This window comes from Bombina bombina, chromosome 5 (genome assembly GCF_027579735.1).
Source record: "Bombina bombina isolate aBomBom1 chromosome 5, aBomBom1.pri, whole genome shotgun sequence".
NCBI lineage: Eukaryota > Metazoa > Chordata > Amphibia > Anura > Bombinatoridae > Bombina > Bombina bombina.
In genome coordinates, this window is record NC_069503.1 from 122445499 (window position 1) to 122517587 (window position 72089).

A 72089-nucleotide genomic window follows, 5' to 3' on the forward strand; every position below is an offset into this window, starting at 1 on the left:
TCCAATCTGTTTGTGGTTCCCAAAAAAGAGGGAACCTTAAGACCAATTCTAGATCTCAAGATCCTAAACCAATTCCTAAGAGTTCCATCCTACAAGATGGAAACCATTCGGACTATTTTACCAATGATCCAGGAGGGTCAATATATGACCACTGTGGATCTAAAGGATGCGTATTTACACATTCCTATCCACAAAGATCATCACCAATTCCTAAGGTTTGCCTTTCTGGACAGGCATTACCAGTTTGTGGCTCTTCCCTTCGGGTTGGCCACGGCGCCAAGAATCTTCACAAAAGTGCTAGGGTCCCTGCTGGCGGTTCTAAGACCGCGGGGCATTGCAGTGGCGCCTTATCTAGACGATATCCTAATTCAAGCGTCGACTTTCCAACTAGCCAAGTCTCACACGGACTTAGTGTTGGCCTTTCTAAGATCTCATGGGTGGAAGGTGAACGTGAAAAAGAGTTCTCTTATTCCTCTCACAAGAGTCCCATTCCTGGGAACTCTGATAGATTCAGTGGACATGAAAAAAATTTCTGACGGACGTCAGGAAATCAAAGATTTTAACCACCTGCCGAGCTTTTTATTCCATTCCTCGGCCGTCAGTGGCTCAGTGTATGGAGGTAATCGGACTTATGGTAGCGGCAATGGACATAGTTCCATTCGCCCGCTTGCATCTCAGACCACTGCAACTGTGCATGCTCAAACAGTGGAATGGGGATTATGCAGATTTATCTCCTCAGATAAATCTGGATCAAGAGACCAGAGACTCTCTTGTTTGGTTGTCACAGGATCACCTATCCAGGGGAATGTGTTTCCGCAGGCCAGTGTGGGTCATAGTGACGACGGACGCCAGCCTACTAGGCTGGGGTGCAGTCTGGAATTCCCTGAAAGCTCAGGGTTTGTGGACTCAGGAGGAGGCCCTCCTACCGATAAATATTCTGGAATTAAGAGCGATATTCAATGCTCTTCAGGCGTGGCCTCAGCTGGCTTCGGCCGGATTCATCAGGTTTCAGTCGGACAACATCACGACTGTATCTTATATCAATCATCAGGGGGAAACAAGGAGTTCCTTGGCGATGATAGAAGTTTCCAGGATAATCCGATGGGCAGAGACTCACTCTTGCCATCTATAAGCGATCTACATCCCAGGGGTAGAGAACTGGAAGGCAGATTTTCTAAGTCGTCAGACTTTTCATCCGGGGGAGTGGGAACTCCATCCGGAGGTGTTTGCTCAACTGGTTCAGCTATGGGGCACACCAGAATTGGATCTGATGGCGTCTCGTCAGAACGCCAAACTTCCTTGTTACGGATCCAGGTCCAGAAATCATCAGGCAGTACTGATAGATGCTCTAGCAGTACCCTGGTCGTTCAACCTGGCTTATGTGTTTCCACCATTTCCTCTCCTTCCCCGTTTGATTGCAAGAATCAAACAGGAGAGAGCTTCAGTGATTTTGATAGCACCTGCGTTGCCACGCAGGACTTGGTATGCAGACCTGGTGGACATGTCATCTCTACCACCATGGACTCTGCCACTGCGACGGGACCTTCTAATTCAAGGTCCGTTCAAGCATCTAAATCTAATTTCTCTGCAAGTGACTGCTTGGAGATTGAACGCTTGATTTTATCAAAGCGGGGTTTCTCTGAATCGATCATAGATACCTTGATTCAGGCTCGAAAGCCTGTCACCAGGAAAATCTATCATAAGATATGGCGTAAATATCTTTTTTGGTGCGAATCTAAAGGCTACTCATGGAGTAAGATCAGGATTCCTAGGATTTTGTCCTTCCTTCAAGAAGGATTCGAGAAAGGATTGTCAGCTAGTTCCTTAAAGGGACAGATCTCTGCTTTGTCTATCCTATTGCACAAGCGTCTGGCTGATGTCCCAGACGTTCAGGCTTTTTGTCAGGCTTTAGTTAGAATCAAGCCTGTGTTTAAACCTGTTGCTCCGCCATGGAGTCTAAAGTTAGTTCTTAATGTTCTTCAGGGGGTTCCGTTTGAACCCATGCATTCCATAGATATTAAGCTTCTATCTTGGAAAGTTCTGTTTCTAGTTGCTATCTCTTCAGCTCGAAGGGTTTCTGAACTATCTGCATTACAATGCGACTCGTCTTATCTTGTTTTCCATGCTGATAAGGTGGTTTTGCGTACCAAACCTGGGTTCCTCCCTAAGGTTGTTTCTAACAGGAATATCAATCAGGAAATTGTTGTTCTTTCTCTGTGTCCTAATCCTTCTTCTAAGAAGGAACGTCTGTTGCACAACTTGGACGTGGTTCGTGCTTTGAAGTTTTTTATTTGCAGGCAACCAAAGATTTTCGCCAATCATCTTCTTTGTTGTCTATGCTGGAAAGCGCAGAGGTCAAAAGGCTACGGCTACCTCTCTTTCCTTTTGGCTGAAAAGCATCATCCGTTTGGCTTATGAGACTGCTGGACAGCAGCCTCCTGAAAGAATTACAGCTCACTCCACTAGAGCGGTGGCTTCCACATGGGCTTTTAAAAATGATGCTTCTGTTGAACAGATTTGTAAGGCTGCGACTTGGTCTTCGCTTCATACCTTTTCCAAATTTTCCAAATTTGATACTTTTGCTTCTTCGGAGGCTATTTTTGGGAGACCGGTTTTGCAAGCAGTGGTGCCTTCCGTTTAGGTTCCTGTCTTGTCCCTCCCTTCATCCGTGTCCTAAAGCTTTGGTATTGGTATCCCACAAGTAAGGATGAATCCGTGGACTCGGTACATCATGCAAAAGACAACAAAATGTATGCTTACCTGATAAATTTCTTTCTTTTGCAATGTACCAAGTCCACGGCCCGCCCTGTCTATTCAAGACAGGTGGTATTTTTTATTACAAACTTCAGTCACCTCTGCACCTTATAGTTTCTCCTTTTTTTTCCTTTGCCTTTGGTCGAATGACTGGGGGGTGGAGTTAAGGGGGGAGCTATATAGACAGCTCTGCTGTGGTGCTCTCTTTGCTACTTCCTGTTAGGAAGGACAATATTCCACAAGTAAGGATGAATCCGTGGACTCAGTACATCGCAAAAGAGAGAAATTTATCAGGTAAGCATAAATTTTGTTTTTAAAAAAATAACTGATATTTGCAAAGGGTTAATAACCATTGGGCCACTGATTTCACTATGAATATACACAGGGTAGATACATCTCCATGACATGCAATTGTTTTTAGCCTGGCCCAATGGTGTTTTACTCTAGAGCTCTGAGCTGTATAGTAGCCTTTCTAGAGTTTCATAGCAAACTCAATGGTAGTCATTCAGGGAAGTGTTTATTATTTCTTATGGTGATTATCCATATCATAGGAGGACAACTGATGCCTTGTCTGTTTTAGCTGTTGATTCCGGTGATCAACATTTTTATGTTAATAAGCTTCATCCTAGAGGGACATAAAAGCCCTCATCTGAAATGATAGACCCTCTTTTTTTCAGTGAGGGATCATTTTAAGAGATGTGGCTGCTCAGATATGGGACTGATTAACCAAACGGTCAATCGGCCCCAATTTAGCTGTTTCCGCACAAACCTTCAGTCTTGCCGGAAACAGCAGTTAAGAAGCAGCAGTCTTTAAGAGTGCTGCTTCTTAACTGGTACGCCGCCTCTAAGCGGCGTACAGCAATCAACCCAATCTCATGCGATTGGGTTGATTGACACCCCCTGCTAGTGGCCGATTGGCCGCGAATCTGCAGGGAGCGGCATTACACAAGCAGTTCACTAGAACTGTTTGTACAATGCTGAATCCCGCAAGCGTAATGCTGTCCGCATTCAGCGATGTCTGGCAGACATGATACGCTACAGCGTATCATGTCCGTCAGACTTTGTTAAATCGACCCCATGGATTCTGTATGAGCTTTTTCACTCAATAGTAGCAATTTCGAAGTAACTCTGCACCTAAGCTAAGATCTTCACATTGTGTGTGTGACATCTCTCTTAACATCAATTTCTGTGCCCAAAACACCATTGGGCCAGGCTAAAAACAATTGCATGTCAAGGAGGGGGATCTACCCTACATATTTTAACAGTACAATCAGTGGCCCAATAGTCATTAACCCTTTGAAAGTATTAGTTGCTTATTAAAAAATGGGAATCTATGCCAGGGTTGGCATCAATTTCTGTGCCCAAAACACCATTGGGCCAGGCTAAAAACAATTTCATGTCATGGAGGGGGATCTACCCTGTATATATTCATAGTGAAATCAGTGGCCCAATGTTCATTAACCCTTTGAAAATATCTGTTACTTATTCAAAATAGTAATATTTGTATTGGTGCCAACGTATGCCCTTTTTTTTTCCAGTTTGTATATCCAATTGTTGTATAAAGGGATTCCACCTCTGTGTAACTACATTATATGAATCATATTATTATATAAATAAAACATTTAAAGCAGTCTGGTAAAAAATTTGAATAAGAAACCAACTTCCATGAATAAGAAACAGAATTTCACAAATAAGAGACGGCTTGGATAAGAAACCAACTTCCTTGTCGTTGTAATCTGTGTGTGTGTCATGTAGCCTGTGATTATGTATGTGTGTGTGTGTGTATATATAATAAATAAATATATATATATATATATATATATATATATATATATATATATATATATATATATATATATATATATATATATATATATATACACTGTGGTACTGTATAATGTGCTGTAATGTGTGTGTGTGTGTGTCATGTAGTCCTGTGATTAGATATACTGTATATAGGCTGTGGTACTGTATAATGTGCTGTAATCTGTGTGTTATGTTGCCCTGTGATTATATATATATATATATATATATATATATATATATATATATATATATATATATATATATAGACTGTGATACTGTATAATGTGCTGTAATCTGTGTGTGTGTGTCATGTAGCCCTGTAATTAGATATATATAGGCTGTGGTACTTTATAATGTGCTGTAATCTGTGTGTGTCATGTAGCACTGTGATTATATATATATATAGGCTGTGGTACTGTATAATGTGATTATATATATATATATATATATATATATATATATATATATATATATATATATATATAGTTGTATGCAAAAGGTTAGGCAGCCCTGACAATTTCCATGATTTTCATTTATAAATAATTGGGTGTTTGGATCAGCAATTTCATTTTGATCTATCAAATAACTGAAGGACACAGTAATATTTCAGTAGTGAAATGAGGTTTATTGGATTAACAGAAAATGTGCAATATGCATCAAAACAATATTAGACAGGTGCATACATTTGGGCACCCCTAGAGAAATATTGCATCAATATTTAGTAGAGCCTCCTTTAGCAGATATAACAGCCTCTAGACGCTTCCTATAGCCTGTAATGAATGTCTGTCTGGATTCTGGATGAAGGTATTTTGGACCATTCCTCTAGTTCAGTTAGGTTTGATGGTTGCCGAGCATGGACAACTCGCTTCAAATCATCCTACAGATTTTTAATGATATTCAGGTCTGGGGACTGGATGGCCATTCCTAAACATTATACTTGTTCCTCTTCATAAATGCCAGAGTAGTGTATTGGGTTGTTGTCTTGTTGAAATATCCAGCCCTGGCGTAACTTCAACTTTGTGACTGATTCCTCAACATTATTCTCAAGTATCTGCGGATATTGAGTGGAATCCATGCGACCCACAACTTTAACAAGATTCCCAGTACCGGCACTGGTCACACAGCCCCACAGCATGATGGAACATCCACCAAATTTTACTGTGGGTAGCAAGTGTTTGTCTTGGAACGTTGTCTTCTTTTGCCGCCATGCATAACGCCTTTTGTTATGACCAAATAACTCAATCTTTGTTTTATCAGTCCACAACACCTTCTTCCAAAATGAAGCTGGCTCATCCAAATGTGAGTTTGCATACCTCAAACGACTCTGTTTGTGGCGTGTGTGCAGAAAAAGCTTCTTCTGCATCACTCTCCCATACAGCTTCTCCTTGTGCAAAATGTGCTGAATTGTTGAATGATGCACAGTGACACCATTTGCAGCAAGATGATGTTGTAGGTCTTTGGAGGTGGTCTGTGGGCTGTTTTTGACTGTTGTCACCATCCTTTGCATCTCCAATATTTTACTTGGCCTGTCCCTTCTGGCCTTAACAAGAACTGTGCCTGTGGTCTTCCATTTCCTCACTATGTTCCTCACAGTGGACACTGACAGCTTAAATCTCTGTGATAGCTTTTTGTAGCCTTCCCCTAAACCATAATGTTGAACAATCTTTGTTTTCAGGTCATTTGAGAGTTGTTTTGAGGCCCTCGTGTTGCCACTCTTCAGAGGAGAGTCAAAGAGAACAACAACTTCTAATTGGCCATCTTAAATACCTTTTCTGATGATTGGATGCACCTGTCTATGAAGTTCAAGGCTTAAAGGGACAGTCTAATCCAAAATAAACTTTCATGATTCAGATAGAGAATATAATTTTCCAATTTACTTTTATCACCAATTTTGCTTTGTTCTCTTGGTATTCTTAGTTACAAGCTAAACCTAGGAGGTCCATATGCTAATTTCTAAGCCATTGAAGGCCGCCTCTTGTCTCAAGGCATTTTGACAGTTTTTCACCACTACAGGGTGTTAGTTCATGTGTGTCATATAGATAACACTGTGCTCACACACGTGGAGTTCCAGTGAGCCAGCTCTGATTGGCTAAAATGGATGTCTGTCAATAGAACTTAAATAAGGGGGCAGTTTGCAGAGGATTAGATACAAGGTAATCACAGAGGTAAAAAGTGCATTTATATAATGGTGTTGGTTATGCAAAACTAGAGAATGGGTAATAAAGGGATTATCTATCTTTTTAAACAATAAAAATTCTGGTGTAGACTGTCCCTTTTTAATGGGCTCACCAAACCAATTGTGTGTTCTAATTAATCAGTGCTAGGTAGTTACAGGTATTCAAATCAACAAAATTACAAGGGTGACCAAATTTAATTTCGTTTTGATGCATATTGCACATTTTATGTTAATCTAATAAACCTCATTTCACTTCTGAAATATTACTGTGTCCTTCAGTTATTTGATAGATCAGAATGAAATTGCTGATCCAAACACCCAATTATTTATAAATGAAAATCATGGAATCAGGTACCATGTCAAGGTCTCTTCCAAAACCTGAGTCCCTAAACAGCCACATAATGCAAGCTCTCAATCCAACAAACTGGGAACAAGTGAAGGGTGCACAGGCTTATGTAATCACCCTAGACATATACAAAACACGGAAGGGGACTGCACTCTCAGACCGGACTGGGTACACGTCCCATGACCCTGCAGCATGCACAGCCCTGGGTGCACAATAGCACTCTCAGTAAACTGCACTGTCCCCAGATTCACAGGCAGTTAACCCCAGACAGGTCTGGGTACAAGGCCCATAGGGAAAATTACAAAACAAATTAATACAGCACACAGAGAAAGTCCAGCACTCACTTACAAGCTCTCAGCTAAGATTAAAAGCAAACTCTCAACAGTGTATAACATTGTGAATTTTTTTTACAAACCCTGCTGCCCTATAAAGTTCAGGATACATTCAAGCTACAGAACTTTATATGGCAGCTGTGCTTTTAACAGTGTCCTTTTGAATCTCTAATATAATCAATATCTTATTCCAGGAGAACCGAAGGACCTGGCCTGTTATAATCATGGATCAACACTTATGTGAGTAGAACCTTTTGTAAAGGCTCTAAGTTTAAATATCAAACATGGAATGCGTAAGTCACACACTCCTGAATGTTCCTCGACAACTAGAAGAAACAGATTAAATTCATACAATTTCAGCAGATTACAGTAACAGCTTTATTTATTTTCTTTATTTTTTTTTTTTTTTTTTTTTAAAGTTTCTTTATTTGGTATTAAACATGTTGTTAACAAAAACTGTCCATTTTCATACATTGATAAAGTATTGATCCATAAATACGCAGCACAATTATACAAATCTGGCGTCTAGTACAGCAGCTAATAGTCAACCCACGCCCATGGGCTCACTTTGCGTTGAGATTTCTAATGCAATGTCCGCCTTTTGAAAAGTTCAAAGCATATTCACTCCGGGGGATAACCCCGTAAGGTCCTTCTTCCTGTACAATAACATGCTGTAACAAGATCATTGCTAACTATAAGAATCACACTCCTAATCTATGTCTAGGGCTCAAATTTAGTGACTGACTTTTGAAGTGTGTGTCGTTGTGTAGATTTGCCATATGTGCCTATCTGCTATACTGTCTCCACATTTCTACCATAAGCTCATGTGTCTTTATGGTACCTGCCTTCAGGTGATGATATCTCTCTAAGTGTAGTAGATTGTCTACCTGCGCCATCCACTCTTGTACTGTGGGCACTGTTGTCGTCTTCCAATATTTTGGGATCAGTGTTTTGGCACTGTTAATTAACACTGTCAACAAGGTCCTGGCTGTGCTGTTATCAATTTTGGGAATTGCCATATAGAAAAGGATCCGTGGGTCGTTGGGTAATTGACTTCCTATTATATCTGAAATTTTGTTTTAGTATTTCAACCCAGTAAGTGTCTAACCTGTCACATTTCCACCAAATGTGTGTAGGGTTCCCTACTTCTCCACATCCCCTCCAACACTTATCACTTGCCGTTTTATATATTTTGTGTAACCTGCTGGGTGTGAGGTACCACCTTGTGAGAAATTTTGTAATTTGTTTCTAGTATCCTCTTAGAGATTGAGGATTTTTTAGTGGCTAGAAAGGCTTTTTGCCACTCTTTTAGGGGTATAGTTGTTCCCATTTCTTTCTCCCCCGCTATTGTGTATGATGGAAGCTGTTGTTTGCCTTCAGGGAGTAGTTGCTTATACAGTATAGATATAGTGTGCCTGGGTGTATTTTCTAGTTGACATAGATTTTCGAAAGGTGTTAACCGTCTAGTTAGTTGTTGTTTACAGGGATGTGTGTCTATGTAGTGTTTTATTTGCAAGTATGAGTACCAATTCAGGGGCATGTCGGGGTGGCTTTTTTTAATGTCTTCTAGGGCCCTCATTTTTCCGTCATGGTAAAATACCGTCATAACTCTATTTTTTTATGTGTTCTGCCTGCTCTGGGTGGGTATCTTTAATGTTCCAAGGTAATGAAGTGTTGTTGCACAAGGGGGTCATTGGGGAGAGTGGGCTTGATATGTTTGTAGTTGTGTTCATCAGTTTGTCCCATGTAGCGAACAGCTCTGCCATTATTGGGTATTGTTGTATTATGGTTGACCTTTGTTTTGTTGGTAACCATGCCACCACACCCACATTGTTGAGTTGTAGGATTTGTCTATCCAGTTGGGTCCATTGTTTATACGGATTATTAGTGCTTAGATCTATCAACCTATGTAGTGTAATTGCTGCTTTATACGTGCGTATTACAGTAACAGCTTTATGCCACAACCATGCCTACAATTTTCATTTGTTTTGGCAAAGGTTTTCTGCTGTGTACAGTATATAGTTATGAAGCCTGCATTACATCACTGGATTTGGTAAATACATTTCAATGTAGTGGAATAGTTAAAAGTCCCCATCCCCACCCCAAAAAAAGTCTGGTTTTAACGCAATTGAGGGGAAGCGGAGTAAGTAAATTCTTTCCAGAAGTCTTGTTGACACTTTCATCTACAGATTCACCACTGCAGTTTGTGTAAACTTATAACAAGTATAACAAAGTAGTTTTCCTTCCTAAGATAGGGAGAGTCCACAGCTTCATTCCTTACTGTTGGGAAATACAACACCAGGCCACCAGGAGGAGGCAAAGACCCCCCAGCCAAAGGCTTAAATACCCCTCCCACTTCCTCATTACCCCAGTCATTCTTTGCCTTTCGTCACGTTAGGAGGTGGCAGAGAAGTGTCAGAAGATTCGGAGATAGGACTGGAGTTTTAAGTAGTCATACTCTGTGAGAGTATTGATGAAAGTTAGAGTCTGGAGATGCAGGTAAACCATCCAGACTACTGCTAACAGCTCCTAAGCAATCAGTGTTGACGAGTTTCACTGCCTGCTTTCTCTCACTCAAGTCTATGTCAGGAGGGCTGCTATAAGACTGTCACACTTGAGAGGCTGTGTTCTGTTCCACAGCATGGATCCTGGAGGTAAGATTGTTTCAACTTTTACACATAAAACGCTATAAAAGGGTCACAGTGTGGCTCCTTTATACATTGATAAGATCCAGGCAGGTTAATATCCTCTGAAGGGGGTTTATTGAACAGTTGGGGTTAATTAATCAGTGTATTAATTATTTACATGCTACTTTGTGTGATTTTTTTTTTCCTGGGCTGATAGACTATGTTTTTTTGGCTGGAACAAACAGGTTTCACTTTTAAAGGAGCAGTCAACATTGTAGATTTGCATAATTAACAAATGCATGATAAGAAGACAATGCAATAGCACTTAGTCTGAACTTCAAATGAGTAGTAGATTTTTGTTAAATAAATTGCAAAGTTATGTCTATTTCCACTCCCCCTGTACCATGTGACAGCTATCAGCCAATCACAAATGCATATACGTATATGCTGCGAATTCTTGCACATGCTCAGTAGGAGTTGGTGACTCAAAAAGTGTAAATATAAAAAGACTGTGCACATTTTGTTAATGGAGGTAAATTGGAATGTTGTTTAAAATTGCATGCTCTATCTGAATCATGAAGTTTTAATTTTGACTTGAGTGTCCCTTTAAGTTTCACTTTCGTTTTTAAAAGTGTTGCACAGCTTCTTTTACTTGCTATACTTGTAATAACAGGGGAAATACTGTCTTGCACTCCATGTGACCGGGTGTGGTCTATGTTCATTTCCTCCATTCCGGCTGAGACTTGAACCTGAGGAGAGTGTTTCCTCTGTTAAATGTCTGGGTCTAGTAGGTGGTGAGTGCCCCAGCCATTGGGAGTATAAAGGTGCAGTGTACTATAATAACAAATGTTTTAATTTGTGTCCTTCTGTGGGTATAACCTGAGCTATGGAGAACTCTGACATGTTAGAAGCTACTCCTTCTTTACTAAATTATACCTGTTTATATTGTGAGGAGGCCGTGGTTTTCCTGCCCACTCAATTTTGTTCCACATGCCTTAACACCGTTAAGCCTAAGAAGGGAGACAAGCCTGCTAAGGCTCTTAGTCCCACTGAGCCATCTACCTCTCAGGACTTGGCGTCCTGTGAGATTACTAACCTTGCTACATTATCCACTCCACATGCAGTTCCCCGTAGCACATCTATACCTCGATCCAGAGGGGGCCTTCTTCCTGCGGACTTTGCCGTGCAGTTGCAAACGGCAGTGTGTGCGGCCCTCAGTGCATTACCTCGCTCTAACAAACGCAAGAGAAATGTTAAGCATAGCTCTCCTGACCCGGAGTCATCTAAATATTTATCGGATTTGGCTATTATGTCCCAGTTATCCGATAATGAGTTAACCTCTGTAGCTTCAGAGGGTGAACTTTCTGGGTCGGAGTCCTTAGCGTCTAAGCCTCCTGCTGCGGATGAACCGTCCTTTAGATTTAAAACTGAGCACTTGTGTTTTTTTATTATAGGGGGTTCTGTCTACTTTAGAGGTTCCAGAGGCCGCGCTGCTTGAAGAACCTATGATACCTAAATTAGACAGAGTTTACGAAGACAGGAAAGTTCCTTTGACTTTTCCTGTGTCGGTTAAGTTGGCAAACATTATTAAGAACGAATGGAAAAGAATTGGTTCTTCCTTTTCCCCCTTGTCTACTTTTAAAAAGTTGTTCCCGGTCCCGGACTCTCAACTGGATTTGTGGGGCTCCATTCCTAAGATGGATGGTGCTATCTCTACGCTTGCTAAACGTACTACTATACCTCTTGAGGATAGTTCTTCGTTCAGAGAGCCGATGGATAAGAAAATAGAAACCTTTCTGAGAAAGATGTTTCAACATACGGGATTTTTGTTTCAACCGGCGGCTGCAGTTGCCAGAGCGGCTTCCTACTGGTGCAACTCTTTGTTAGAACTCATTGAGGTGGAGTCTCCCCTCGAGGATATTCAAGACAGAATTAAAGCTCTGAGAATTGCTAATTTGTTTATCTGTGATGCGAACATGCAAATTATTCGCCTAAATGCAAAGTCCTCTGGCTTTGTGATGTTAGCCCACTGGGTACTCTGGTTGAAGTCTTGGTCTGCGGATATGACTTCTAAGTCCAGACTCCTTTCTCTTCCCTTCAAGGGAAAGATTTTTATTGGTCCAGGCTACCAGAGGCAAGGGTGCCTTCCTACCGCAAGATAAGAACAAGTCTAAGGTATGACAATCTTCTAATTTTCGTTCTGACAAATCTCAACGACAACAATCCTTCTCCAAGCCCGAGCAACCCAAGAGTACTTGGAAGCTGGCTCAGTCCTGGAATAAATCCAAGCAAAATAAGAAGCCCGCCGAAAATAAGTCGGCATGAAGGGGCGGCCCCCGAACCGGGATTGGATCGTGTAGGGGGCAGACTGTCTGTCTCTTTTTTCAGACGCCTGGTTCAAGGATGTACAGGATCCTTGGGTCCTGGAGGTGGTATCTCAGGGTTACACGATAGGCTTCAAATCTCATTGCCAGAACTCAGAGTATTGCAGTAGCCCCATACTTGAACGATATTCTGGTGCAAGCTCCATCCTTTCGTCTTGCGCAAGAATTCTCGGAGTCCCTTCTCAGTCTTCTTCGATGACATGGATGGAAAATAAACTTGGAAAAGAGTTCTCTTATCCGAAGTACCAGGGTGGAATTCCTGGGTACTATAATAGACTCCATATCCATGAGGATATTTCTAACAGACCAGAGATGGTGCAAGCTAACTTCAGAATGTCTTGCCCTCCGGACCTCCTTGAGTCCCTCTGTAACTCAGTGTATGGAGGTGATTGGTCTCATGGTGTCCTGCATGGACATCATTCCATCTCAGACTTTTACAACTGTGCATGCTGAGGCAGTAGAACGTTGGTCATTCAGATCTGTCTCAACAGATTGTATTAGACAGCCGGTCGAGATAATAGCTCTCTTGGTGGGTCTGTCCAGATTATCTGTCCCGAGGGACATGCTTCTTAAGACCATCCTGGGAGATTGTGACTACGGGCGCAAGCCTATCCGGATGGGGAGCTGTTTGGGGTGCCAGGAAGGCACAGGTGTTGTGGACTCAGGAGGAGTCCTCCCTCCCGATCAATATTTTGGAGCTATGGCAATCTTCAAGGCCTTGAAGGCTTGGCCACTTCTGGGTTTGTCCCAGTTTATCAGATTTCAATCAGACAATATAACCTTGGTGGCTTACATCAACCATCAGGTGGGAACAAGAAGTTACTTGGCGATGAAGGAAGTATCTCAGATTCTGGAGTGGGCAGAGGCCCACAGCTGTTCGCTGTCAGCGATACACATTCCGGGTGTGGACATCTGGGAGTTAGATTTTCTCAGCCGGGAATCCTGCCATCCAGGGGAATGGTCTCTTCATCCCGAGGTGTTTGCAGAGATATGCAGCAAGTGGGGGACGCCAGAGATAGATCTCATGGCGTCCCATCTCAATACCAAGCTTCCCAGGTACGGGTCAAGGTCGAGGGATCCTCAAGCGGATCTAATAGATGCACTAGCAGTACCCTGGAGGTTCAAACTCCTTTTATCTTTTTCCTCCATTATCGCTTCTTCCTCGAGTGGTGGCCCGTATCAAGCAGCAGCGGGTATCGGTAATCCTGATCCATCGTGGCCACAAAGGACATGGTTTGCGGATCTAGTGAGGATGTCCTCATCTCCTCTGTGGAAGTTACCTTGTTGTAGAGACCTGCTGATACAAGGTCCATTTGTTCATCAAAATCTAGATTCTCTGAGGCTGACTGCGTGGAGATTGAACGCTTAGTCTTAGCCAAGAGAGGTTTCTCTCAGAGTGTCATTTATACTCCTTATTCAAGCTCGTAAACCAGTTACTCAGCGTATCTACCACAAGGTGTGGAGGACCTACTTATTCTGGTGTGAAGAGCCTGGTTTTTCCTGGCACAGAGATGAGGTTGCCAGGATCTTCTCTTTCTCCAGGATGGGCTGGAGAAGGGCCTTTCTGCTAGTTCCATGAAGGGACAGATTTTGACCCTGTTGGTTTTTTTGCACAAGAGACTGGCTGAGCTTTCAGACGTGCATTCCTTTGTTAAGGCTCTGATTACTATCAGACCTGTGTTTTGATCTGGGGCTCCTCCTTGGAGCCTAAATCTTGTTCTTTGGGTTTTTCAACAGGTTCCATTTGAGCCTCTGCATTCCGCTGACATTAAATTGTTATCTTGGAAGGTTCTCTTTTTATTGGCTATTGCCTCTGCGCACATAGTTTCTGAGATCTCTGCTTTGCAGCGTGAGCCCCTTATCTGATTTTTTTCATGCAGATAAGGCAGTTTTACGTACTAAATTAGGTTTCCTTCCTAAGGTTGTGTCAGATCGCAACATCAATCAGGAGATAGTGGTTCCTTCCTTGTGTCCTTATCCTTCATCAAAGGAACGCTTACTTCACAATTTGAATGTGTTTCCCGCCTTGCAGTTCTATCTTCAGGCTACTAAGTTTAGACAATCTTCCTCTTTGTCTGTTGTCTATTGGGGAAGCGTAAGGGGCAGAAGACTACTTCGACTTCCCTATCTTTTTGATTAGGGAGTGTCATCCGCTTAGCTTACGAGACAGCGGGACATCGTCCTCCTGAGAGGATAATGGCTCATTCCACTAGAGCAGTGGAACGAGAGAAGTTTTGCAGGCTGTGGTGCCCTCAGAATAGGGTCCGCCTCTTACTTTTTTGTTCTTTCCTATTATTTATTTTATTTTTCTGCCACCATTTATACCCTAATGTTTCTCCTACTTTTCCTTGTTCCGTCGGCAGAATGACTGGGGTAATGAGGCAGTGGGAGGGATATTTAAGCCTTTGGCTGGGGTATCTTTGCCTCCTCCTGGTGTTGTATTTCCCAACAGTAAGGAATGAAGCCATGGACTCTCCCTATCCGGAAGGAAAGGAATTTATCTGGTAAGCATAAATTATGTTTTTGTATTGTGCAGTTATAGAAAGAGAATATTTTTTATCCCTCTCCCATGAAGTTAAGTTTTTTACATAAAGTCTCAAGCAAAATAATATTCCCATATTTAGTAGATATATTTTTTTTACAAGCCTTCTCATCATTGTTTTCCTTTCAAAAGGATCTTGAGAATTACAAAGCTTTCCAAGCAATTTTAAGGATCTTCTGCATTTTAATGTGGTCTTAACCCAGGTACGAGGTCAAGGGTTTTATACATATCTATTTTATTTATTTTTTATTATTAGTTTTTTGTTTTTTTTTTCAAAAGAGCTTTATTGAAACATTTAGTGAACAGTTAGCTGGTCAATATACAATTTGCATATACAGAAATGAGCGCCTGAGATTTAACAAAGATACAAAAAAATTATATCACATTGGCAACTAGTGGAGCGTTGCAAAGACTCAATATGTCTTGTACAAGCGGGACAGGGTCCCACTCAGTGCAAAATGTCTATCTATTTCTGGCAACTCTCTTTAAATTAGGTCAACATCAGTAACTGGTTTACAATCAACTATAAACAAAAAACAAGTCAATTTTAGTATAACTACATGTAGCATCTTGCAGAAAATTGGGTTTGTATGTACTCTTCCCATATGAAGCATATTGAATAATAGTCCTGTGCGTTTTGTATGAGTGTAGTGGTATTTTTCTAAATTAAGTGCGTGAGATACCAGGTTGCTCCAAACAGAGATATTTGGGAGTTCTGTTTTCTTCCAATTTAAGGGAATTAGTCTCTTGGCAGTGTTGATCATAATTGTTAGTATTGTGGATCTAATATTAGAAGTGAAAGAGAGAGCGCCTAATGGTGTGATATCGTTTAAAACCAGATAGATATGATTACTATACACATCCGCCAAATGGATACTCACAAAAGAGTTGGCACTCACAAGTAGTGCATACAGGCAGGCTGACCTTTGTACAGCAGTCAGTACGCTGAATCTGTCAGATTAGTGTTGTAAATCTGTTGTAATAGAAGAGGGAGAGAGCGCCTAATAGTGCAATATCGTCTGTACCAAAAGCGACACACAGAAACAAGGGGGGCTATCAGGTGGATACTCACAAAAGAGTTGGCACTAGCAAGTAGTGCATTCAGGCAGGCTGACCTTTATACAGCAGTCAGTACGTTGCACTACTAGGATTCGTGTCCCTCTGGCCAGTAGTATGATAGTTTGCAGATTTTTGTAGATCTTGCTTGTCTTTAGCACCCAAATTTTCTGCACGATAAACGTCTGTGGCACAGTGGTTCTGTGTTAACCAATGATCCTAGGAAAATAATGGAGGTACTCCAAAGAATACACCTGAAGCTGTATGATGGCTCAGAGTGTATATAGAACAATTTTCAATCCATTGAATTCATAGTATAAAAACAAAGGGGAAGTCAGCGAACAAATGCTAGGTGATTTATATTACAAAAGTATTTATTTAGAGTTAAATACAACGCGTTTCTCGGCCGTAATGCTCACTGGCCGTTTCCTCAGGTAAGTAAGATACTTACCTGAGGAAACGGCCAGTGAGCATTACGGCCGAGAAACGCGTTGTATTTAACTCTAAATAAATACTTTTATAATATAAATCACCTAGCATTTGTTCGCTGACTTCCCCTTTGTTTTTATACTATGAATTCAATGGATTGAAAATTGTTCTATATACACTCTGAGCCATCATACAGCTTCAGGTGTATTCTTTGGAGTACCTCCATTATTTTCCTAGGATCATTGGTTAACACAGAACCACTGTGCCACAGACGTTTATCGTGCAGAAAATTTGGGTGCTAAAGACAAGCAAGATCTACAAAAATCTGCAAGCTATCATACTACTGGCCAGAGGGACACGAATCCTAGTAGTGCAGCGTACTGACTGCTGTATAAAGGTCAGCCTGCCTGAATGCACTACTTGCTAGTGCCAACTCTTTTGTGAGTATCCACCTGATTGCCCCCCTTGTTTCTGTGTGTCGCTTTTGGTACAGACGATATTGCACTATTAGGCGCTCTCTCCCTCTTCTATTACAACAGATTTACAACACTAATCTGACAGATTCAGCGTACTGACTGCTGTACAAAGGTCAGCCTGCCTGTATGCACTACTTGTGAGTGCCAACTCTTTTGTGAGTATCCATTTGGCGGATGTGTATAGTAATCATATCCATCTGGTTTTAAACGATATCACACCATTAGGCGCTCTCTCTTTCACTTCTAATATTACAGATTATCCGACTTACCACCGGCTTGGAGTGAAGCTGCCTGACACATTTGCTGATTGTAACAGCGACTCCATTCAACGTTTATTCATTCATTTATTTTATCTGGACTTTCTTTGTGCAGCTTGGTATTAATATTAATACAAATATAGATTTGTACTTTACAAGTGGCATATGAAAATACCACTCTTTCAGTTCACTTTTCTCCAACATAGGTGTGTCCGGTCCACGGCGTCATCCTTACTTGTGGGATATTCTCTTCCCCAACAGGAAATGGCAAAGAGCCCAGCAAAGCTGGTCACATGATCCCTCCTAGGCTCCGCCTACCCCAGTCATTCTCTTTGCCGTTGTACAGGCAACATCTCCACGGAGATGGCTTAGAGTTTTTTAGTGTTTAACTGTAGTTTTTATTATTCAATCAAGAGTTTGTTATTTTAAAATAGTGCTGGTATGTACTATTTACTCAGAAACAGAAAAGAGATGAAGATTTCTGTTTGTATGAGGAAAATGATTTTAGCAACCGTTACTAAAATCCATGGCTGTTCCACACAGGACTGTTGAGAGGAATTAACTTCAGTTGGGGGAACAGTGAGCAGTCTCTTGCTGCTTGAGGTATGACACATTCTAACAAGACGATGTAATGCTGGAAGCTGTCATTTTCCCTATGGGATCCGGTAAGCCATGTTTATTAAGATAGTAAATAAGGGCTTCACAAGGGCTTATTAAGACTGTAGACTTTTTCTGGGCTAAATCGATTCATTATTAACACATATTTAGCCTTGAGGAATCATTTAATCTGGGTATTTTGATAAGATTATATCGGCAGGCACTATTTTAGACACCTTATTCTTTAGGGGCTTTCCCAAATCATAGGCAGAGCCTCATTTTCGCGCCGGTGTTGCGCACTTGTTTTTGAGAGGCATGACATGCAGTCGCATGTGTGAGGAGCTCTGATACATAGAAAAGACTTTCTGAAGGCGTCATTTGGTATCGTATTCCCCTTTGGGCTTGGTTGGGTCTCAGCAAAGCAGATACCAGGGACTGTAAAGGGGTTAAAGTTAAAAACGGCTCCGGTTCCGTTATTTTAAGGGTTAAAGCTTCCAAATTTGGTGTGCAATACTGTTAAGGCTTTAAGACACTGTGGTGAAATTTTGGTGAATTTTGAACAATTCCTTCATATTTTTTCGCAATTGCAGTAATAAAGTGTGTTCAGTTTAAAATTTAAAGTGACAGTAACGGTTTTATTTTAAAACGTTTTTTGTACTTTGTTATCAAGTTTATGCCTGTTTAACATGTCTGAACTACCAGATAGACTGTGTTCTGAATGTGGGGAAGCCAGAGTTCCTTCTCATTTAAATAAATGTGATTTATGTGACAATGACAATGATGCCCAAGATGATTCCTCAAGTGAGGGGAGTAAGCATGGTACTGCATCATTCCCTCCTTCGTCTACACGAGTCTTGCCCACTCAGGAGGCCCCTAGTACATCTAGCGCGCCAATACTCCTTACTATGCAACAATTAACGGCTGTAATGGATAATTCTGTCAAAAACATTTTAGCCAAAATGCACACTTATCAGCGTAAGCGCGACTGCTCTGTTTTAGATACTGAAGAGCATGACGACGCTGATAATAATGGTTCTGAAGGGCCCCTAAACCAGTCTGATGGGGCCAGGGAGGTTTTGTCTGAGGGAGAAATTACAGATTCAGGGAACATTTCTCAACAAGCTGAACCTGATGTGATTACGTTTAAATTTAAGTTGGAACATCTCCGCGCTCTGCTTAAGGAGGTATTATCCACTCTGGATGATTGTGACAATTTGGTCATCCCAGAGAAGCTATGTAAAATGGACAAGTTCCTAGAGGTCCCGGGGCTCCCAGAAGCTTTTCCTATACCCAAGCGGGTGGCGGACATTGTAAATAAAGAATGGGAAAGGCCCGGTATTCCTTTCGTCCCTCCCCCCATATTTAAAAAATTGTTTCCTATGGTCGACCCCAGAAAGGACTTATGGCAGACAGTCCCCAAGGTCGAGGGAGCGGTTTCCACTTTAAACAAACGCACCACTATACCCATAGAAGATAGTTGTGCTTTCAAAGATCCTATGGATAAAAAATTAGAAGGTTTACTTAAAAAGATGTTTGTTCAGCAGGGTTACCTTCTACAACCAATTTCATGCATTGTCCCTGTCGCTACAGCCGCATGTTTCTGGTTCGATGAGCTGGTAAAGGCGGTCGATAGTGATTCTCCTCCTTATGAGGAGATTATGGACAGAATCAATGCTCTCAAATTGGCTAATTCTTTCACCCTAGACGCCACTTTGCAATTGGCTAGGTTAGCGGCTAAGAATTCTGGGTTTGCTATTGTGGCGCGCAGAGCGCTTTGGTTGAAATCTTGGTCAGCTGATGCGTCTTCCAAGAACAAGCTACTTAACATTCCTTTCAAGGGGAAAACGCTGTTTGGCCCTGACTTGAAAGAGATTATCTCTGATATCACTGGGGGTAAGGGCCATGCCCTTCCTCAGGATCGGCCTTTCAAGGCCAAAAATAAACCTAATTTTCGTCCCTTTCGTAGAAACGGACCAGCCCAAAGTGCTACGTCCTCTAAGCAAGAGGGTAATACTTCTCAAGCCAAGCAAGCTTGGAGACCAATGCAAGGCTGGAACAAGGGAAAGCAGGCCAAGAAACCTGCCACTGCTACCAAGACAGCATGAAATGTTGGCCCCCGATCCGGGACCGGATCTGGTGGGGGGCAGACTCTCTCTCTTCGCTCAGGCTTGGGCAAGAGATGTTCTGGATCCTTGGACACTAGAAATAGTCTCCCAAGGTTATCTTCTGGAATTCAAGGGGCTTCCCCCAAGGGGGAGGTTCCACAGGTCTCAGTTGTCTTCAGACCACATAAAAAGACAGGCATTCTTACATTGTGTAGAAGACCTGTTAACAATGGGAGTGATTCATCCTGTTCCATTAGGAGAACAAGGGATGGGGTTCTACTCCAATCTGTTCATAGTTCCCAAAAAAGAGGGAACGTTCAGACCAATCTTAGATCTCAAGATCTTAAACAAGTTTCTCAAGGTTCCATCGTTCAAGATGGAAACCATTCGAACAATTCTTCCTTCCATCCAGGAAGGTCAATTCATGACCACGGTGGATTTAAAGGATGCGTATCTACATATTCCTATCCACAAGGAACATCATCGGTTCCTAAGGTTCGCATTCCTGGACAAGCATTACCAGTTCGTGGCGCTTCCTTTCGGATTAGCCACTGCTCCAAGGATTTTCACAAAGGTACTAGGGTCCCTTCTAGCTGTGCTAAGACCAAGGGGCATTGCTGTAGTACCTTACTTGGACGACATTCTGATTCAAGCGTCGTCCCTTCCTCAAGCAAGGGCTCACACGGACATCGTCCTGGCCTTTCTCAGATCTCACGGATGGAAAGTGAACGTGGAAAAGAGTTCTCTATCTCCGTCAACAAGGGTTCCCTTCTTGGGAACAATAATAGACTCCTTAGAAATGAGGATTTTTCTGACAGAGGCCAGAAAAACAAGACTTCTAGACTCTTGTCGGATACTTCATTCCGTTCCTCTTCCTTCCATAGCGCAGTGCATGGAAGTGATAGGTTTGATGGTAGCGGCAATGGACATAGTTCCTTTTGCGCGCATTCATCTAAGACCATTACAACTGTGCATGCTCAGTCAGTGGAATGGGGACTATACAGACTTGTCTCCGAGGATACAAGTAAATCAGAGGACCAGAGACTCACTCCGTTGGTGGCTGTCCCTGGACAACCTGTCACAAGGGATGACCTTCCGCAGACCAGAGTGGGTCATTGTCACGACCGACGCCAGTCTGATGGGCTGGGGCGCGGTCTGGGGATCCCTGAAAGCTCAGGGTCTTTGGTCTCGGGAAGAATCTCTTCTACCGATAAATATTCTGGAACTGAGAGCGATATTCAATGCTCTCAAGGCTTGGCCTCAGCTAGCGAGGGCCAAGTTCATACGGTTTCAATCAGACAACATGACAACTGTTGCTTACATCAACCATCAGGGGGGAACAAGGAGTTCCCTGGCGATGGAAGAAGTGACCAAAATCATTCAATGGGCGGAGTCTCACTCCTGCCACCTGTCTGCAATCCACATCCCAGGAGTGGAAAATTGGGAAGCGGATTTTCTGAGTCGTCAGACATTGCATCCGGGGGAGTGGGAACTCCATCCGGAAATCTTTGCCCAAATCACTCAACTGTGGGGCATTCCAGACATGGATCTGATGGCCTCTCGTCAGAACTTCAAAGTTCCTTGCTACGGGTCCAGATCCAGGGATCCCAAGGCGGCTCTAGTGGATGCACTAGTAGCACCTTGGACCTTCAAACTAGCTTATGTATTCCCGCCGTTTCCTCTCATCCCCAGGCTGGTAGCCAGGATCAATCAGGAGAGGGCGTCGGTGATCTTGATAGCTCCTGCGTGGCCACGCAGGACTTGGTATGCAGATCTGGTGAATATGTCATCGGCTCCACCATGGAAGCTACCTTTGAGACGAGACCTTCTTGTTCAAGGTCCGTTCGAACATCCGAATCTGGTCTCACTCCAGCTGACTGCTTGGAGATTGAACGCTTGATCTTATCGAAGCGAGGGTTCTCAGATTCTGTTATCGATACTCTTGTTCAGGCCAGAAAGCCTGTAACTAGAAAGATTTACCACAAAATTTGGAAAAAATATATCTGTTGGTGTGAATCTAAAGGATTCCCTTGGGACAAGGTTAAGATTCCTAAGATTCTATCCTTCCTTCAAGAAGGATTGGAAAAAGGATTATCTGCAAGTTCCCTGAAGGGACAGATTTCTGCCTTGTCTGTGTTACTTCACAAAAAGCTGGCAGCTGTGCCAGATGTTCAAGCCTTTGTTCAGGCTCTGGTTAGAATCAAGCCTGTTTACAAACCTTTGACTCCTCCTTGGAGTCTCAACTTAGTTCTTTCAGTTCTTCAGGGGGTTCCGTTTGAACCCTTACATTCCATTGATATTAAGTTATTATCTTGGAAAGTTTTGTTTTTGGTTGCAATTTCTTCTGCTAGAAGAGTTTCAGAATTATCTGCTCTGCAGTGTTCTCCTCCTTATCTGGTGTTCCATGCAGATAAGGTGGTTTTACGTACTAAACCTGGTTTTCTTCCAAAAGTTGTTTCTAACAAAAACATTAACCAGGAGATTATCGTACCTTCTCTGTGTCCGAAACCAGTTTCAAAGAAGGAACGTTTGTTGCACAATTTGGATGTTGTTCGCGCTCTAAAATTCTATTTAGACGCTACAAAGGATTTTAGACAAACATCTTCCTTGTTTGTTGTTTATTCCGGTAAAAGGAGAGGTCAAAAAGCAACTTCTACCTCTCTCTCTTTTTGGATTAAAAGCATCATCAGATTGGCTTACGAGACTGCCGGACGGCAGCCTCCCGAAAGAATCACAGCTCATTCCACTTGGGCTGTGGCTTCCACATGGGCCTTCAAGAACGAGGCTTCTGTTGATCAGATATGTAGGGCAGCGACTTGGTCTTCACTGCACACTTTTACCAAATTTTACAAGTTTGATACTTTTGCTTCTTCTGAGGCTATTTTTGGGAGAAAGGTTTTGCAAGCCGTGGTGCCTTCCATCTAGGTGACCTGATTTGCTCCCTCCCATCATCCGTGTCCTAAAGCTTTGGTATTGGTTCCCACAAGTAAGGATGACGCCGTGGACCGGACACACCTATGTTGGAGAAAACAGAATTTATGTTTACCTGATAAATTACTTTCTCCAACGGTGTGTCCGGTCCACGGCCCGCCCTGGTTTTTTAATCAGGTCTGATAATTTATTTTCTTTAACTACAGTCACCACGGTATCATATGGTTTCTCCTATGCAAATATTCCTCCTTAACGTCGGTCGAATGACTGGGGTAGGCGGAGCCTAGGAGGGATCATGTGACCAGCTTTGCTGGGCTCTTTGCCATTTCCTGTTGGGGAAGAGAATATCCCACAAGTAAGGATGACGCCGTGGACCGGACACACCGTTGGAGAAAGTAATTTATCAGGTAAACATAAATTCTGTTTTTTGTCATGACACTCAAAATACTTCTTAAACTAAAGATACGATCTCTTTCTAACACTCATCTTTTTTTCCTATACAACACTTATACTATACTATGAACACTATTTGAACACTTAGTTATTCCAGCACTTACAATCACTACACATAGTGATACCCGCTATACATATCACCAACCCCCCCCCCCCTCTCACCCCCTTTTTTGTGCACCCAATATTATATTTGCGCACCCTATTGTATGTTGTTTTAGCATATTTTCTCTCTCGCTTTTTTATTGTGGATCTAAGTTTGCATTTGATTTGTGGGAGAGAGTTAAAGAGGAAGGTCCATATTGTGAAGGGGAAAGGCATATCTAGAACACGTGTGATTTCAATGGTGATCAGTTTCCAGAAATTTTCAGCTATGGGGCAGGACCACCATATATGAGTGGGGTTACCTAAATCTGAACAGCCTCTCCAGCACTCGGCAGGTGTGCCAGGGAATAACTGGTGTAAGCGGTGTGGTGTTTAGTACCATCTGCATAGAAGCTTCAGGTTCATCTCTAGCGTTGAGATAGAAAATTAGGACTTGCTCATGCTGGCAAAGATATGCAGCCATTCTTTGTTGGCGCAGGAGTCACCTATTTCAATTTCCCACTTTTTAATGTAAACAAATCTATTTATTGTTCATAATAAAGTTATGTTTAATTTAGCCCTTATCTTACACAAAAAAATTATCAATTTTGTGAGTGTTCCACATTACAAGATAATTTCAAAATAATGAGATTTGCAGAATACTTGTTACAATTGTATGGCTTATTTTCTTTGTAATGCAACATCTGCAAGAGTCTTCATCCGATTTCTAGCTATTCAGTAAATATCTAGCGTCTCTGTAGTTATTTACATAGATATTGGCAAGGACCATTTGCAGAGGATAATGATCTCTTGCCATGTGAAGTTATTCCTCAAATTAGTTTTCTCTTTTTGGTCATTGTTCCATTAAGTCCTCCAAGTAAACTACATTCCCACCTCCACAACCCCACCGATGCAGTTTACAGACCTTTTTTTTTTTTTTTCTTGACCCCCAGAAGCAGGATGAGGGTGATGTGAAGCAAGTCTGCTGTGACTAATGTATGGAAGACAACAATAAAATATAAATATACCAGAAGAGCGTAGGGTAAATTAGGCTATTATCTGTGGTACTAATCTAATTCTACAGATTGTGCCCCTTCTGTCTAACTTCATATTGAAGTTCATATGACCCATGTCTATTGCAGTCCACAACCACCTACTGATATCACACTGGCTTCAGTCTCTCCAGATATAACCTGACAATGGTACATGGTCTAAACAAATAAGACATAAAATGAGAGGTTCGATGACCTAAATATGTATAGCTTAGAGGAGAGAAGGGAAAGAGGTGATATGATAGCAACTTTCAAGTTTATTTAAGGGAATAGTAAAGATGAGGCTGTGAGTATTTTACATAAAAAGAAAAATTCAAGAACAAGGGGTCATGATCTCAAGCTGAAGGGTATTAGATTCAGGAGTAATTTGAGGAAGCACTTCTTTTACAGAAAGGGTGATTGATTCATGGAATAAACTTTCACAAGAGGTACTAATGTCAAACACTATGTCGGACTTTACGAATGTATACGACTAAAAGAAAAAGTTACATTCACACTACTCGTGAATGTGAAAGCATGACAAGGCTGCACTCAGGTTCAAAATTAAATCATGTTTATTATACCCCTTGATAAACCTAAAAACACCTTAATTAAAAAGCTGCAAAACACATGTAAATACAAATCCAGGCCTGGAAAACAAATGTGAATGTTACAAGGAAAAAACATCAGAGCACATAAGTGTATAAAACATGCTCTATACCTAAACTCAAAGTGGTTCATACACAACAGTATAATGCAACCCAAACAAAGTATTGGAGCATATAACGCTGTTATGACATTAAAATGTTGCAGAGTTCCTGTTTGGTGACGTTTAAACCGGTGAATCGTGTTCAGGCTGCTGAAGTTTGTTTTCCGGATCTATCCAACCTTTAAGTTGCTACCAATAGTGAGCGAAGCTCCGTATCTGTATGGGAGTAACCACATTACACTGGAAGTTTGCAACGGAACGGGTTTGACCTATAATTGGTAACCGTGAAGGTACTTTGTAAAGGGAAATGTTATTTGAACACCGGATCATTGAAGTTTGCCTCTGATATTTTGATCAGTGGAGCGTGTTGATACACTATGGGCTTCACTTTCCATTTTGGCAACTAAGTCAGAGTTCAAGGAACTCTCAACATTGAAACGTCATAATAGCGTTATACGCTCCAATACTTTGTTTGGGTTCCACTTTGAGTTTAGGTATGCTCTGGTACTTGCTAAACTTTGATGTTCAGCCTTGTCATGCTTTCACATTCACAAGTTGTGTGAATGTAACTTTCTCTTTTAGCCGTATACATTACATTTGTGACTGCTTGCACCTATATTAGGTTCTATTCATATATAATCTCACTGGCTACCAGAGTGCACACACCCTTTGTATATTGGACTTTAAGAATGCTGGGGTCAAGTATAAGGCTATCCTACGTAATTATTAATGCCTAGGATAAGCATAAGGCTATCCTACGTACTAATGAATGCCTGGGATAAGCATAAGGCTATCCTGCATACTAATGAATGCCTGGGATAAGCATAAGGCTATCCTACATACTAATTAATGCCTGGGATAAGCATAAGGCTATCATACGTGCTGATTAATGCCTGGGAAAAGCATAAGGCTATCCTACATACTAATGAATGCCTAGGATAAGCATAAGGCTATCCTACATACTAATTAATGCCTAGGATAAGCATAAGGCTATCCTACATACTAATTAATGCCTGGGATAAGCATAAGGCTATCATACGTGCTGATTAATGCCTGGGAAAAGCATAAGGCTATCCTACATACTAATTAATTCCTGGGATAAGCATAAGGCTATCCTTTGTACTAATTAATGCCTGGGATAAGCATAAGGCTATCCTACATACTAATGAATGCCTAGGATAAGCATAAGGCTATCCTATATACTAATTAATGCCTGGGATAAGCATAAGGCTATCATACGTGCTGATTAATGCCTGGGAAAAGCATAAGGCTATACTACGTACTAATTAATGGCTGGTATAAGCATAAGGCTATCCTACATATTAAATAATACCTGGGATAAGCATAAGGCTATCCTACATACTAATTAATTCCTGGGATAAGCATAAGGCTATCCTTTGTACTAATTAATGCCTGGGATAAGCATAAGGCTATCCTACATACTAATTAATGCCTGGGATAAGCATAAGGCTATCCTACATACTAATTAATGCCTGGGATAAGCATAAGGCTATCCTACGTACTAATGAATGCCTAGGATAGGCATAAGGCTATCCTACATACTAATTAATGCCTGGGATAAGCATAAGGCTATCATACGTGCTGATTAATGCCTGGGAAAAGCATAAGGCTATCCTACGTACTAATTAATTCCTGGGATAAGCATAAGGCTATCCTTTGTACTAATTAATGCCTGGGATAAGCATAAGGCTATCCTACATACTAATTAATGCCTGGGATAAGCATAAGGCTATCCTACATACTAATTAATGCCTGGGATAAGCATAAGGCTATCCTACGTACTAATTAATTCCTGGGATAAGCATAAGACTATCCTTTGTACTAATTAATGCCTGGGATAAGCATAAGGCTATCCTACATACTAATTAATGCCTGGGATAAGCATAAGGCTATCCTACGTACTAATTAATTCCTGGGATAAGCATAAGGCTATCCTTTGTACTAATTAATGCCTGGGATAAGCATAAGGCTATCCTTTGTACTAATTAATGCCTGTGGATAAGCATAAGGCTATCCTATTACCTAGATAAGTTTATACTTTAGGAAATATCGGGCAAACTTGCTGGGCCTATGGCTCTTATCTGCTGTCAAAATCTGTGTTTCTATGATCTCAGTCTCACCTGCTCTTCAGTAATCTTAGAGTCGTCAGTGCCATGAATTCCCTGTACATGCTTCTACACCCTCACTGACCACAGCTCTCCCCTCACCATCTCTATGTTACACTTGGAGTTGGTAAAATGCAAAGAAACATGTTTGGGAAATTGGTTTAATGCATAAAATGTTGATTGACAAACAAAATGATGTGATCACAATGCTATTTGTGTATATTAATAGACAGAGATTTAGAAGAAATAAACATACTCCCTAACAAATATGTGATTAATCTGTAGCTGTTTATGTCCTGAACTTATTTTACCAGTATTATAAGAAATTTGACCCCCACTGCCAAATTTACCCTCTTAACAGATTTTCTAGACATTGTAAAATAAATAAGTAGTATGCATTGTGTTTGTCATTTTATAGCCTTGTGTTTACAAAAGGATACAATACCCCAAAATAAGTATGGATTTCTGTATTTTTATTCAACATGTATTAGTATTTTCAGACAGCAGTATATTAAACTGTTTCTACATAATCTGTTTTATAAGTGTTAATACAAGAACTGATGATAAAACATGGATCGTATGGGGTTAATACTAAAAGCTCATTTTCATGAGGCACAATACTGATCAGTGGGAAAAGCCTCTTTATATGAAGAAGAGAGAGTTCATAGTCATTCTTGGGAAAACTGGTCCATTTGGTGAAACGTACGTTGGAGACTCATTAGTAATTAGTCATTACATCACCAGGAATGGCAGACTTGAATGACAGTGGTGAAGTGGCATACAGTAGTATGCCGTAGTATATCTATGTTATATACCATAGGAGAATAAAAATGTTCTCCTATGGTATCCACTTTGGATATGGATATCAAATGTCATGTTATGATTGCATTATTAATTAAAGGGATAGGAAAGTCAAAATTAAATTTACAGGATTCTGATGGCAATTTAATTTTAAGACACATTTAAATTCACTTCTATTTTCACATTTATTTTGATCTCTTGGTATCCTTTTGTGAAAAAGTATATGTACATATCCTACACTAGTGGGAGCTAGCTGGTGATTCGTGGCTACTAGGCATGGGCAAAAATTCGGCTGCAGACAGTTGCCTTTGGTTGTTTTTTTTTGTTTTTTGTTTTTTTTTTAGAGACAGATTTATTAGTGTCTCTCTGGATTTGCACAGATATTTGTGCTCTGCACGTTTGCACTAATATTTTTTTTCCCATGCCTAGTTGCTACACACATTTTGTCTCTTGCCATTGACTCACCAGTGCTCAGCTAGCTCCCAGTAGTTCATTTCTGCTCTTGAGCTGACTTTAACTATGTATGTAATCCCTTTGCAGGGGTTAAGCATGCAGTTATATACAAGCAATGATGCAATAATGAAACACTTTAACATATTATTATTATTAGAGCATTTTCGACAGATAATCTTTCTGTTTTATGCTCATTTGGTAGCTGTTTATACAGTGAGCTGTTTACTTGGAGTGATAGAGCCACAAAGTGTCTATTCTCATACAAGGACATACAAGGATCTTCCCTGAGATACATAGAACTTCACTAGTAAACACCTTGAGATTTATATATACAATGTTTATGTATAGAACAAGGGGCATGGCTACAAAATACTACATAGAACTTTCAGAAACTATGCTTTTATTGGATGTTTCATGATAACAACGAAATCTACAAGACATAGAGTTACAGACTCCTGGGAAATGGTACTTTGACCTCTCACTGACGAGATCCGATCTATGGTTAATTTTCTAAAAGTGCCCCAAATGCCCTCAAAATAGAGGGCATTATAGTTTTTTTCTTTTTTAAATAAAAAATAACTGCACTAGGCAGTTTTGGGGCTTTAAAGTTGGTGGGAGTGGTGTGGGCCTTTACATTACGGTCTATGGGAACTGTGTGTTTCCTGTAAATGTATATGCTGATATACATATACTGTATATATATATATTTATGTGTTATGTATATACACATATTAACACATACATATATATATATGTATATATTCATATACATATATATTTAAAAATGCTGCGCTACTTACCCCCTTTGCTGCCTGAGATTCTGATGCCGCCTCTGTTTTCATCAGAACGAGGCTCCCATAGGAGCTTATAGAAGCGCTTTTGTCAGCGCAATCCTTCCTAGCAATACAAATGCGAGCTCGCCTTCACATTGCGATTTGACTTGTTACACCAGTGCACATTATCGTGCGCTGGTATTACAAAGTAGAGCACTAATATAGCTTGCATTCAAGCGATATTTAGCGCTCCACTTGTAATCTAGCTCTAAGACGTGTCTGATATTTTATTTTACAGCAACACAGCAGAAATGTCTTCTAATTGCAAGCTGTTGATGTGTTCCTTTTAAAATTATGATTAGCCGTTAAGAACTTGTGAGGTTTTTGGCAGCAGTACACCGGCAAGTATTTGACTTACATAAATACATAATACATATCACAGCAACAGTCAGAAACGCATGCAATAGACGCGAGATAGTCAGACCCTATTGTCGCTGTAATATGAATTAAGCTGCGTCTATGTAAATACAATAATCACTGCTACAAACAGCCTTCAATACGTGAACCTCTCATTTTAAAGGGACATGAAACCCAAAAAATGTATTTCATGATTCAGATAGAGAATACAATTTGAAACAACTTTCTAATTTACTTCTCTAATTTGTTTCCTTCTCTTAGTATCATTTTTTGAATGAGCAGCAATGCACTACTGGTTTCTAACTGAACAGATGGGTGAGCCAATCACAATGTATATGTGCATCCACCAATCAGCAACTAGAACCTAGGTTCTTTGCTGCTCCTGAGCTTTCCTAGATAAACCTTTCAGCAAAGGATAACAAGAGAAGGAAGCAAATTAAATAATAGAAGTAATTTGGAAAGTTGTTTAAAATTGTATTCTCTATCTGAATCATGACAGATTTTTTTTGGGTTTCATGTCCCTTTAAGTTTAGTAGAGAGCAGTAGTAACGGGGTTTCCGCTGAAAGTTATAGTGGGGAATGGACTGACGAATTCTGACGCCGTGTACAGCACTAGCAAGTTGGATGCTGTGAGCCATTGTTTCTCAACCGCGGTGCCAAAGTACCCCCAACAGACAAGGTTTTCATTTATAGCTGAACCAGTGCACAGATGAAATAATCAGCTTATGGGTGAGAGCAAGTTAGTAACCATGGTTACTGATCAGCTGATTACTTCACCTGTGCACTGGTTCAGCTATAATTGGCCTGTTGGGTGAACTTGAGGACGGCCGTTGAGAAACACTGCTGTAAGATACTTAAATTGTGAGTGATGCACTATATTTATTAATCTAATACTGAATGTTTACACAGAGCTTTACTTGTTATTGAGGATAATAATAATAACAGGCCTAATATTTATTAAAGGGACAGAGACCCATATTTACTCTCTGACACTGTATCCTATTGTCAACTCCGGGCTGTACTGACAGTGCTCTGTATAATTGTTTTATTGATTTTGTGATTTCCAGATGTTCTGCCGGACGGTTTTAAGATGAAGATAAAGGAAGAACAGATAGAACCTGATGATCCATCAATGGCAACAAATACTGCAGTGTATACATCCCCTGGTGGTGAGAATGGTCTGATTTTTATTTTTGTGTCTCTAATGTGCCTTGTGCTCCTTTTTTTAGGCTTTTTTATTTATAAAATAAAAAAATACAGAACAGATGACCTGATTTAAAGCAGCAAATTATGTTATTGCCCAACAAAACCAGAACACACCACGGGTTGAGGAAGGTGGTTCGCTTTAAACAAGACTGATGGTTCTTAGACAAATAAAGCATTTTTACACAGCATCTTTAAGTTGTGCACTTTGCCCAGATATTAAACCAAGTGTGGCTTTAGAACTTCAGAAAATGGCCATCTGACAACTTTTAGACTTTGCTGACTTCCATCCTAATGCCAAGCCCCATATTATCAAGCACTTGTCATTTCAGAACCCTTGCAGTATGACACGATGTGCTTCAGAAATACGTCTCGTTCCCACCATCAACCTTAACCCTCCAAACTAAAAACCCATAATTCCCAGCAGGATCCAGATCGGTACTATTTTTAATATGCTACTTTTCCTCTTTCACACACTAGGAAAACTTAAGCAGAAATCTGATATTGACCGTTTTAAGTTTGGTTTCTAGAAGACCCAGGTATCTCTGTTTTCAGCAAAATCATGCACAAGAAGAAAATCACTTGGCAACCCCATTTGTTAAAACTTTGTGTCCTTTTCACTCAAATAAAACAAAGGGACGACCCTCTTACACCAGGGCATGGAACTCAGAACTGCCCTTAAAATGGCAGATTAGGTTTAGACAAATCGCTAAATCCTTAGTCTCAGCCTCGCCCATCACCAAACACTGCAGGTTAAGTATAATAGTGCTTTCCGCTTCCCCAGACATTAAAGATCATTGTACAGCTCTATTTCTTAAGCATTACAGATCCAGCATTTAGATCTAGTAGTGACCCTTATTTACCATTTCATGGGGGTTACAGATAACTACACTGTATTGATATCTATTATTAATAAACTGGTTCTCAGATATGTAGCAGCTAATACATGGTGGGTTTCCTCTTGCTTGTCATCAGGTTTTCCAACGATCTTTCCAGACAGTTCAGAAGTGAAGTCAGAGAAAGAAGAGCTGAACATTGACAATCATCTGACTACAATAAAGACCGAAACAGATACATTTGCTATTGATAGTGAGTATCTTTACCTTATTCTGAGGCTCTGATGTTGTTTTGTTATCAGTGCTCTGTCTGGGAGAAAAAAAATCTTAGAATAAGTTATGGAGACACAGAACTAGGATTTTTTTTTTTTTTTTTTTTTTTTTAACCGTTGTCTCATGAAACAATTAAAAAATAACATTTATATGCCATGAAACGTATGTGCACTATGATTTGTTCCTATGAACGAATGACGAATAAGGCCAGGCTGCCATACCTACTCTTAGGATAACAAACACTTCCTGAGATATTTGATAAAATAACTTTTATTTAAAGCAAGGCTCTAGCCTGGGTTTATATTTTATAAGAAAATATTTCTTCCCTCCCTGATAACTCAGACATTTATAATGTTGCTATCCCTGCTGTTTTTGACATCCATGGAAGAGCATTTGTTGTTGAAGCTTTTTTTTTTTTTTATTAGACCTCAAACAAAGTGTCTGATCAGTCATTCAACGTCTTAAACTTTAGTACTTGACCACAGTATCTGATTGTAAACATGTGGCTCTTAAGGCAGCCTTTTAAAAGGGTCACCCTTAAAGCTTTAAGGATAAACTTACTTACATAGACCCTAGACTCTTTATAGATCCTCTCTTTAGCCTTCCTAGTGGTCTTGCTGATACTAAGGAAGCTTCTGAGAATCTAATGAAAGTTGGAACTATTTACTTGTCTAAGGTAGAACTTATAAGACTTACAAGCCTTAGTTTATATTGTGGCCAAATGGAATCTGTAAAAAAAACTGTGTCCCCCCCCCCCCCATATGTTGGATTAAAACCAAGAGCTTAGAAAGGACAAATATTTAAATTCACCTTCTCTTAACACAAGTGTCTTATATGTCTAGCACCAAATAGAGTCTCTAAATGGAGTAAACTATAGCAAAATGATTACATTAAATGTCAGATCCTTATCTAGATGCTCTATATATTATTTATGTGTTAGCTTTAAGATAAATCAGTTCTGTAGAATGATTCATTACTGGCTATTTAGAGTATTGGCAATGCTCGGCCAATAATTTCTTAACAATTGTGATAGCTAGAAAATATATTCTTAATGTTTGGTTAGGAAAAAATATACCAACAATAAAAAGTTTTATCGATATGGTACATTAAACTAACCAAACTAGTGAATAGAACTTTAATATGCAGAAAAAATATATAAATTGTACACAAGAAAGCTGCGTAAATCAATAAACAAATAGTAACCTCTATTAAAAAACACAGATTACACAATAGATATTTCATTTAGCGGACAATAAACTGGCACCATAATGATAATGAACATCCTTTTGTAGTTGTGGGACAAGGAACTCAGAATGTACCGTTGTATCACTTTATAAGCGGGAGCTTCCAACTGTATAGCAGCCTTGTAATTTCCTATGTTTATTTTTGTGTTTGTTGGTATAGAGGGGGTGGGATGTTTAGAACATAAGTATTTCCACTTTCCACAGATAATACTACAGATGGAAACTAATAAAAAAAAAATTACACATTTGTTTTCTGTAACACAGATTAAATTATATATAGACACTACTCACAATATTCTATATCACATAGCTTAGGTGATAAATAATTACTAGACACCTTTTCTCTTGTTATATTTAATATTATATACACAACATTCACTTTTTGTCCCGCTACCTTAGCACTAAATTTATATTAAAGGGCCATGATACCCAAATGTTAAATCACTTGAAAGTGATGCAGCATAGCTGTAAAAAGCTGACTAGAAAATATCACCTGAACATCTCTATGTAAAAAAGAAAGATATTTTACTTCAAAAGTTCCTCAGTAGCCACATCCCATTGTAAAGGACTTCTAAGCAGCAAATCAGTATGTCTGTCCCGGGACAGCTAACGGATTGAGCTTCGTGCACTCTCATGTTATTTCCCTATTCAGTTTAAAGGGACACTGAACCCAATTTTTTTGTGATTCAGATAGAGCATGTAATTTTAAGCAACTTTCTAATTTACTCCTATTATCAATTTTTCTTCGTTCTCTAGCTTTCTTTATTGGAAAAAGAAGGCATCTAAGCTATTTTTTCGGTTCAGAACCATGGAAAGCACTTGTTTATTGGTGGTGAATTTATCCACCAATCCGCAAGAACAACACAGTGTATTCCCCAAAAATGGGCCGGCATCTAAACTTACATTCTTGCATTTTAAATAAAGATACCAAGAGAATGAAGAAAATTTGATAATAGGAGTAAATTAGAAAGTTGCTTAAAATTGCATGCTCTATCTGAATCACAAAAGAAACATTTTGGGTTCAGTGTCCCTTTAAGGAAGTTTACTATGAAATCTCATGAGATCACAGTAAAAGAGTTCATGACTGCTGATTGGCTGCTGTTCATTTTTTTTTTTTTTACCTGCAGCTGGGCAGCAGCTGAGTATAACTTTGCTGTCAGCTTTTTACAGTAATACTTCATCAGTTTCAAGTGATTTAGCATATGAGTATTATGTCCCTTTAAATATTGTCAGTATCCATTTTTTTTCTCCTTCTTCTTGAGCTTTTAGTCCTCTGTAAATCAGTGTTCTGCTTCTGGAACTAATTCCTTTTTTAATGTAAAAATGTGGGGGAAAAACACTCACTAAATGCTTGAAAACACATTTTTTATACTAATATTAAAGGGACATGTAGCAAGATGCACCTAATTGATGTAGATGAAGAGTGATTTACTGCTTGTCTACAGGTTTTCCAACAAAGTTGGAGGTTAAGTCAGAGCCAGAAGGGCCGGATACTGAGGATTACAAGACCACAATAAATCATGTGATTGTTACATCTACAGATGATGGTGAGAATCTTGTAAGATTATTCTTGGTCTCTGGTTTTTCGCAATAGTCACTTCTTTAATTGACGTTTTTCTAATTCAATCTTTTACTCTTCTATCTTCTACCCTATCTTATGAAATTCAAATACCCTGCACTCCGCCGCCCACTTCAAAGCTCTCCCCATATGGCACTTTTGTTGTAGCTTTAGCGCTGATTGGATAACAATTCAACTCGTTAGCTCACGGAAAAAACAGAATTTATGTTTACCTGATAAATTACTTTCTCCAACGGTGTGTCCGGTCCACGGCGTCATCCTTACTTGTGGGATATTCTCCTCCCCAACAGGAAATGGCAAGGAGCCCAGCAAAGCTGGTCACATGATCCCTCCTAGGCTCCGCCTACCCCAGTCATTCGACCGACGTAAAGGAGGAATATTTGCATAGGAGAAATCATATGATACCGTGGTGACTGTAGTTAAAGAAAATAAATTATCAGACCTGATTAAAAAACCAGGGCGGGCCGTGGACCGGACACACCGTTGGAGAAAGTAATTTATCAGGTAAACATAAATTCTGTTTTCTCCAACATCGGTGTGTCCGGTCCACGGCGTCATCCTTACTTGTGGGAACCAATACCAAAGCTTTAGGACACGGATGAAGGGAGGGAGCAAATCAGGTCACCTAAATGGAAGGCACCACGGCTTGCAAAACCTTTCTCCCAAAAATAGCCTCAGAAGAAGCAAAAGTATCAAATTTGTAAAATTTCGTAAAAGTGTGCAGTGAAGACCAAGTCGCTGCCTTACATATCTGATCAACAGAAGCCTCGTTCTTGAAGGCCCATGTGGAAGCCACAGCCCTAGTGGAATGAGCTGTGATTCTTTCAGGAGGCTGCCGTCCGGCAGTCTCGTAAGCCAATCTGATGATGCTTTTAATCCAAAAAGAGAGAGAGGTAGAAGTTGCTTTTTGACCTCTCCTTTTACCAGAATAAACAACAAACAAAGAAGATGTTTGTCTAAAATCCTTTGTAGCATCTAAATAGAATTTTAGAGCACGAACTACATCCAAATTGTGCAACAAACGTTCCTTCTTTGAAACTGGATTCGGACACAAAGAAGGCACGACTATCTCCTGGTTAATGTTTTTGTTAGAAACAACTTTCGGAAGAAAACCAGGTTTAGTACGTAAAACCACCTTATCTGCATGGAACACCAGATAAGGAGGAGAACACTGCAGAGCAGATAATTCTGAAACTCTTCTAGCAGAAGAAATTGCAACCAAAAACAAAACTTTCCAAGATAATAACTTAATATCAACGGAATGTAAGGGTTCAAACGGAACCCCCTGAAGAACTGAAAGAACTAAATTGAGACTCCAAGGAGGAGTCAAAGGTTTGTAAACAGGCTTGATTCTAACCAGAGCCTGAACAAAGGCTTGAACATCTGGCACAGCTGCCAGCTTTTTGTGAAGTAACACAGACAAGGCAGAAATCTGTCCCTTCAAAGAACTTGCAGATAATCCTTTCTCCAAACCTTCTTGAAGAAAGGATAGAATCTTAGGAATTTTTACCTTGTCCCAAGGGAATCCTTTAGATTCACACCAACAGATATATTTTTTCCATATTTTGTGGTAGATTTTTCTAGTTACAGGCTTTCTGGCCTGAACAAGAGTATCAATGACAGAATCTGAGAACCCTCGCTTTGATAAGATCAAGCGTTCAATCTCCAAGCAGTCAGTTGGAGTGAGACCAGATTCGGATGTTCGAACGGACCTTGAACAAGAAGGTCTCGTCTCAAAGGTAGCTTCCATGGTGGAGCCGATGACATATTCACCAGGTCTGCATACCAAGTCCTGCGTGGCCACGCAGGAGCTATCAAGATCACCGATGCCCTCTCCTGATTGATCCTGGCTACCAGCCTGGGGATGAGGGGAAACGGCGGGAATACATAAGCTAGTTTGAAGGTCCAAGGTGCTACTAGTGCATCTACTAGAGTCGCCTTGGGATCCCTGGATCTGGACCCGTAGCAAGGAACCTTGAAGTTCTGACGAGAGGCCATCAGATCCATGTCTGGAATGCCCCACAATTGAGTAATTTGGGCAAAGATTTCCGGATGGAGTTCCCACTCCCCCGGATGAAATGTCTGACGACTCAGAAAATCCGCTTCCCAATTTTCCACTCCTGGGATGTGGATTGCAGACAAGTGGCAGGAGTGAGTCTCCGCCCATTGAATGATTTTGATCACTTCTTCCATCGCCAGGGAACTCCTTGTTCCCCAATGATGGTTGATGTACGCAACAGTCGTCATGTTGTCTGATTGAAACCGTATGAACTTGGCCTTTGCTAGCTGAGGCCAAGCCTTGAGAGCATTGAATATCGCTCTCAGTTCCAGAATATTTATCGGGAGAAGAGATTCTTCCCGAGACCAAAGACCCTGAGCTTTCAGGGGTCCCCAGACCGCGCCCCAGCCCACCAGACTGGCGTCGGTCGTGACAATGACCCACTCTGGTCTGCGGAAGCTCATCCCCTGTGACAGGTTGTCCAGGGACAGCCACCAACGGAGTGAATCTCTGGTCCTCTGATCTACTTGTATCGTCGGAGACAAGTCTGTATAGTCCCCATTCCACTGACTGAGCATGCACAGTTGTAATGGTCTTAGATGAATTCGCGCAAAAGGAACTATGTCCATTGCCGCTACCATCAAACCTATTACTTCCATGCACTGTGCTATGGAAGGAAGAGGAACAGAATGAAGTATTTGACAAGAGTTTAGAAGTTTTGATTTTCTGGCCTCTGTCAGAAAAATCCTCATTTCTAAGGAGTCTATTATTGTTCCCAAGAAGGGAACCCTTGTTGACGGAGATAGCAAACTTTTTTCTACGTTCACTTTCCACCCGTAAGATCTGAGAAAGGCCAGGACAATGTCCGTGTGAGCCTTTGCTTGTGGAAGGGACGACGCTTGAATCAGAATGTCGTCCAAGTAAGGTACTACTGCAATGCCCCTTGGTCTTAGCACCGCTAGAAGGGACCCTAGTACCTTTGTGAAAATTCTTGGAGCAGTGGCTAATCCGAACGGAAGTGCCACAAACTGGTAATGCTTGTCCAGGAATGCGAACCTTAGGAACCGATGATGTTCCTTGTGGATAGGAATATGTAGATACGCATCCTTTAAATCCACCGTGGTCATGAATTGACCTTCCTGGATGGAAGGAAGAATTGTTCGAATGGTTTCCATTTTGAACGATGGAACCTTGAGAAACTTGTTTAGGATCTTGAGATCTAAGATTGGTCTGAATGTTCCCTCTTTTTTGGGAACTACGAACAGATTGGAGTAGAACCCCATCCCTTGTTCTCCTAATGGAACAGGATGAATCACTCCCATTTTTAACAGGTCTTCTACACAATGTAAGAATGCCTGTTTTTTTATGAGGTCTGAAGACAATTGAGACCTGTGGAACCTCCCCCTTGGGGGAAGCCCCTTGAATTCCAGAAGATAACCTTGGGAGACTATTTCTAGTGCCCAAGGATCCAGAACATCTCTTGCCCAAGCCTGAGCGAAGAGAGAGAGTCTGCCCCCCACCAGATCCGGTCCCGGATCGGGGGCCAACATCTCATGCTGTCTTGGTAGCAGTGGCAGGTTTCTTGGCCTGCTTTCCTTTGTTCCAGCCTTGCATTGGCCTCCAGGCTGGCTTGGCTTGAGAAGTATTACCCTCTTGCTTAGAGGACGTAGCACTTGGGGCTGGTCCGTTTCTGCGAAAGGGACGAAAATTAGGTTTATTTTTGGCTTTGAAAGACCTATCCTGAGGAAGGGCGTGGCCCTTGCCCCCAGTGATATCAGAGATAATCTCTTTCAAGTCAGGGCCAAACAGCGTTTTCCCCTTGAAAGGAATGTTAAGCAATTTGTTCTTGGAAGACGCATCCGCTGACCAAGATTTTAGCCAAAGCGCTCTGCGCGCCACAATAGCAAAACCAGAATTTTTCGCCGCTAACCTAGCCAATTGCAAAGTGGCGTCTAGGGTGAAAGAATTAGCCAATTTGAGAGCATGAATTCTGTCCATAATCTCCTCATAAGAAGAAGAATTATTATTGAGCGCCTTTTCTAGTTCATCGAACCAGAAACACGCTGCTGTGGTGACAGGAACAATGCATGAAATTGGTTGTAGAAGGTAACCTTGCTGAACAAACATCTTTTTAAGCAAACCCTCTAATTTTTTATCCATAGGATCTTTGAAAGCACAACTATCTTCTATGGGTATAGTGGTGCGTTTGTTTAGAGTAGAAACCGCCCCCTCGACCTTGGGGACTGTCTGCCATAAGTCCTTTCTGGGGTCGACCATAGGAAACAATTTCTTAAATATGGGGGGAGGGACGAAAGGTATACCGGGCCTATCCCATTCTTTATTTACAATGTCCGCCACCCGCTTGGGTATAGGAAAAGCTTCGGGGGGCCCCGGGACCTCTAGGAACTTGTCCATTTTACATAATTTCTCTGGAATGACCAAATTCTCACAATCATCCAGAGTAGATAACACCTCCTTAAGCAGAGCGCGGAGATGTTCCAATTTAAATGTAATCACATCAGGTTCAGCTTGTTGAGAAATTTTCCCTGAATCTGAAATTTCTCCCTCAGACAAAACCTCCCTAGCCCCCTCAGACTGGTGTAGGGGCACTTCAGAACCAATATCATCAGCGTCCTCATGCTCTTCAGTATTTTCTAAAACAGAGCAGTCGCGCTTTCGCTGATAAGTGGGCATTTTGGCTAAAATGTTTTTGATAGAATTATCCATTACAGCCGTTAATTGTTGCATAGTAAGGAGTATTGGCGCACTAGATGTACTAGGGGCCTCCTGTGTGGGCAAGACTGGTGTAGACGAAGGAGGGGATGATGCAGTACCATGCTTACTCCCCTCACTTGAGGAATCATCTTGGGCATCATTTTCTCTAAATTTTGTGTCACATAAATCACATCTATTTAAATGAGAAGGAACCTTGGCTTCCCCACATACAGAACACAGTCTATCTGGTAGTTCAGACATGTTAAACAGGCATAAACTTGATAACAAAGTACAAAAAACGTTTTAAAATAAAACCGTTACTGTCACTTTAAATTTTAAACTGAACACACTTTATTACTGCATATGTGAAAAAGTATGAAGGAATTGTTCAAAATTCACCAAAATTTCACCACAGTGTCTTAAAGCCTTAAAAGTATTGCACACCAAATTTGGAAGCTTTAACCCTTAAAATAACGGAACCGGAGCCGTTTTTATATTTAACCCCTTTATAGTCCCTGGTATCTGCTTTGCTGAGACCCAACCAAGCCCAAAGGGGAATACGATACCAAATGACGCCTTCAGAAAGTCTTTTCTATGTATCAGAGCTCCTCACACATGCATCTGCATGTCATGCTTCCCAAAAACAAGTGCGCAATAGAGGCGCGAAAATGAGACTCTGCCTATGATTAGGGAAAGCCCCTAGAGAATAAGGTGTCCAATACAGTGCCTGCCGGTTATTTTACATAGTTCCCAAGATTAAAATAATTCCTCAAGGCTATGGAGTATAAAATATGCTTATATATAAATCGTTTTAGCCCAGAAAATGTCTACAGTCTTAACAGCCCTTGTGAAGCCCTTTTTTTTTCTTCATGTAATAAAAATGGCTTACCGGATCCCATAGGGAAAATGACAGCTTCCAGCATTACATCGTCTTGTTAGAAATGTGTCATACCTCAAGCAGCAAAAGTCTGCTCCCTGTTTCCCCCAACTGAAGTTAATTCCTCTCAACAGTCCTGTGTGGAAACAGCCATCGATTTTAGTAACGGTTGCTAAAATCATTTTCCTCTTACAAACAGAAATCTTCATCTCTTTTCTGTTTCAGAGTAAATAGTACATACCAGCACTATTTTAAAATAACAAACTCTTGATTGAATAATAAAAACTACAGTTAAACACTAAAAAACTCTAAGCCATCTCCGTGGAGATGTTGCCTGTACAACGGCAAAGAGAATGACTGGGGTAGGCGGAGCCTAGGAGGGATCATGTGACCAGCTTTGCTGGGCTCTTTGCCATTTCCTGTTGGGGAGGAGAATATCCCACAAGTAAGGATGACGCCGTGGACCGGACACACCTATGTTGGAGAAATGTACTTTTGAAGTGGGCGGCGGAGCGCACAGTATTCAAAATGTATGTCTATATCATTACAAGTGATGAACTAAATTCCTTCTAAAATATCCTTAACATTCTGGATCTGATTTTAAAAAGGGGTAAATTTACAATCACTTTAAGAGATAATAAATATCCTAATCATATTGCTCTGCTTTGTCTGCTCTCTGTAAACCAATGTTATTAAAAAAAAATATTAGAGGAGGATAAAACAAGATTAGCCCCTTTTACCTGCTGTACATAACGAGCGTTTCACTACTTGTTTCCAGGTTTTACAACTAAATTAGAAGTGAAGTCAGAACCAGAAGAGCGGGATACTGAGGATCATGTGACCACAATAAATCATGTGACTGTTACATCCACAGATGAAGGTGAGAATCATCATTTTATTGACTCATTTTCTTATGAAAACATTGTCACCTCTCGAGTGTTATATTGATGAAATAATATAAAATTACATGGTCTGTTTCCCTTCTGCAAGATCTAAAAAAAAAGCTTATGCCCTTTTACTCACCTCTATTCACTGCTCTCTCCTGACTCCCTGTGATCTCAGGTGATGTCAGTTACTCACCCCAGACCTCTATTCATTGCTCTCTCCTCACTCCCTGTGATCTCAGCCGATATCAGTTACTTGCCCCCACACCTCTATTCACTGCTCTCTCCTAAATCCCTGTGTTCTCAGCTGATGTCAGTTACTCACCCCCAGACCTCTATTCACTGCTCTATCCTGACTCCCAGTGATCTCAGCTGATGTCAGTTACTCACCCCCAGACCTCTCTTCACTGCTCTCTCCTGACTCCCAGTGATCTCAGTTGATGTCAGTTACTCACCCCCAGACCTCTATTCACTGCTCTCTCCTGACTCTCTGTGAACTCAGCTGATGTCAGTTACTCACCCTCATACCTCTATTCACTGCTCTCTCCTGACTCCCTGTGTTCTCAGCTGATGTCAGTTACTCACCCCCACACCTCTATTCACTTCTCTCTCCTGACTCCCTGTGTTCTCAGCTGATGTCAGTTACTCACCCCAGACCTCTATTCACTTCTCTCTCCTGACTCCCTGTGTTCTCAGCTGATGTCAGTTACTCACCCCCACACCTCTATTCACTGCTCTCTCCTTAGTCTCTGATATCTCAGCTGATGTCAGTTACTCACCCCAGACCTCTATTCACTTCTCTCTCCTGACTCCCTGTGTTCTCAGCTGATGTCAGTTACTCACCCCCACACCTCTATTCACTGCTCTCTCCTTAGTCTCTGATATCTCAGCTGATGTCAGTTACTCACCCCAGACCTCTATTCACTTCTCTCTCCTGACTCCCTGTGTTCTCAGCTGATGTCAGTTACTCACCCCCACACCTCTATTCACTGCTCTCTCCTTAGTCTCTGATATCTCAGCTGATGTCAGTTACTCACCCCAGACCTCTATTCACTTCTCTCTCCTGACTCCCTGTGTTCTCAGCTGATGTCAGTTACTCACCCCCACACCTCTATTCACTGCTCTCTCCTTAGTCTCTGATATCTCAGCTGATGTCAGTTACTCACCCCAGACCTCTATTCACTTCTCTCTCCTGACTCCCTGTGATCTCAGCTGATGTCAGTTACTCACCCCAGACCTCTATTCATTGCTCTCTGCTCACTCCCTGTGATCTCAGCCGATATCAGTTACTTGCCCCCACACCTCTATTCACTGATCTCTCCTAACTCCCTGTGTTCTCAGCTGATGTCAGTTACTCACCCCCAGACCTCTATTCACTGCTCTCTCCTGACTCCCAGTGATCTCAGCTGATGTCATTTACTCACCCCCACACCTCTATTCACTGCTCTCTCCTGACTCCCTGTGATCTCAGCTGATGTCAGTTACTCACCCCCAGACCTCTATTCACTGCTCTCTCGAGTCTCTGTGATCTCAGCTGATGTCAGTTACTCACCTCAGACCTCTATTCACTGCTCTCTCCTGGCTCCCTGTGATCTCAGCTGATGTATGTTTTATGTTAATGCTTGAAACTCTCAATAGATAAAAGAACAAATAGCTACGCAACATGTATTTATTATACCAATATTAAAGCAGGATATAACAAGATATGCCTTGTTGCTTACTATATATGGGTTTTTTTACAACTTGTTTGCAGGATTTGCAGGAAATATAGTAGTGAAGTCAGAACCGGAAGCAGATTATCATGTGACCACAGTAAATCATGTGACTGTTACATCCGCAGATGATGGTGAGAATTTTATAAGATTCTTGGGTATTATTTACTTGTTTGTAGCAAATAAATAATAATAACAATTAATGTTCTTCACCTGATCATCCTCGTGCACCATCTTTCTAGTTCATATAAGGGATAATATCCTAATCAGTTTTGGCCGTTTTTTTTGTTCTCTCTTGAATAATGTTGTATTGGCAATACAATACAAAGATCCATTTCCTTGTTTTACATAAAAATTGGAAAAGTATATTGTAAAATACATCAAAATAAAAAATATGTTAGAACATGTATTTATTGTACCGATATTAGAGGAGGATATCACAACATGAGTCCCCATTACCTTCTGTACATAAGATTTTCACCTCTTGTTTGCAGGTTTTACAACTAATTTTAAGGTGAAGTCAGAACCGGAAGACTTGGATACTGATTATCATGTGACCACAATAAATCATGTGACTGTTACATCCACAGTTAATGGTGAGAATTTATAAACATACTTGGAATCTCTATGTTAAATTTTTTTCACACTTTTTTTTATGGAAACATTGTCACCTCTGAAACAATATATAATTACAAGGTCTGTTTCCTACTCCACACTAACATCTAAAAAATAATCAGATGTCCCTCACCCCCAGACCTCTGTTCACTGCTCTCTCCTGACTTCCTGTGATCTCAGCTAATGTCAATTACTCGCCCCCAGACCTCTATTCACTGCTTTCTCCTGACGCCCTGTGATCTTAGCTGATGTCATTTACTTACCCCCAGACCTCTATTCCGCCGCTCTCTCCTGACTCCCTGTGATTTCAGCTGATGTCCGTTACTCACCCTCAGATATCTATTCACTGCATTCTCCTGACTCCCCGTGATCGCAGCTAATTTTAGTTACTCACTCCCAGACCTCTATTCACTGCTCTCTCCTGACTCCATGTGATCTCATCTGATATTAGTTACTGACCCCCAGACCTCTATTCACTGCTCTCTCCTGACTCCCTGTGATCTCAGCTGATGTCAGTTACTCACCCTAGACCTCTATTCACTGCTCTCTCCTGACTTCCTGTGATCTCAGCTGATGTCAGTTACTCACTCCCAGACCTGTATTCCATTGCTCTTCCTGACTCCATGTGATCTAAGCTGATGTCAGTTACCGACCCCCAGCCCTCTATTCCGATGCTTTCTCCTGACTGCTTATGATCTCAGCTGATGTCATTTACCCCTAGATCTCTATTCACTGCTCTCTCCTGACTCCCTGTGATCTTAGCTGATGTCAGTTACTCACCTAGACTTCTATTCACTGCTCTCTCCTGATTCCCTGTGATTTCAGCTGATGTCCGTTACTCACCCTCAGTAATCTATTTACTGCTTTCTCCTGACTTCCTGTGATCTCAGCTGATGTCAGTTACTCACTCCCAGACCTCTATTCCGCTGCTGTCTCCTGACTCCCTGTCATCTCAGCTGATATCTGTTACTCACCCGTGACCTCTATTCACTGCTCTCTCCTGACTCCCTGTGATCTCAGCTGATGTCAGTTACTCACCCAGGCTTCTATTCACTGCTCTCTCCTGATTCCCTGTGATTTCAGCTGATGTCAGTTACTCACCCTCAGATATCTATTCACTGCTTTCTCCTGACTTCCTGTGATCTCAGCTGATGTCAGTTACTCATCCTCAGACCTCTATTCTGCTGCTCTATCCTGACTCCCTGTGATCTCATCTGATGTCAGTTACTCACTCCCAGACCTGTATTCCATTGCTCTTCCTGACTCCATGTGATCTAAGCTGATGTCAGTTACCGCCCCCCAGACCTCTATTCTGATGCTTTCTCCTGACTGCTTATGATCTCAGCTGATGTCATTTACCCCTAGATCTCTATTCACTGCTCTCTCCTGACTCCCTGTGATCTCAGCTGATGTCAGTTACTCACCTAGACTTCTATTCACTGCTCTCTCCTGATTCCCTGTGATTTCAGCTGATGTCAGTTACTCACCCTCAGTAATCTATTCACTGCTTTCTCCTGACTTCCTGTGATCTCAGTTGATGTCAGTTACTCACTCCCAGACCTCTATTCCGCTGCTGTCTCCTGACTCCCTGTCTTCTCAGCTGATATCTGTTACTCACCCGTGACCTCTATTCACTGCTCTCTCCTGACTCCATGTGATCTCATCTGATATTAGTTACTGGCCCCCTGACCTCTATTCACTGCTCTCTCCTGACTCCCTGTGATCTCAGCTGATGTCAGTTACTCACCCAGACTTCTATTCACTGCTCTCTCCTGATTCCCTGTGATTTCAGCTGATGTCAGTTACTCACCCTCAGATATCTATTCACTGCTTTCTCCTGACTTCCTGTGATCTCAGCTGATGTCAGTTACTCACTCCCAGACCTCTATTCCGCTGCTGTCTCCTGACTCCCTGTCATCTCAGCTGATATCTGTTACTCACCCGTGACCTCTATTCACTGCTCTCTCCTGACTCCATGTGATCTCATCTGATATTAGTTACTGACCCCCAGACCTCTATTCACTTCTCTCTCCTAACTCCCTGTGATCTCAGCTGATGTCAGTGTCAGGGTGCCAGGAATCACACTGAGACGAGAAGTGCAAAAATAATCACACCTTTTATTAATAGCAAAAAAATAATAAAAAGTCCACAAGTCAAATAACAAGCCAGGAATCAAAACCAGAGCTGGTAGTCAGACGAGCCGAGTCAGGAGCCAAAGCGAGTAGTCAGACAAGCCGGAATCAGGAACAAGGAGAACAGCAGAGTCAGGAACAAGCCAGGGATCAGGAACGAGGAGGGACGTCAGACAGCCAAGTAATACACAGGAACTGGAACTCACAAACAGGTCTGAGACAACGCAAGGGCAAAGCATACTGAACAGAGGCCCTTTAAATAATAAGTGATGACATCACAATTCTGAGACTGCATCCTGTCTCACACGGATGATGTACACCAGTCTGGCCATAAAAGGAAGTGCAGGAAATGAGCAGCATCACACAGTATGCACCAGAGTCAGCAAGAGAGGTGAGTATAATGGCTGCCAGCAGCACATGGCAAACAAAGCAGGGAAAAAACCCTGACAGTCAGTTACTCACCCTCCGCTATCCACTGCTTTCTCCTGACTCCCTGTAATCTGTTGGCACTCTACAAATAACCGATAATAATAATCTCAGCTAATTTCAGTTACTCACCCCCAAGACCTCTATTCACTGCTCTCTCCTGACTTCCTGTGATCTCAGCTGATATTAGTTACTGACCCCCAGACCTTTATTCTATTGCTCTTCCTGACTCCATGTGATCTCTGCTGATGTCAGTTACTCCCAAACCTCTATTCCGCTGCTGTCTCCTGACTCCCTGTGATCTCAAATGATGTCAGTTACTCACCCCTAGATCTCTATTCTTCTGCTCTCTCCTGACTCTCTATGATCTCTGCTGATGTAAGTTACTGACTCCCAGACCTGTATTCCATTGCTCTATCTGACTCCATGTGATCTCAGCTTATTTTGGTTACTGACCCCCAGACCTCTATTCCGATGCTTTATCCTTACTCCTTATGATCTCAGCTGATGTCAGTTACTCACCCCCCCAGACCTCTATTCACTGCTCTCTACTGACTCCCTGTGATCTCAGCTGATATCAGTTACTAACCCCCAGACCTCTATTCACTGCGCTCTCTCCTGACTCCCTGTGATCTCCGCTGATATCAGTTACTAACCCCCAGACCTCTATTCTGCTGCTCTTTCCTGACTCCCTTTGATCTCAGCTCACTGACCAGACCTCTATTCTGTTGCTCTCTCCTGACTTCCTGTGATTTTGGCTAATGTCAGTGATAAAATAATCAGAACTGATTTACCTGTTAGAGCAGACCTTTTTTATTGCGTGGTAATTTCAAAGAACAAAGGCAGCTATTACATATGCAACAATAAACCTAAAGAAACACATTGTATACTCTGCATCTAGTATAACAAGTCATTGTAAACACTAAGGGAAAAACAATTTACAATTCAAAGTCTCTTTAAGGAATGTCTTTGAATAAACTAGATTATTGGGGGGTTGACGTTAGTTTTGAATTTATTGCTATTGTGAATTACTGAATATACTTGGATATAGCTCAACTGTGGCTGATTTACATAGAACTAAAGGGGTGAAGAAAGCTAAGCATTTTGGAAAATAAAGTATGAGTGGATAACGATATATAATAATAAGACAATTATAAATATTCTTTAGATTTATCAAGATGTAGTTGTGCAAATCCCCGAGAGTAGAGTAGTCCACTGTGACCCATTTCCCTTACTGTATAGTTCTGTCTCTCTTGCCAGCACTAGATAGAACTACCCATGTGTGCAGGAAATACGGGGGAGGGCACTAAATAAACAACTAGTCCTGCACCATTACCTCCTTATAAAGTAGTAACAGCCAATCAGAAATGATGGTATCACAATGAGTTGTCTAACATTTAACCCCTTCACTACTATCACTTAACAACTGCTACATACTTAAGTCCCTTTATGTTGCCTTCACCGTATTTATAAGAGAAGAGTTTGATGGAAATAAAGAATAAAATATAAACTTTTTTGTAATGATTAGTTTTTTTAGTACAGACAGATATCAGTATATCCCAAACCTCTATTATGTAGTGCATTTAACGAAGACTTGGGTCTTTACACTGGTTCTGGGCTAAACCTCCTTGTAGTTCCCTGATAATACAATATTTTTATTTAAATATCTACAAGTACATAGTATAAAAACAGATACAACTTTACTAAATGCTTACAGAGCACACGTTTGTGTATTGTGTTTTACTAGAAACTGGATTATATTGTTTATTCATGCTTGTTTTATTTTTACTTTTCTATTTCTTTGTAGAGAACAAGTTGAATATTACAAACCCACATCAGAGAAGACCAAAACTTATACTGATACCACAGAGCCCTGAAATGCTGAGAGCTAATGACTGTGGTCAACTGGTAGATGTATCCCAGAAGCCTTTGCAAGATACTATTGGAGAACTTACAGCAGAGACACAGACTAATAAAGATTTGAAGCAAAAAGAAGATACTGGCACAGTAGAGAAATCATTCCCTTGTACAGAATGTAGTAAAATCTTTGGAAGCAAGCGAGGTCTCCAGAGACACCAACGAATTCATACAGGGGAGCAGCTATATAAATGTGCTATGTGTGGGAAATGTTTCACGCAAAAGAGTAGCCTCACATATCATGAAAGGATCCACACAGGAGAGAAACCATTCACTTGTATGGATTGTGGAAAAAGCTTTATATGTAATTCAGATCTCTTAAAACATCAAAGGATTCATACAGGGGAGAGACCATTTATATGTAAAGAGTGTGGGAAATGTTTCACACACAAAAGTACCCTCATAACTCATAAAATTATACATGGAGGAAAGAAATCATTCTCTTGTATGGAATGTAAAAAAAGTTTTGTATGTAACGCTCATCTGGTAAAACACCAAAGGAGTCATACAGGGGAGAAACCATTTACATGTACAGAATGTGGGAAATTATTTAGGAATAAGAGTAGCCTCACATCTCATGAACTCATGCACAGAGGGGAGAAACCATACCCTTGTATGTATTGTGGAAAAGGCTTTGCACATGCGTCAGAACTCTTAAAACATGAAAGGATTCATACAGGGGAGAAACCATTCACTTGCATGGAATGTAACAAAAGTTTTGCTTGGAAGTCTTGTCTCATAAAACATAAACGGATTCATACAGGGGAGAAACCGTTTTCATGTACAGTGTGTGGGAAATGTTTCTCACAAAAGAGTAATTTAACAGCTCATGAAATGACCCACACAGTGAAGAAATCAAACAAAAGTTTGAACTCTTTTATATGTACAGAATGTGGAGAAAGCTTTTCAAGTATGTCAGTTCTCCAAAGTCATCTAAATATTTGTACAGGAGAGAAACCTGTACCATGTACAGAGTGAGATAAGTGTTTCTCAAGAAATAATACACAAAAGGGAAAAATATTAATTTGTAGCAAAACCATTGAACTTATTGTATAAATATTAACCTATGAGTGGTGTCTTTTTAAAGCAGAACATTTTTTTTTCCAAAAACGCATTTTGGCACACATAAATATTCACACAGTGATAAATTGTTTTACCTGTACATATCTCATAACTTACCGGAAGTATAGAATGTAGAACTTGTTTTAAAGAAAATGGATATGTCTGTTCATAGGATGTCCTTCCCACAACCTCTGTACTTTAATCAGATAACTACTTTTTAAAACCTTATAAGGAGGGGCACTTGGGTTTTTCCCCCGTTATATTTCTGATTGCTATCACATGTAATGAGGAACGGTCCTTAAATAGTTGGTCATTAATTGCTTTTTTCTCTGTGAGAGACAGCACTTCTAAAGTTATTTGGCCACTTATTTAAAATAAATTCTTCCTTTCTAAGATGTAGGTAACCATTATAACCAGAGATGTTTAGGGTCTCCCATCTCCACCATTTATTTTAATACATAATATATTAAATAGGGAATCTGACCTTTCAAATGATGGGTTACAAACCTTTTTAGGATACAGGTAATTACCTTGTAAAATGTAATAATTGTAATACTATTAAACATGGATATTTGTAATACTATTAAACATGGATATATATATGGGAATTCAAAGTATCTCCTCACTTTATTTTGAGGGACTTGAGAACCTTTATTGGAAAGAAGGAATTGAGATAAGAAGCCACTTTATTCCCCTGAGGATGTTGGTGATCACTGTGGGAATGATGAACATCTTAGGTAGTAGACATTATGGTATTTTTATGTGCTAAGAAGAGTTTTAAGTAACCTACATACCCACAATTTCACATATAATGTTTTCGTTTTTTTAAGGCTGAGGGGTTATATTCTGCTATAGGTACCTGGTAAGTGCTGTCTACTAGGTTATTTATATAGTTCTACAGACTCTAAAAGAGACAGTAGCACTCTTTTTATATTAGAATCCGCTAAAGGTTTTTAGAACCATATCAATACATTTTGGGTTAATGGCCTCTGGTTTAAAAACATCCCCCAGAAGTCTGGGGAGGCATTATCCCTGCATATACCCTTCATTGTTTCATTCAGCCCATCTTCTACCTATTAACATTTAGGCTAAACTGGAGCTCTCATCGATATGAAGAGTTTGTTATTTTTAAACACATAAAATGGTATACTGACCCCTTTCAGTACAGCATTGTCTCTACTGCAACAGTCCAGTCCCCTTTTGACCATAGTTGAAGTTCAAGTCTGTAATCTTTCAAAAGGTCCCAACACACAAGCACCCTTGTGCAACTGAGAAGATAATACCAGGGTTCCCCAATAGGTTTACTGACCATGGTTTACTTTCAGCGCGATCCCGCAGTATCAGGCTAGAAGGTGTTGTGATTCTTACTGATTACCTGCACTTATTGTGCTTCCTGTCTACTGTAGCTTGAGCGTATCTAAATGGTACAGTCCTGTTCCAGGATACAGTTGCCATTTGGGATATATATTTTTTTTAGCTGTTTACCGTTTTAATTTTAAAAATGGATGTTATTACTCTTTTAAATTTTGGTACATGCACCAAGGATTAATTGTTAAACTGCTTCTAGTAACCAGAAAAGGTAGTTTGTCCTGTGCAGTAAACATTCTGTTATTTGTATTATGGTTTCCAGCACCTGCAGAAGGAATTTGATGCTTCCCAGTATTCTTTGTCTTTTACACAGCCTTATGTTTGCAGATGACTGCAGCAAGCTCCTGTCTCCCAGATGCTCCTGTCTGCTATAAAGGAATATTAAACAGTATGAGATTGTAATATAAAAAGTTTGTGGTAGTTAAAGGGACAGTCTACACCAGAATTGTTATTGTTTTAAAAGATAGATAATCCCTTTATTACCCATTCCGCAGTTTTGCATAACCAACACAGTTATATTAATATACTTTCTCTTGCTAGCTGTATCCAGTCCACGGATTCATCCTTTATTTGTGGGATATTCTCATTCCCTACAGGAAGTGGCAAAGAGAGCACACAGCAAAGCTGTCCATATAGCTCCCCCTCTAGCTCCACCCCCCAGTCATTCTCTTTGCCGGCTCTAAGCACTAGGGTCTCTCTCGGGAGTGTAAAGTGAATGTGGTGTTAGAATTGTAGTTTTATTATCTTCAATCAAAAGTTTGTTATTTTAAATGGTACCGGCTTGTACTATTTACTCTCTAGCAGAAAAGTGATGAAGATTTCTGCTGAGAGGAAAATGATTTTAGCATGTTGTAACTAAAATCCACTGCTGTTCCCACACAGGACTGAGGAGTACCAGAAAACTTCAGTTGGGGGGAACAGTTTGCAGGGTGATCTGCAATAAGGTATGTTCAGTCATTTATTTCTAGACAAGACTGAGATAATGCTAGAAGAGACTGACAATATCCCCATGAGGGGAGGGTAAGCTATGTTCACAGACTTAGTAAGGAATTGAATGCTTACATAATAGGGCTAATATACTGGTTGACACTTATTCAGGGCAATCGATTGTTTGGCTAAGGAAAAATCATTTTGCAAGACACTTTGAAAGCCCTTTTGGGTTCTTTCTGGGGTTATTACCACATGGCTGTTTTTTAGTCACTTAGGAGTGATTTACTAGGCCTCACAGCTCCGGAGTAGAGTGGGAGGGGCCTTAGAATTGCAGAGAAGTTCATGCTGTTTCACATGGAGGGTCCTGCTGATGTTTGAGGGCCTTAAAGAAGCTATATTCCCCCAAATCTGATCCCTAAGGGCAGGTAGGGCCACAGCAAGGCTGTGGCAAGGTGCTGTAGTAATTTAAGTGGGTGTTGGCTTTAGGCTGCTCTGGTTTGGGCATTAAAGGCACAGTAAGTTTTTTTTCAAATTGTGTTTTTTATTTGATTAAAGTGATTTCCAAGCCTGCTTGTGTATATTACTAGTCTGTTAAACATGTCTGACACTAAGGAAAATCCTTGTTCAATGTGTTTAGAAGCCATGGTGGAACCCCCTCTCAGAATGTGTCCCACTTGTACTGTATGTCTATACACTTTAAAGATCATATTGTTGCACTTAAGAATGTGGCCCAAGATGATTCTCAGACTGAAGGTAACGAAGGGTAGCCCGTCTGCCTCTCCCCAAGTGTCACAACCAGTTACGCTCCCGCGCAAGCGACGCCTAGTACCTCTAGTGCGTCTAACCCTTTTACATTACAAGACTTAGCGGCAGTCATGGATAATTCTCTTACAGATTTCTTATCTAAACTGCCCGTGTTACCTGCAAAGCGTGATAGCTCCGTTTTAAGAACAGATTATGAGCATTCTGACGCTTTGGTAGCCGTATCCGATTATACCCTCACAAAGCTCTGAAGTGGGAGCGAGGGATTTGATGTCTGAGGGAGAAGTCTCTGATTCAGGAAGGGTTCCTCCTCAGACAGATTCAGATACATTGGCTTTCAAATTTAAACTAGAACACCTCCGCGTTTTGCTTAGGGAGGTATTAGCTACTCTGGATGACTGCGACCCTTTGGTGATCCCAGAGAAATTGTGTAAAATGGACAAGTACCTAGAGGTCCCTGTTTACACGGATACGTTTCCGGTCCCTAAGAGGATTGCGGATATCGTTACTAGGGAGTGGGATAGACCAGGTATTCCCTTTGTTCCCCCTCCTGTTTTTAAGAAAATGTTCCCCATACCTGACCCTGTGCGGGACTCGTGGCAGACGGTCCCTAAGGTGGAGGGGGCTGTTTCTACACTTGCTAAACGCACAACCAATTGAAGACAGTTGTGCTTTTAAAGACCCTATGGATAAAAAGTTAGAGGGTTTACTTAAGAAAATTTTTGTTCAACAAGGTTTTCTTCTCCAACCTATTGCCTGCATTATTCCTGTAACTACTGCAGCGGCTTTCTGGTTTGAGGCGCTGGAAGACTCGCTCCAGACGGAGACCTCATATGAGGACATTATGGATAGAATTAAGGCTCTAAAGCTAGCTAATTCTTTTATCACTGACGCCGCTTTCCAAATAGCTAAGTTAATGGCGAAAAATTCAGGTTTCGCCATTTTGGCGCACAGGGCACTATGGCTAAAGTCCTGGTCGGCCGATGTGTTGTCTAAATCCAAGCTTTTGAACATTCCTTTCAAAGGAAAGACCCTCTTCGGGCCTGAATTGAAAGAGATTATTTCAGATATCACCGGGGGAAAAGGCCATGCTCTCCCTCAGGACAAGCCCTTTAAGACAAAGAATAAAGCTAATTTTCGTTCCTTTCGAAATTTCAGGAACGGCCCCGCTTCATCCTCTCCGGCTGCAAAGCAAGAGGGTAACGCTTCACAGCCTAAGGCAACCTGGAAACCTTACCAGGGCTGGAATAAGGGTAAACAGGCCAAAAAGCCTGCAGCTGCCACCAAGACAGCATGAAGGGGTAGCCCCCGATCCGGGACCGGATCTAGTAGGGGCAGACTCTCTCTTCGCTCAGGCCTGGGCAAGAGATGTACACGATCCTTGGGCATTAGAGATTGTAGCCCAGGGATACCTTCTAGAATTCAAGGACTCTCCTCCAAGGGGAAGATTCCACATTTCTTGTCTGTCTACAGATCAGACAAAGAAAGAGGCGTTTTTACGCTGTGTAGAAGATCTACATACAATGGGAGTGATCCACCCAGTTCCAATTGCAGAACAAGGACTGGGGTTTTACTCAAACCTGTTTGTGGTTCCCAAAAAAGAAGGAACTTTCAGACCAAATCTGGGTCTCAAAATTCTAAACAAATTCCTCAGAGTCCCATCATTCAAGATGGAGACCATTCGGACAATCTTACCAATGATCCAGGAGGGTCAATATATGACTACCGTGGATCTAAAGGATGCGTATCTGCACATTCCTATCCACAAAGATCTTCACCAGTTTCTCAGGTTCACCTTTCTGGACAAGCATTATCAGTGTGTGGCTCTTCCTTTCGGGTTGGCCACTGCTCCCAGAATTTTCACAAAGGTGCTAGGGTCCCTCCTGGCGGTTCTAAGACCGCGGGGCATAGCAGTGGCGCCTTACCTAGAATTTCTAACGGAGGTCAGAAAGTTAAGACTGTTAACTACTTGCCGAGTTCTTCATTCCATTCCTCGGCCATCTGTAGCTCAGTGCATGGAGACAATCGGACTAATGGTAGCGGCAATGGACATAGTCCCTTTTGCTCGGATACACCTCAGACCACTGCAACTATGCATGCTCAAACAGTGGAATGGGGATTATGCAGATTTGTCTCCTCAAATTCAGTTGGACCAGGAGACCAGAGATTCTCTTCTCTGGTGGTTGTCTCAGGATCACCTGTCTCAGGGAATATGTTTCCGCAGGCCGGAGTGGATCATTGTAACGACCGACGCCAGTCTGTCAGGCTGGGGTGCGGTCTGGGACTCCCTGAAAGCTCAGGGCTTATGGTCTCGGGAATAAACTCTTCTCCCGATAAACATTCTGGAACTGAGGGCGATATTCAACGCTCTTCAGGCATGGCCTCAACTAGCTGCGGCCAAATTCATCAGATTTCAGTCGGACAACATCACGACTGTAGCTTACGTCAATCATCAGGGGGGAACAAAGAGTTCCCTAGCGATGACGGAAGTAACCAAAATAATCAGGTGGGCGGAGGATCACTCCTGCCATCTCTCAGCAATTCACATCCCAGGAGTAGACAACTGGGAGGCGGATTTTCTAAGTCGTCAGACTTTTCTCCCGGGGGAGTGGGAACTCCACCCGGAGGTATTTGCCCAGCTGACTCAGCTATGGGGCACCCCAGAGTTGGATCTGAAGGCATCCCGTCAGAACACCACACTTCCTCTCTATGGGTCCAGGTCCCGGGATCCCAAGGCGGTATTGATAGATGCTCTAGCAGCGCCTTGGTCCTTCAATCTGGCTTATGTTTTTCCACCGTTTCCTCTCCTCCCGCGTCTGGTTGCCAGAATCAAGCAGGAGAAGGCTTCAGTGATTCTGATAGCGCCTGCGTGGCCACGCAGGACTTGGTATGCAGACCTAGTGGACATGTCATCTGTCCCACCATGGACACTGCCAATGAGGCAGGATCTTCTAATACAGGGTCTGTTCAAGCATCCAAATTTAGTTTCTCTACGTCTGACTGCTTGGAGATTGAACGCTTAATTCTATCAAAGTGTGGGTTCTCTGAGTCAGTTATAGATACTCTGATTCAGGCTAGAAAGCCTGTCACCAGGAAAATCTACCATAACATATGGCGGAAATATCTTTGTTGGTGTGAATCCAAGGGTTACTCATGGAGTAAGATTAGGATTCCCAGGATATTGTCCTTTCTCCAAGAAGGATTGGAGAAAGGATTGTCAGCTAGTTCCTTAAAAGAACAAATATCTGCTTTGTCTATCCTGTTACACAAGCGTCTGGCAGAGGTACCAGACGTTCAAGCGTTTGCTCAGGCTTTAGTCAGAATCAAGCCTGTCTATAAACCTGTGGCTCTGCCATGGAGTTTGAATCTAGTTCTTTCAGTTCTTCAAGGGGTTCCGTTTGAACCTTTACATTCCATAGACATTAAGTTGTTATCTTGGAAAGTTTTGTTTTTGATAGCTATCTCTTCTGCTCGAAGAGTTTCAGAATTATCTGCCTTATAGTGTGATTCACCTTACCTGGTGTTCCACGCAGATAAGGTAGTTTTGCGTACCAAGCCTGGTTTTCTTCCTAAAGTTGTTTCTAACAAGAATATTAACCAGGAAATAGTTGTTCCTTCTCTGTGTCCTAATCCATCTTCGAAGAAGGAACGTCTATTACACAATCTTGATGTAGTTCGTGCTTTAAAGTTCTATTTACAAGCAACTAAGGATTTCAGACAAACATGTTCCTTGTTTGTTATCTATTCTGGTAAGAGGAGAGGTCAGAAAGCGACTGCTACCTCTCTTTCATTTTGGCTGAAAAGCATAATCCGTTTGGCCTATGAGACTGCTGGCCAGCAGCCTCCTGAAAGAATTACTGCTCATTCTACCAGAGCAGTGGCTTCCACATGGGCTTTCAAAAATGAGGCTTCTGTTGAACAGATTTGTAAGGCAGCGACTTGGTCTTCACTGCATACTTTTGCCAAATTTTACAAATTCGATACTTTTGCTTCTTCGGAGGCTATTTTTGGGAGAAAGGTTTTGCAAGCAGTGGTGCCTTCCGTTTAAGGTACCTGTCTTGTTCCCTCCCTTCATCCGTGTCCTAAAGCTTTGGTATTGGTATCCCACAAGTAAAGGATGAATCCGTGGACTGGATACACCTTGCAAGAGAAAACAGAATTTATGCTTACCTGATAAATTACTTTCTCTTGCGGTGTATCCAGTCCACGGCCCGCCCTGGCATTTAAGTCAGGTAAAAAAAATTTGTTTAAACTACAGTCACCACTGCACCCTATGGTTTCTCCTTTTTCTTCCTAACCTTTGGTCGAATGACTGGGGGGGTGGAGCTAGAGGGGGAGCTATATGGACAGCTTTGCTGTGTGCTCTCTTTGCCACTTCCTGTAGGGAATGAGTATATCCCACAAGTAAAGGATGAATCCGTGGACTGGATACACCGCAAGAGAAAGCAATTTATCAGGTAAGCATAAATTCTGTTTTTTACCTCTGTGATTACCTTGTATCTAAGCTTCTTCTGACATCCCCCTGATCACATGACTTTTAATTTATTATCTATTGACTTGCATTTTAGCCAATAAATGCTGTGTTGTGCTGACTCTTAAATAACTCCCTGGGCTTGAGAACAATGTTATCTATATGACCCACACGAACTAGCAATATCGTGTTGTGAAAAGCAAATAAAAAAGCATGTGATAAGAGGTTGTCTGCAGTGGCTTAGAAACAGGCAGACATTTAGAGGTTTAAAGGTTACACTGTAAATTCATATAACAATGTTGGTTGTGCAAAGCTGGGGAATGGTTAGTAAAGGCGTTATCTATATTTTTAAACAGTAACAATTTTAGTGCTGATTGTCCCTTTAAAAAGACTTTGCAATATAATTTCATTTTTTATTTTGTTTCCTTTTCTTGTAATTTAATTCTGAAAATTGTTGGTTTTCTAAATTCTACAAAGTTTGCATAAAGTAATGAATGTCACCATGTTTAAACTAAAGTTTACCTCCTTATCTTTCCCCTGCCGGGGAAAATTAGGAACAGATATAAAACAGACAATAAAGGAGACTGCAAACAAGGCCATGTATCACCTAGGATTGCTATAAAGTTATTATCTAACATAATTTCCACATTGTCTTGTTTGCACAGTATTTTTCATTGCCTGTTTTATTGTCCTCAGCAGAAGAGATAGATAAGGAGGGAAACTTAAATTTAAACATGGTGGCATCCATACTTTATACGTGTATATATTGCCAATATTTAGACAACTAATACAATTGAAAAAAATACATCTACCTACTGTTCTCAGGATAATCTTTGCCTTAAAGACATCATTAAGTCTATTTTGTATTTACGGTTTAATATCCCATTAAGCAAAGTCATATTTTATTCTTTTGCTAAATTTTCTGACTTTGACTGTCTCGAGGCATAAGGTCTCAGTGCAGCTTCTACCACTGTAGATGATTTTAAGATTACAAAATCCTTTACCAGGTGAGATGCTATCCAAGCTGTAAAACCTATAGCCATATTATTCTTTTTGATACTTGTACTGGTTGTTTAAGAGGAAACTTATAATCTCTCGAGATTTGCTGTCCTCTCCAATATTTCAGTTGCCAGGATACACCCTTCTGTATACAAAAATCTGCCTAGATATATTCATTGGAATTCTGAAAGGGCTCCCGGATATATGTCAAGAGTTCTTACATAAACAAGATCTTTCTATCCAAACATTAGATGTATGCAGTTGTTCCCTCACAGACAAATTGTTGATTATTTTGTTCATAAAAGCGATTCTCAGCAGATTGGAAAGTCACTATCCAATAACAATCCAACAATGCCCCTCCTATGTCAGCCAATAAGCATGTAAGTTCTACTCGTGTTCCTTCTCAATTGGGTAATGACTTGAAAACTTTATAAAGGTGTCTTCCACCCCGTCTTCTCTCACTTCACAGACGGCCTCAACCCTTGTTAACTTGCATGTGCCACAGAGTGCTGCTTTGACTAAACAGAGTGACAGAGTGGTGTGCAGAAGAATTGGAAGATAGAATAGGATTGGAAGGAAAGGGTGGAAACTGGGAGTTAATGCTGGGGGAACAGGGAAGATATATATTAAAAAAAAAAGGCTAATTGTATGTGACTTGCCTTTTTGGCTGTCCAATGTAGACATTGCAGCTAGTACTACCCTGTCATATTTTATCTAATACTTTAATATATTTGTGTCCTAGCACTGTATCTGTCCAACTGAAAACACTGCAGCAGGTCCCAATGTGGAATAAGAAGTACCAGTCTCGCTCTATATATGTAAATATATAAATTAGGTTTAAAGGGACATTAAACTTTAAAATTAAACTTTAATGATTCATATAGAGCACACAATTTCTTTCATAAAATGATGATAGTCCATAGGGCTCCATAACATGTGGGATACATTTCCCGCCACTAGGAGGAGGCCAAGAACCCACTCAAGAGCTTAAAATCTCTCCCACCTCCCATCTTTATTCAGTTCTGTTCTTGGCCTCACTGGAGAAGGTTGAGAATAGAGGCGTTAAAGCTACTTGCTTATGGATTAATGTTTGGGAGCTGACCAATGTGAGCCACTTATTCCTGGGATTTATCATTCGCAAAGAAGACAGAAGAGATTTCTCAGCAGATGAATTATACAGGGACATATACATACCCTGTTATGTGCATTGTATCTCCCTATGGGATTTTAGCCATTACTACTTTCAGTGTCCCTGGCAATTGTCCTTAGCCTCCCCCTGGGGGACAACAGTATTTCCTCAGATATCCTCTGCGGTACACGTACTAGCACTGGATGGGCTCTCTACTGGATACTGCTGTCGCTTTATGCCTGATAAACCGGCGGAGGGGTGCTACTTCAGATAAGTGACACACTCAGCCCAGAGGCTATCAATAAGTACTTAGGTACAGCATAGCCAGGGGACTGCTCTCTTTCTGACACACTTTTTCTCTTTACAGGTATCTGTATGCCCTATCCTAATCAGGGACACATCCAGGTAAGACTGACTCCCTTTATAGCCCTCTCGCAGCTCTGAGCAACTTTTTTTTTTTTTACACTTTTCAAAAAGTAGTGTATGGCCTTTTAAGAAAACTATTAACCGCTCTGTGCAGTTAGTGGTTCAATAGGGCATCATTCGGTTTGGTCAGGGGTAATTTATTAGCAATCTGTTGATATGTGTAGTGCTTTAGTGCAAACTTGTACCTTTTACTGCACATTAAGCCCCTCTGAGGCACTGGCATTATTCCAGATGACAGCCTTGCCCCCTCAGCTTTGTGTTCTTTACTCAGGAGCTGCTACAGAGCAAAATAGCAGCGTAGGAGCATTTGGCCTGCATTTATTAAGTTTCTTCCACCAAATTCCCAGTCCTGTCACTGGAGGGGGTGAGTACCCACGCAGGAACTGCCAAGGAGATCACTGGGGGTTAATTCTGTAACTTTGGGCTTGATTATATAGTCACTATTGTTCCACTAGGTGTCAGAGGGGTCTCTACCTATTTTTTACATCAGTGTATGTCTGTTTTTTCCTCATACTCTGCTAAACTAATATTAGAGCAAACTGAATCTGTCCCCACTGATATCAGTTTAAACCCTTTAGAGGTGTCCTCTACAAATAACCCTCCCTGTAAATTATTTTGTGTGTTTTGCAACTTTGTTCCTGTGTGTCAAGTCAATTAACTATGTGAGAGTTGTGAGCCTCAATTTTTGCATGTAAATCAGCCTCAACCTTCTACTTCATAAAAGGAGTATTGTCCTGTGTATTTCACTCAGGGGGCTACTACTGACTTCAGCCCTGAGTTTAAAAATAGCTTGCACAAGGCTATGGCAGAATATTTAGCCGCTATCCCCAAACCAAGTAAGCATAAATGCAAATCTGGGGATTTACCTCAGTCTCTTGATGAAAACATGCAGAATTTGTCCCCTAATCCCCAAATTCCTGCTCTGCTTCAGAGGTGACTCTGAAGATGCAAAATCATCAAGTTCTGATGGGGAAGTGTCATCTGGTGAATATGACCCTGTTCCTGATTCTGAATCTGACAATACTTTCAGATTTAAAGTGAAGCATATCTGTAACTTACTACATGAGGTTCTGAGGAAAAAACCTGCTGATAACAAACATGTAAATCAGTTCAATTTTGTTTTCAAGGCTCCACTAAAATTTTCATGACTATATAGCCAAGGAATGTAAAAAGTCAGGTTTGCCTTTTGCTCATTCCTCCAGGTTTAAGGAAATGTATCCCATTCCAGAACAGAATGTGGAAGTGTGGGAAACCATACATAAGATTGATGGAGCTATTTCCACTTTGGCCAAATGCACGATTATTCCTATGGAGGATAGCACTTCTTTCAGAGATCCACTGACTGCAAACTGGTGTCTTCCTTAAGAAAACTGTCTTCACACTGGTCTTTTGGTTAAACCAGCAATTGTTCTCACGTGTGTGGCTACTGCAGGGGCCCTTTGGTGTGATTCATTATCCAAAATGGTTGCTGAACAATCCAGAATTGCATTAGGGCTCTTAAAATGGCTAATGCTTTTATGTGTAACGCAGTGATGGACATAATCAAGATTGTCAAAAATATGTCTATGGCAGTGGTGGCAAAAAGTCCTCCTCTTCTCAAAAGCCTGAGCCCTCAAAGCCGCCTGGAAGACTGGTACTTCATGAGCAAAGAACAAGCAGTCCAAAAAGTCCAACGCCAATACCAAATCTGCACAAAGGTGCCGCCCCCAGACCAGAATCTGTTCTGGGAGGGGACAGACTGAGGGCTCGATCATTGAAAGCTCTCTGGGCTGGCGAGATTATTAAAGAATGCTCGCAAGTCCTTCTATTTCCCTGGTGGAATGATCTAAAGCCACTTTTTACCCTGAAAACAGGGTGTCTCGCTAAGGGGCGTATACTGCATTTTCTTATGAAAAACGAACAATTAAATTCATATTTTATACATCATACGAAACAAATATTTGAACCAATCACACAAAAATAAGCAGGGAACAATTGTACTGTTAAGGTGCATCAAAAATCGTATGTTAACAAAAATGCAAAATTTGTATGTAATTTACACAGGAATAAATGAAATTAAATATGCACAGCGTAAATCATAATTTTAGTACACTGGATGTGCAAAAATCACACAGAAATATTTTACTTATAAATACAAAGTGTAATTGTTTTGTTTTTTTCTCGTAAATGGGCTGAACATGGGCATTCCATGGACGTATATGAAAATGTCTCTCTAATCCCAACGTAATTCTATAAAGATTTTCACACTGCAGATATCACAGTTTTTTCTCGCCAACTAAAAGGTGTCAAGCTTTTCTCCGAACACTCAAAAAATTAAAACCCTAATAGAAAAACACATAAATACGAAAATATAGGCGAATGTAAGATGCTCTAGGCAGAAAGCAGGTGAGTTATATTGGCTGCATGATTTTAAATTTAAAGCGCTCCTCCTGCTTCCTGCTAACTTCGCTCTAAGAAGCGAAAGTGTCCCTATCGAGCGAGCTCCAATACTTTTAATAGGAGCCTTCTCGCCACTCGCAGGGACTGACCCTTTTTTACGATGAGCTTTGAGCAGGCGAAGTTTATATCATCGAGCCCTGAGTCTATTTTAGCAGGCCTTACAATGAGTGAATATGTGAGACTACACCTGCATGATAATGAGTGAATATGTGAGACTGCACCTGCGTGATAATGAGTGAATATGTGAGACTACACCTGCGTGATAATGAGTGAATATGTGAGACTGGACAATGCGTGATAATGAGTGAATATGTAAGACTGCACATGCATGATAATGAGTGAATAGACTGCACCTGCGTGTTAATGAGTGAATATGTGAGAATGCACATGCGTGAAAATGAGTGAATATGTGAGACTGGACAATGCGTGATAATGAGTGAATATGTGAGACTGCACCTGCGTGATAACGAGTGAATATGTGAGACTGCACCTGCGTGATAACGAGTGAATATGTGAGACTGCACCTGCATGATAACGAGTGAATATGTGAGACTACACCTGCATGATAATGAGTGAATATGTGAGACTACACATGCGTGATAATAAGTGAATATGTGAGACTACACCTGCGTGAAAATGAGTGAATATGTGAGATTGCACATGCGTGATAATGAGTGAATATGTGAGACTGCACCTGCGTGATAATGAGTGAATATGTGAGATTGCACCTGCGTGATAATGAGTGAATATGTGAGACTGCACCTGCGTGATAATGAGTGAATATGTGAGACTGCACCTGCGTGATAATGAGTGAATATGTGAGACTGCACATGCGTGATAATGAGTGAATATGTGAGACTGCACCTGCATGATAATGAGTGAATATGTGAGATTGCACCTGCGTGATAATGAGTGAATATGTGAGATTGCACATGCGTGATAATGATTGAATATGTGAGACTGGACAATGCGTGATAATGAGTGAATATGTGAGACTGGACAATGCGTGATAATGAGTGAATATGTGAGATTGCACCTGCGTGATAATGAGTGAATATGTGAGACTGCACATGCGTGATAATGATTGAATATGTAAGATTGCACATGCGTGATAATGATTGAATATGTGAGATTGCACATGCGTGATAATGATTGAATATGTGAGACTGGACAATGCGTGATAATGAGTGAATATGTGAGACTGGACAATGCGTGATAATGAGTGAATATGTGAGACTGCACCTGCGTGATAATGAGTGAATATGTGAGACTGGACAATGCGTGATAATGAGTGAATATGTGAGACTGGACAATGCGTGATAATGAGTGAATATGTGAGACTGCACCTGCGTGATAATGAGTGAATATGTGAGACTGCACCTGCGTGATGAGTGAATATGTGAGATTGCACCTGCGTGATAATGAGTGAATATGTGAGACTGCACCTGCGTGATAATGAGTGAATATGTGAGACTGCACCTGCGTGATAATGAGTGAATATGTGAGACTGCACATGTGTGATAATGATTGAATATGTGAGATTGCACCTGCGTGATAATGAGTGAATATGTGAGACTGCACCTGCGTGATAATGAGTGAATATGTGAGACTGCACCTGCGTGATAATGAGTGAATATGTGAGACTGCACCTGCGTGATAATGAGTGAATATGTGAGACTGCACATGCATAATGAGTGAATTCCAGCTCATAAGACGGACATGAAACCCAATTGTTTTCTTTCATGATTTAAAGAGAAAATATAATTTTAAACAACTTTCCAATTTACTTCTATTTTTTTTGTTCTCTTAGCATCTTTTGTTGAAGAAATAGGAATGCATATGATATGCTTTTCAACAAAGAGAACAAAGTAAATTAGTTGTTTACACTTGCATGCTTTCTTCGTATCATGAAAAAAAAAATGTTTCATGTCCCTTTAACGGCCAGATTACAAGTGGAGCAGTATTTAATACTCCCGCTCGAGTGCTAACTCCACTAGAAACGCTCGTATTACAAGTTGAAAGTAAAACATTTTCACGTAAAACCTGTCTGTAAGTGGTCTAATTGCGGCCAAAAAAATACCTGTTAGTAACCTAGGGATATTAGGACCAAACTAATAAGCAAGTTGGTGGAACATATAAAACATAGTATTGTACAAAATATCAGACAAATAAAATAAAATAAATGGGAAGTGGGTCGCAGAAGTGAGGTGAAACTCGAAAAAATAGAATATCATGCAAAGGTTAATTTATTTCACTAATGCAACTTAAAAGGTGAAACTAATATGAGATAGACTCATTACATGCAAAGCAAGATAGTTCAAGCCGTGATTTGTCATAATTGTGATGATTGTGACTTACAGCTCATGAAAACCCCAAATCCACAATCTCAGAAAATTAGAATCTTACATGCAATCAATAAAACAAGGATTGTACATAGAACAATATCAGGCCTCTGAAAAGTATTAGCATGCATACTGTATGTACTCAGTACTTGGTTTGGGCCCCTTTTGCAGCAATTACTGCCTCAATGCGGTGTGGCATGGAAGCTATCAGCCTGTGGCACTGCTGAGGTGTTATGGAAGACCAGGATGCTTCAATAGCGGCCTTCAGCTCTTCTGCATTGTTCAGTCTCATGTCTCTCATCTTTCTCTTGGCAATGTCCCATAGATTCTCTATGGGGTTCAGGTCAGGCGAGTTTGCTGGCCAATCAAGCACAGTAATCCCACGGTCATTGAACCAGGTTTTGGTGCTTTTGGCAGTGTGGGCAGGTGCCTGCTGGAAAATGAAGTCAGCATCCCCATAGAGGGATGCAGAAGGAAGCATGAAGTGCTCCAAAATCTCCTGGTAGACGGCTGCGTTGACCCTGGACTTAATGAAGCACAGTGGACCAACACCAGCAGATGACATTGCTCCCCAAATCAACACAGACTGTGGAAACTTAACACTGAACTTCAAGCATTTTGCAGTGTGTGCCTCTCCATTGTTCCTCCATACTCTGGGTCCTTGGTTTCCAAATGAGATGCAACGTTTGCTCTCATCAGAAAAGAGGAATTTGGACCACTGAGCAACAGACCAGGTCTGTTTTTCTTTAGCCCAGGTAAAATGCTTCTGACGTTGTTTGTTGTTCAGGAGTGGCTTGACAAGAGGAATACGACATTTGAAGCCCATGTCCAGGATCCGTCTGTGTGTGATGGCTCTTGATGCACTGACTCCAGCCTCACTCCTTGTGAAAGTCCCCAACACTTTTGAATGGCCTTTTCCTGACAATCCTCTCCAGGCTGCGGTCATCCCTGCTGCTTGTGCACCTTTTTCTTCCACACTTTTCCCTTCCACATAACTTCTATTAATGTGTTTTGATACAGCACTTTGGGAACATCCAACTTCTTTTGCAATTACCTTATGGAGGGTGTCAATTATTGTTTTCTGCACAACTGTCAGGTCAGCAGTCTTTCCCATGATTGTGATTCCTACTAAACCAGACTGAGAGACCATTTCAAGGCTCAGGAACCCTTTGCAGGTGTTATGGCTTAATTAGCTGATTAGAGTGGGACACTTTGAGCCTAGAATATTGCAACTTTCAACAATATTCTAATTTTCTGAGATTGTGGATTTGGGGTTTTCATGAGCTGTAAGCCATAATCATCACAATTATGACAAATCACGGCTTGAACTATCTTGCTTTGCATGTAATGAGTCTATCTCATATATTAGTTTCACCTTTTAAGTTGCATTAGTGAAATAAATGAACTTTTGCACGATATTCTAATTTTTCGAGTTTCACCTGTAGGTAAACACTATTAAGAGAAAACAATAACAGGAGGCCAGGTGTGTCTGCACAAAATGTACACTAACTCCTGAAAATAATTAAAATGGTTTAAAGCAATTGTGAGGTATTTTTTTGGCCGCAATTAGACCGCTTACAGACAGGTTTTACACGTTTCTCTATATACCCGTTGTGAACACTCTTTATGTTGCTTTTATCTGAATATGTGTTACTATGTATTTTATATTATACATTCCAGTTTTGATTTACTTATTTATTTACTTATTTTATTTTTATCACTCACACATTATTATTACATCTCTGTTTGCTCAGTATTAACTTTCGGCTAGATTACGAGTTTTGCGTTATGGCTCATAACGCTGCTTTTTCACTACCGCTGGTATTACGAGTCTTGCAGGTATAGTTGTACCGCACACTTTTTTTGGCCGTAACGCAACGTAACTACCGCACTTTTCAAAAAGTCCTTTTTCAATGGGACTCCCATAGCGCCGGTATTACGAGTTTTGCCTGGAAGGCCAAAAAGTGAGCGGTATAGCCTATATCGACAAGATTCGTACCGCCATCTAAAGTCAGTAGTTATGGGTTTTGCGCTACAAAGCTGTAGCATAAAACTCATAACTAAAGTGTTACAAAGTACACTAACACCCATAAACTACGTATTAACCCCTAAAACGAGGCCCTCCCGCATCACAACACTATAATAAAATTATTAAGACCTAATCTGCCGCTCCGGACATCGCCGCCACTTAAAAAATGTATTAACCCCTAATCTGCCGCTCCGGACATCGCTGCCACTATAATAAACATATTAACCCCTAAACTGCCGCACTCCCACATCGCAAACACTAGTTAAATATTATTAACCCCTAATCTGCCGCCTCCAACGTCACCGCCGCCACTATACTAAAGTTATTAACCCCTAAACCTAACCCTAAGTCTAACCCTAACACCCCTAACTTTAATATAATTAAAATAAATCTAAATAAAAATTACTATCATTACCTAAATAATTCCTATTTAAAATTAAATACTTACCTGTAAAATAAACCTTAAGCTAGCTACAATATAACTAATAGTTACATTGTAGCTATCTTAGGTTTTATTTTTATTTCACAGCTAAGTTTGTATTTATTTTAACTAGGTAGCTAGTTAGTAAATAGTTATTAACTATTTACTAACTACCTAGTTAAAATAAATACAAAATTTACCTGTAAAATAAAACCTAACCTGTCTTACACTAAAACCTAACATTACACTACAATTAAATCAATTACATTAATTAAATACAATTAACTAAATTACAAAAAAAAAATAAACACTAAATTACACAAAATAAAAAAGGAATTATCAAATATTTAAACTAATTACACCTAATCTATTTTATAGGTAAGTATTTAGTTTTAAATAGGAATTATTTAGGTATTAATTATAATTTTTATTTAGATTTATTTTAATTATGTTAAAGTTAGTGGTGTTAGGGTTACGTTATGTTTAGGGGTTAATAACTTTAGTATAGTGGCGGCGAAGTTGGGGGCGGCAGATTAGGGGTTAATAAGTGTAGGTAGGTAGCGACGACATTGGGGGCAGCAGATTAGGTGTTAATAAATTTATGTAGGTGGCGGCGACATTGGGGGCAGCAGATTAGGGGTTAATAAGTGTAGGTAGGTGGCGGCGATGTCGGGGGCGGCAGATTAGAGGTTAATAACTGTAATGTAGGTGGCAGCGATGTTAGGGGCAGCATATTAGGGGTGTTTAGACTCGGGGTTTATGTTAGGGTGTTAGGTTTAAACATACATTTTCTTTCCCCATAGGAATCAATGGGGCTGCGTTATGGAGCTTTACGCTCCTTTATTGCAGATGTTAGGCTTTTTTTTAGTCGGCTCTCCCCATTGATGTCTATGGGGAAATCATGCACAAGCACGTAAAACCAGCTCAAAGCAGCGCTGGTATTTGTGTGTGGTATGAAGCTCAACGCTGCTATAGGGAGGTGAGCGGTGGAAATAACTTGCAAGTTAGTACCGAGCCAGCCATAATGCAAAACTCGTAATCTAGGTGATCGTTTATAACATGTGTCAACTGATACAGCTTGTATTTTTATTCAGCATTTGTATTTTAACGGTCATTGACTCCAACCTATCAGAGTACTGGACAGCATTTATTTAGCAGTTCAGCCAGCCCCTTCACATAATCCTCTTGAGAAAGTCCTAACGCTATAGGACGAAACGTGTTGAGGTCATCACGCCTTCATACTGGTGCGGTGCACACCACGGACACAGCTGAATCTTGTTTACCATCTTTCCCTGGTTGACTCTGGACCTAAGGATGTTAGGAGTGTCGTTATCTTGCTTTTATTGATCTTACATTTTGTACGTTTATTTTTATTGTGCGCAATCTTCTTTTGATTAAAGCAGTTTTACCCTTAGATTGGGGTGCGCTGTGTTTCTTTCGTTTCAGAAATATTTAGAGTAAATACATAGTTAAAACCTTTATTAAATATGAATATTGCAGAAATATGATTTTTCATGTTTTCATCTACTTAAAAGTACAGTCTAGTCCAAAATAAACTTTCATGATTCAGATAGGGCATGTCATTTTAAACAACTTTCCAAGTTACTTTTATCACTAATGTTGCTTTGTTCTCTTGGTATTCGTAGTTGTCAGCTAAACCTAGGTAGGCTCATATGCTAATTTCTTAGACCTTGAAGGCCGTCTATTATCTGAATGCATTTTGACAGTTTTTCACCACTAGAGGGCGTTAGTTCTTGTGTTTTCATATAGATAACAGTGTGATGACGCACGTGGAGTTACCTAGAAGTCAGCACTGATTTGCTAAAATGCAAGTCTGTCAAAAGAACTAAAATAAGGGGGCAGTTTGCAGAGGCTTAGATACAAGGTAATCACAGAGGTAAAAAGTATATTAATATAACTGTGTTGGTTCTGCAAAACTGGGGAATGGATAATAGATAATCACTTTTTTCTTTTAAAACAATAAAAATGATGATGTAGACTGTCCATTTACCTGCAAAAGGTCCCAATGCACTTATAAATATATAATATTTCTATATATGTATACATATGTATTTATATGTGCTTATATGTGTATATATGTCTGTAAATACATTTATACATATATAAATACATCTGAACACACAAAACCAGAGCTCTGAGGAAGCAGTAACACCCACAATAAACCCCTTTTCGCTTGTGCATAACTGTTAATGCGCCACTTGTAATCTGGCCCAATATGTCTAATGCTGATACTTGCCATGCTTCTACAAATACAATGCACATGCTCAGGACTAATGTCCCCTGTTAGCACTGTTTGCTTATAAGAAGTGATTACAAGGTAACAAACTGATTGTAACCTCTCAGTCACTTTTCTCACCATGTATTTGCTTAATTATTTAATTTATTCCAAAAAAGGGTTTAATGAAAGTTGTTCAAAGTGAAACAAACTACAAGTGCATGATTGTAAGTCCTTAACTTTATTGCTTGCTAACAACTCCCACAGAAAACATCAGTTTATTCAGTACAGAAACATCTATTTCTATATAAAAAGGCACAGTCCTATCATTTAAAACATTCACTTAGCGCCTGATGACCTCACAACATCTATTTATATATAAAAAGGCACAGTCCTATCATTTAAAACATTCACTTAGCGCCTGATGACCTCACAACATCTATTTATATATAAAAAGGCACAGTCCTATCATTTAAAACATTCACTTAGCGCCTGATGACCTCACAACATCTGCCAGATTATTTCTGAGATGTGGGAGGTTAACAGGGGTGGACTGAGCAGCCGGGGACTGAGGGCCCAGCATGCAGGGGGGACCCACAAATGGCCTTTCCATGGCTCCTGGTGTGCAATTTAAGCTGGGGGTTAAAAGCTGCCCTATCAGTAACTAAGCAGTTAAGTGTGGGTTTAGTGGGGGCCCTGGCACCTGGATATGGGGTTTGTTGCTCGGGGGGGCCCTAGAGTGTGGGGGGCCCTGTCGGAGGTCTGTAGCTGTGAAGACAATGGAGTGTGGGGTCTGGCCCTGGAGGTTAGGGGTCCTGTCTCTAGCCCTAAATGTTGGTTGTCCTGGAGGTTAGGGTAAAAGTGTTCTGTAGAAAAGCCAATATTTTCAGAATAAATGCACAATAAATTATTGTACATCAGATGTGAACATTTCTACACAAGAGACCTCAGAAGACAGTGTAACCGCTGTTTAAAATGGCATGCCCTATCGGAATCATGAAAGTTTAATTTTGACTAGACTGTCCCTTTAATAGACACTAGAATGTTCTGGAAACCCTTCTCGTTATGTACTTATGTACACATATACATTTTTTCTTTGTATGCTGTAGAACACTGGTTTTCAATGCTATCCTCAGGCCTCCCCAACAGGCCATGTTTCAGGATTACCTTGGATAAGAGCAGGTAAAATAAAAATGTTTACTATTTAGCTGATTTTTTCACCTGTGCTCCAGTTAAGATATCCTCAAAATTAGGGAGACATGGGGACAGGTTTGAAAACCAGTGCTTTAGAAAAATTAATAATTTGTAATTCTAAAATGTAATCTATCTATTAGAGTGCCCTTGTAAACTACAATATGTAGGGAGTACCTCTGAGAAGTTATCAATATGTTTTCAAGAACATGTTAGTAATATTAAGAAGCTGTGAGACAAATTCTGAAAAATTTAGAGATCTATCCACTTTGCAGATTGTCAATGTTATTTCTCTAAATTGTCATACTTAAAGTTTGAATCCAACAGAGAATGTCACTTTTTTTAAAGTATGTTGTATATATTTTTTTTTATAAATTGACGACATATCAATTTGTTGATAACTTGATTATTTTCTATTTTTGATGATCTGATATTAATAAATAAGATTACAGAATTCTAAGTTTTGTAACTGAGCATTTGGAGTTCAAATCCCGGTTACAGTTTATATTTCTAATTGTTTTTTTAATATTGCGTTATAAAAATGCTGTCTTAAAAAATGTTATTTAAAATAAAATAACTGTTACTTTTCTTGACATGCTTAGAAATATAAAATATCAATCCTGATGAATTTAGACTTCTAATATAAAGGGTTCCTGTTAGTAATTATGTAATGATTTAAGTGAAACAACCAATTAACACAGACTAAGGATTTTAAAAATCAGAAGATGGAAGAAGATAAAAAGCCGGTCTTACCTGGTGAAATGTATGTCGGAAGGGGCAGGGCATGCCAGAGGTGAGGTTGAGGTGTACTATGAACATATGTGGGGCTAGAAGAGGCTGGGGAAGAGATCTGCAGAGAAATGGTAGGAAAAGCAAGGGGGGATCACAGAGAGACATATGGGAGGGCAGCCATTACGCCCTGCCCCTCCACTTTGTGGAGCCACTGATTTTAATATATTAACAAGTGACTGTGTGCATGATGTGTGCTGAAATTTTAAAGTCTGTATGCATTGTATGTGGGTCTGTCTTTTTAAGACTGTGTGAACGTAGGGTGAGCTGTCCCTTTAAGGCTTTGTGTGTGTTGGGTGTCATTCCTGTTAAACCTGTGTGTACTGTGTGTGTGCATGCTGTAAATTGACCATCTAAAATATGTATTGGGTGTGCTTTAAGGCTGTGTGCTTTGGGTTAGTGTGACTGTCACTTTAAGGTTATGTACAGCAGAAATATTCAGCACCAGTGCATAAGTGCTCGCTGCCAGGCTCCAAAATGCAGCAGCACAATTATAATAATGCTGTTTTATTTCATCAGGAGCAACAAAACCGAGTGCAACCTTTCTGACCTGCTAGTCCTTAATCATGCATGTCTCTTTAAATGTTGTGTGTGTTATCTGTGTGCCTGTATCCTTGGGTGTAGGTTTTATGTCACTATAGTTTTTAAAATTAACTAAACTTCGGGGGCGTGACCAAGCCGCAGCCATGATAGGACACATAACTATGTAGCTCCGATCTCAATCTGAAGAATTAGTGGTTTATTTCGTTATATTTACAGCTTTCTGCATAATAATCTTGCCTACTTCTCAAGGAGTCCATCATGATTCTGGAGATACTACTTTTATTGCGATCCATTCAAGCAGAAGATCCAATCCAGACCACTTAAAACGCAATGCTGCGGCCCACCTCACAGTACCATCTACCCCCTCTACCCCCTCTCCTGGTTTAAGGGCTAACCGGGTAGAGCTGTGTCTATTTGTTAAATCTACTACAGGGTGGAGCAGTCACTAAACCAATATCCTATCTATCTACACATGGAAGAGGACTTTTAATTACAGACACAAGCACTTTTAGAAAATTTAGAGCATCGGATGTGCTGCGACTATGAAGATCTCTCATATTGTAAGAGAAAAGGGAAACTATGGCGCGATCAAGATGGCAGACAGCAAGAGTGACGATCTACCACATGTAGCCGCAAATTATAGGGAAAGCTACTCTCATCCTAAGATGAATCTCAAACTAGTGATAAGAGAATTACCGTAGAAGCAGGGAATCATCTCCCCTTCTGGAGAGCCTGTGCTTCCCTGGGTTCAGCTCAAATCTCACACCTCCGTTTGGACATACATACAGAGTTCTTCTCATCTGAAACCCGTGTTGGAGCGGCCAGCCTCCATGTACATGATGAGACTCTGGTTGGAGAATGGAGAAGCATTGTCCTGG

At 40.7% G+C, this 72089-nt stretch overlaps 1 protein-coding gene across 1 annotated transcript; it reads left to right on the forward strand.

The window, feature by feature from the left end:
* Positions 1-30759: 30759 nt before the first annotated feature.
* LOC128659244 (gastrula zinc finger protein XlCGF57.1) lies at positions 30760-49744 on the forward strand. The gene is made up of 7 exons (XM_053712920.1): positions 30760-30831; positions 31841-31954; positions 34664-34765; positions 41167-41268; positions 43026-43118; positions 43479-43580; positions 47965-49744. The coding sequence occupies exons 1-7, from the start codon at positions 30795-30797 to the stop codon at positions 49050-49052; spliced, it is 1638 nt and encodes a 545-aa protein (XP_053568895.1). The 5' UTR covers positions 30760-30794; the 3' UTR covers positions 49053-49744.
* The last annotated feature ends 22345 nt before the right edge of the window (positions 49745-72089 follow it).

Coding starts and splice junctions, on each gene's coding strand:
- LOC128659244 (XM_053712920.1), top strand. CDS start 30,795: ATGGCAACAAATACTGCAGTGTATACATCCCCTGGTG. Junction 41,269..43,025: donor TGTTACATCCACAGATGAAG/GTGAGAATCATC, acceptor ACTTGTTTGCAG/GATTTGCAGGAAATATAGTA. Junction 43,581..47,964: donor TGTTACATCCACAGTTAATG/GTGAGAATTTAT, acceptor ATTTCTTTGTAG/AGAACAAGTTGAATATTACA.